The 69,423-nt window shown below is 47.3% G+C and overlaps 1 long non-coding RNA gene across 1 annotated transcript; it reads left to right on the top strand.

The window, feature by feature from the left end:
• Positions 1-10,097: 10,097 nt before the first annotated feature.
• On the top strand, positions 10,098-42,196 carry LOC138300795 (uncharacterized). Its single transcript, XR_011205008.1, has 3 exons — positions 10,098-10,454; positions 40,312-40,371; positions 41,571-42,196. It is a non-coding gene; the product is annotated as an uncharacterized lncRNA (long non-coding RNA).
• The last annotated feature ends 27,227 nt before the right edge of the window (positions 42,197-69,423 follow it).

The raw sequence follows: 69,423 nt of genomic DNA, 5'->3' as shown, positions 1-69,423 counted from the left end.
CTGACTCCGTCTATTATCTCCCTTCTCCACATTCTGTGTTCACTATCCCATCTAACCTCTGCTAGTGTCTTTTCTGCTTTCCTCATTCTCCTCTCAAATTTTTGTTGCCGTTGTCGTATGGCCATCAGTTCCCAAATGGCTAAGACCTCAAACTGTGCTGGTCTCGGAGGCGGCTTTTGCTCATTTAACGCCTTCCGCAAATTCTCTAGGATCATTATATTAAATGACTGGTTCTCTGGAAACGCTAAGCTCCCATCCTTTTCTGTTTATTTGCACCATTGCTATAGCCAAAGACATGGCGCGACTCCCTTCTCCCCATTACGGCATAAGCCAGAGTATCCTCAGGCGGTGTAGGCTCCCCTACACTCGCGGCAATGTAAACATCTCCCCTCAAAGCGCTCCTTAGAGCCTTGAAAAACTTAATTTTTTCGTCTTTTATTTCATTTATAATTGAATCAGAAAGTGACTTTAATCCCAGAACACCCTTCGCCTACCTTCTCAACCAATTGCCTCTCACGGACGGCTGCCAATCCGTGCGCGACCCTCCTCACTGATCGACCTATCCCAGCGCGGCTCCAATGACGTCACACTCACACACACTGCGACTGAAAAAGTCTTGCGGCTTGTCTCCTTCCCTCTCGATCCGCACAAACTAAAGCAATATATTGCGAGCACCAAAAACTCAAATTTGCCGGTTTACTACAGGAAGGGTAACACAATTGCTTCAGAACTTTACATAGATTTCACTTTAAGCCTCGGCTACTACTCTCTCCTTCTCAGATCCCGCACTCGCAAGCAAAATTTGACCAGCAAATTTTACTATCAACTTGTCAATGGTTTGTCCTAGTGCACTTTAGAACTCACCAAATCTCCATCGAAGTTTTCATTCACTCACATTGACTCAAACTCGACTCATCAACCACGCCCGATTGACCTATTGAACCGCGCAAATTACAACATAAACCAAGTGTCTCATACACTTATCAATATACACCGGAGTCTTAGACCACGCAGGATCCGTACATTAACAACAACCACATGGACAATTTTTTTAGAACAAAGTGCAAAGCTCACATGAAGTTTGCTGACTTCCCTACTCTCATACTGCGGAGTACGCACACTCCTACTAAAACATTACTCGGCCTACAAATCCTCACAAACCTCACAATTCACCTGCGGTATGTATAAGCTGTGCAAGCGCAAACCCCACGCCACTCACTCTATCACTAGAATGCCAAGAACATACCCAACTCACTTCGGCAGGCTCTGAGGTTTCGGGAAAGTATTTTGGGACTTAAGGGAACATCATCTTTCCAATTTGCATTATCGCAAGAACAACGCTAAAACAATGGTCCCTCGTCTTAGGGCCCCAAAGGGCCGAAACTGTCCTCTGCTACCAGAACTGAGAACGCGTTCCGACCTAGCTAATTTATTTACACGGGGACTCGTTTTAGGCTATTTAACCTTTTGACCTTGATTGGGGACTCCTTAAGACGAGATAGCTATTTGGCATTTCAATCAATAGATCAATCACTTCAAAAGTATTCACTATAACTAATCGATTCGCCGTACCAATACCCTCCAATAAGACTGACACACCATGACCTTTCAGCCAATAAATGATCATGCAAAACTAATAAAATTTAAGATATTTATTCCCTATTAGTTACAATTCTAAGGTCATGTTTATTAGTCTCAATATCAATAAGCACATCAAAAGCATTATAATATGGCAACTTGAATAAGACTTTATTAAAGCAAAAATCAGGAACATCAAAACAAAGCACAATATCAACATGAATCAACTTTAGCCGAGTATCATTAGTATAGTATTCAACAAAGCAAAGATTCAGTCATTTGTCTAATTGCACCTAATATTAGTAAATTCCTTAACTAACCTCTAATTGGCATCAGCATGTTGGGCTTCAGGCAAAACAATTTAGCAACACAAATTTAGAAAACATCTAACTATGGTCTCTGTCAAAGGAGCAGATGGTACCTAGAAAGAAAAGGCAAATAGACAATTACAATTCATTATCATATAGTTTCCCTCCGTAATGGGTCAGCATACAGAGTTAGTCTTCATCCTCAGGACATCAGTCGATTCGCCATCAGCCAGGATAAGCAGCAAAGTCTCAGCAAGATAGGGTAAGAAGGAATGCTTCCCTCATAAGGAGGAGAAGTGCGTTATAGGGCAAAGAGAGGCCGAGGATGGTTTAGGGTATCGGAACAACAAAGTTTTAAGGCAGGGTACCACAGCAAGAGTGTCCCTATAATGGCTCAGTAAAAGGCGCATAATGGCTAGGTAATGGCTGGTTTCTTCTTGTGTCATGTCGTTATATTAATCATGTCGAACAAGTCTCTAATTTTCCATTGGGAAATATTTGGTGCATCGTTATCTCTGTCCAATAATCCATTGATCACCTTATTAGAATTTTCACCTAAGACAGTTCTCATGCAGTTTAGTGGTTCCTGTGATTGACGTCTTCAGCGGGTAGAATGTCAGGTAAGAAAAGTTACACTTGTCGCTCCAATCAGTAGTTCCATTGTCTTTACCAGTTTAGGCAACCTTGTACCTGTTGCGAATTACACTGTTGCATTCAGCAAGACTGTCTCCTTGAGCAAGTCGGATCCCATGAGAAAGAATTTACTACGGTTACACACACATCTCTAGCTTCTGGAAAAGTACAGTTTCATGTCCTTTAGGAAGACAGCACATTGCACATTATAAAAATACAATTAATATGAGACCAGGCAGCTAGGCCCAGACCCTTGCTAACTAAGGCCTAGTGATTAATTCAGCAAAACCTTAATACAAAATTCATGGTGCTAATACAGAATCATACATGAGTACATGGTTAATTCATTATTAGTTAGTTTCATTAATCATCGAGTACATTGGTGGCCACTCCCCGTGGGCACATTTCAAACGTGTGCATTAATATTTATTCTACCACGTTTTTCTATTAAGCATCATTTATACATTATTTTGCAAGCTTTTCATATTAATGTTGATTATAATGGTCACACTCCAACACTATCCGCCAAGGCCCCGCCTTCCCCTGTGGGTCAGGGAATTGTGGAATATGGAGTCTGTCAGGCAAGCAGAGCTGCACAGATGTCACACCTGCGGGAGGTTGACTCGCGTTTTGTTGCGCAATCACCAGTGGCCCCTCCTCCTGTAAGGCACGGGGTTGTGGAATATGGAATCCAACAGCCAAACAGAGTTGCACAAATGTCCTGCACGCGGGAGCTCCCCTTGAGCTTTGTAGCACTAACACCTGTGGCCCATCCTTCTGTGGGACAGCAGATTGTGGGATATGGAGTCCATCAGGCCAACAGAGCTGCACAGATATCTCACGTACGAGAAGTCGCCTCACGCTTTGTAGCGATATGACCTTGGGCCCCTCCTTCTCCTCTGGGAAAGAGGATTGTGGAATATGGAGTCTGTCAGGCAAACAGAGTTGCACAGATGTTGCATGCAGGAAGTTGCCTCTCACTTTGTAACACTATCCTCCGAGGCCCCCCTTCTAACTTGGGCAGGAGATTGTGGAATTTGGAGTCCATCAGGCAAACAGAGCTGCACAGATGTCCAGCATGCAGGAGGTCGCCTTGCGCTATGTAGCTCTATTCCCCGCAGCCCATTCTCCAGTGGGCTATGGGCATTGTGGAATATGGAGTACGTGAGGCAAACAAAGCTGCTCAGATGTCTTGTGTGCAGAAGGTCGCCTTGTGCTTTGTAGCACTCTTCCCCACGGCCCCTCCTTTTCCTTTGGGACAGAGGATTGTGGAATATGGAGTCTGTCAGGCAAACAGAGCTGCACGATGTCCTGCATGTGAAAGTTCGCTGTAGTGTCGCGCTAGTGATGCAACTGGTCGCGAGGCACTACCATTGCTACCAAAGTATAAGCAGAGGGGAGCCGCCCTGACTCCCCTCCGTGTCCACGTTAATTGGTGTTGACCTGTGGGTCACGTGTGGGAAGTTATAAAATAAATGGAAGCCAGCAGGACAGGAGGAAAAAGGTTACAGAGCGAGTGAGAGAACCTGCTGGCTCCACATTTCAAGCAACTTGTGTCTGTGTGTCATTCCTAGCACTGGTGATCGCGTATATCAGCAGTGACACACACAAATCACTACAGTCGCCTCACGCTTACGCTTTGTAGGGCTCCCTTGCAGCCTCTCCTTCTACTGTGGGGAAAGGGATTGTGGAATATGGAGTCCATCCGGCAAACAGAGCTGCGGAGACGTTTGGTCCATTCTTTCTCACCCTTATTTCTTGAACAAATTATCAAAAGACAGACTCATAGATTGAAGCACAGTGTGGTCTTTGCGCAGGCCATCCAAATGCCATAGACGTTTTGATACACATTATACATTCTTCTCTTGAATCAGGGACAGTGCCCAGGGAGTTAAAAAAAAGCCATAGTTCATCCTCTATCAAAAACGCCTGGGATTGACACAGAATATATAGGATACCCCTACCTAGCTCCCTACTTCCCTGTCTCATAAAACTGTTGGAGAGTGTGCTAAAATGCAACTTCAACTGCTTGTGGAACCATATGGCTTATTGCATGAGTCCACTGAAGTCAGTCAGTCAAAAATGCTTTATTTGGTAATGAAGACCATAAAAGTACATTAAACAATACATAAACCATACGCGTGATAAAACAGATAAAAAATACGATGAAGTTAAAAGGAAAAAAATATTACACCAGGATACTATACATTTCCACACATGTATATGCATAAAAATCATACATAATAGAAATAGCCAATAAAACTGTGAATTACTAGCTGTGTAGGATATGTATACAAATCTCAGAAGACTTTAAAAAGGCTGTTGCAGCCATGACGGCAGAACATAAGCATGATGCGCCTGGTGATCCCATTAAATTGTGAGAAAATTCTCTATGTCGAACATGAAATATGTCGTAAGCAAACCTCAGACTGGCAAGCGCAGAGCAATCATATGAAATGGAACTAAAACTCGCACAGCTTGACATATACAGTAATTACTCTGTGTACAGCCTCGACTCTGCAGTTAGACCTAAAATGCATAATAAGTCAAATTAACAGAGAATCCCAAATATAAAATGGCAGTGCATGGTGTCAACTAGAAAGCTATCATAAGTCAGGTGAAGAGAAGAGGATAACAGCTTAACATAACTTATCATAATATGTTATAAGGCGGTTCACTCCATAACTTTTAACTCCAGCTCCAATGTAAGTATTCGGCAAAGGCTCATACAATTGATTCTTTGGTCTCTACACACAACAGCCTAAGTGCCACTAAGCATTGCCTGGCCCAAATTGCCTATAAAAAGGAAGGATCCACTTCTTCTGCTTGCGAGTACACTGGCTAAATAGTACCCAAATCTGGCTTAGAATTCCATTTTGAACAGAAAGAAAGAAGTGGAAGAGTGCTCTGCTGAGTCAGCTGGAGTTGAGATGTAGTCAAGACTCACTATGGAGTTTAAATTCTAAGGGGCATATTTACAATCCCCTTGCGTCTCCTTGTGCTGCCCTAGTGTCATCTTTTTTACACTAATGATGTGTTAAGGAGGCCCCCACCATGCACCATACATACAAATTGGTGCAGTGCATGCCATATATATTGTAGGCAAGAGGGGTGGTCCCATGCAGGGAGGCCCCAAAAAAGGTGTAGTGAAACTTATAAGATTTCACTATGCCATTTTTTCTGTTATTTTCGACACCTGCGCAGGGCAGGTGTTAAACTGATGCTCACATAAGAACCTGTGGGCCTCTCTGTGCTTTGCTGGACAAGCACCATAATTTATGGAACTAATCCAGCAAAGCGCCACAATAGCACCATAAATTCTAATGCTATTGTGCTAATGTGTGCCATGCTGCGTTTTATAGTAAATACAGTGCTACCAAGGTGATGTTAGCGGGTGCAGGGTGGCACCAGAAAACTGACTCATCAGAGCTGATGTGCTACTTTCTTGTAAATATGCCCCAAATAATTTTGAAGAGAGGAATCCTTGGCTCTTGTTGCTCACCTCAAGGGCCCACCTATAGGCCCAAAAGGCATCCTTAAGCGAGACCTTGGTAGAGATGCAACAGGAGCCCCTTATGTAGCCAGTGATCTAAAAGGCCAAGGTGTCACAGATTGTCCTTGATGTGGGATACCTATTTTATTTTGCAGTTCTTATCTAATGCCACTATTACCTTGAAAGCCTCATACTACTCAGCAAAGGCAGGAGTATTTGTTAACCTGTGCCAACACAGAACAGGTCTTAGTTAGGCTTTATGGATAATGGATTTAACTCCCATGTTGTATCATAAAGGCAATAAGGGTGTGCCTTTGGGGAGGCTCAACAAAGATCTTAAAACATTTTGTCAGCTACACCTAGTGCAGCCAGTCCTGAGGAGCCTCACACCTCAACTCCATATAAGGCACTACCCTCTACCTTAGAACTCTAAGCCTTCAAAGGTGGGGAAATCCACTTTACGTTTGAAGACTGTTACAACCTCAGAATCCCAGACGCATATTGGCATAGATTTAAGTTAACTTTCTGGACTTGAGGGGACCATATCATGTTCCTAGTTAGTCTGACCCCTAAATAGTCAAATGTAGTTACTTTTTCTAGGCTACTTCCCTCAAGACTTATTGTGCCTCTGTAAGATCTATGAGGGTTGAAGGTCATAAATTTAGTTTTAATGTGATTTACCACCAGCCCTCGCTCAACATATAAGGCTGCAAAGCAATCTACCAAAGCCTGCAGGCCAACTGAAGTCTTAAACACCAGCAGGGTATCATCTGCAACCAGAAACAGTGGTATTCTTTAGCCTGCAACTCTTGGTGCATCGCTTTTCCAGTCCTCATGCTGAGCCACCACATTGTTAAGGCACAGGGATAATAAGGTTGGAACGAGTACACATCCCTCCAGTGCACCTTTGTGTATCCTTATGTGTTCTTTAAGTTTGCCAACAGAATCCCAATGCACTTGGCTGTAGATATCTTGGTGCAGACGTATCAGAATACTCAACAACTCAGGGGGTGCCTAATTTTGCTTTAGTACCTTCCAAAGTTTGTGGTGGGGCACCAGGTCAAAAGCAGACTTCAGATCCGCAAATACTAGGTGTAAAAGTGGTTCTGAAGAACCACCATCTTCCAATAAATAGTCAAAAATTAAAAGGCCTGGTCAATGGTACTTATATCTTTCCTGAAACCTGTTTCAATTTTCTTTTATCCAAAGGTCATGTTTGTTAAGAATCTGACTACAGAATACCTTCTGTGTAACATCGATAAGGCTTATCAGTCTATAGTTTAAGGGGGAATTCCTAGGTCCTTTTTTGTATAGAGGAACAATCTCTGCTGCTTTTCAAATAGTCTGGATGTCCAAATCCCCAAGAATTAAGTTAGATAGTTTATTTTTGTATGTAGCACAGTTCACTAGATCTGAACGAAAAAGATCCCCAGGCACTCCGGTCAGGACCCGCACCTTTGCCAAGAGCTGTGCTCTTAATTACACAAATGGTTTCACTTAACTCTACTTTTAGCGAGGAGGTAACTACCTGAGGACTAGGGTACACGGGGCCATGTCTGTCCCCTGGGGTACGGCATACAGATCAGAGTTATAATTGGAATGCATTGAGTTTGCTAAGTGGTGTTTGCGACTCTGCCCCCCTATTAGCCACCAGCAGCCAGAATTTTCTGGTGCCCTTAGATTTTTCTGCATCGTGTATGTCATCCCATAACCAAGCATGGCCAGGTTTATAACTACTATTTTTGCACCTATTTTGTCCATCTATTAGGGTATCGTAGGAGTTGGAGGGAAAATTATTATTAGCCCTACCAGATGATGGGCCTGCGGGCTGTTTTAGCTTCTCATCCTCAGCCAACAGGGCTGGTACCGGAAATCTCAGACCAGTGACCTCACTGTTTAGTCTTTCAACCATCCTAAAGATACTAGCTACATGATATCCAGGAAATACAATAGGTCTACCCCTCTGATTGTCACCATCTGGAAATTCCCCAACCACCTCACCTTCCCTCCCTCTCTCACTCAAACCATTACTCTGTTGGGTATCCGCAAGGACGGAATGCCTATTTGTGCATACAGTTGTAGGCTCCAAAGGAACAATTACATGCTCTTTAGGGTTAGTGTAAGTGTTAGGGTCAGAGGTATGTCAGAGGTAGCCACAAGGGGGCACACTAGGCAATAGAGCAACCGGGCTTCCTGGTTTTGCATTAGGACTAGGGGGTTTACTCTTCAGCTTGCTGGTAAATAAGGGGGCAATTTAGCAAGCTGTTTTCCCTTGATTGTAAATCTTCAATTAAGCTATCAATATCCTCAAGTGTGGTGTTGCCAAGGGGCCTAGGCCCAGGATCATTAGAAGTGGGCTTAAAGGTTTTAATCCTCTTCCCTGGCAGTTTCGGTAATTTTGCACTTACCCTTCGCAGGAAAATCACCCCAAAAGGCAGTGGTCAAAGTGGGTGGGATCGGAGTGGCACGATGTGCCCATAATTTTATGATTCTTGAAGCACTGTTCCCCTACTTTATGTAAAAAGACTACCATCCCAGGACAGTGCATTCGAACAGTTTAATTGCCTCAGCTGAAGTGTCATTCAGTGAGTCCACTGTGTGTTGAAACCGAAGCTGGACAGTCAGTAAAGAAACCTTACTGCCAGGGTGCCTGCTTGGATAAAATAAATGCAAATGAGAGCTATGAATTAATCTGCAAATGTAAAAGATGATTTAATAAAAAAATAAATATTAAAAAAAGAAAAACTTGCCTCCTCCATTGCAGCCGCTCCTCTGTCCCTCGTCACTCCAGGCTGCAGGCACAGGCTCCCTGCCTACCCTGCGACCAATCCTGATGCTGCTCAGAGCAGCATCAGGATTGGCTAGGAGCGCCTGGCCAGGGCACTCCCAGGCAGACTGGGAGCCTGTACAAGTTCTCTCCAGCGCATGAAGTAGTTCTCAGTCAGGGACAGGGATGCACATTGCATGATGAAAGAAATATGAGTGTGGGAGTCCCATATATTGTGAGCAAGTGTATCTTCAACAACCTGGAGAGTTGCCTCCTGAGGTATATTTTTGTATAGGGACTCCACATCCAACCTTATCAGAGCATGCACCTGTTCAGGGGTATTAATCCCTCTCCACTCACTTATGTTTTTAACTTCGACCAAGATCCTCAATGCCTCAATTAAAGGATTTTTGTTGAGGTTCTTGAGCCAATTTTATCCTCTTTTTTCCTCCTGCTCTCTCCTCACGGCAGGCTTACTTTATCCCTACTGTATCTATCACGGCAAACACTTCATACTTAAGATCTCCTGCAAAGAGCCCCCTCTCAGGGCCCATCAGACATTGCAGCGCCAGTCTGATGAGGAGCTAGCCCTATGATGAAGCATGACATCCATTGGATGTGTGAGGGCTCATGCTTCTAATTTTAGAAGTGTCTTGAGAACCCCTGTTTTTCTTCTTTTTTTAGGAACAGTGTACCTCATTGATTTGTGCTCTGTGGTTACACACAGATCTCTGCAGTGCATTAACTAATAGAGGTTTCATAATGTACTATAATGCATTTCCCAATGAGTAACATCTTTTTTTATTTATTTTTCATTTAAGCTGCATGTTATTTTATGTGTAGGTACCTGACCTGAAAGTCAAAAAACTTACAGAAAATAAATTTTTTCAGCCACACCTCTGACTCCGCTCCAATGCTCACTCCGCCTCCCCTGCGTGCAGCATCACAGTTCCCATACTTTTTCTAATGCATTTCAACCACTGCCGAAAGGGGTGTACTGACTGCAAAGCTTCACGTAACTAACAAACCTTGTATATAACCAATAATCGTTCTACACAAACAGCCAAATTGGGGGACTGAAAAAGCCCATCCCAACAGGGGCCTGAGAGAGGGTGCAAACAATTATTTAAGACAAGACAGTCCTCTTGCATCAAGGGGCCCCCTGCATCACAATGGTCCTGCTGCCTTTCCTCGATCAGTGCGGAGCACCAGCACTTATCACCCCCAGGTTCCACCGTCCTCGTCCCCTTCATTACTATATGGAGAAGAATCTCTCCATGACAGAAAAAAAGAACATGAGGAATGCTGTATCCCCACCCCCTCCCCCAACGGGGAGTACATAACAATTTAATTACCCACCATTCCTCTTGTTCTTTTTTTCTGCCCATGACAGGGTGCTGAGGATGTGCTGCTCCTGCAGGGCTTAAACTGCATGATGGCTTCCTCCGGCTGGGCGGTGAGGAAGCTGGCTGATGGTGTGCTTCTGCTCCGGTGCTTGGCTCGGATGCAGTGCAGTCTCCTGGAATACAGTCAATGGAATGCTGGGCGGGTCCTCTGTTCGGCTCTTTGTGGCTGGGGCGGCTTCGGGCTGAGGAAGCACGTCTTTGGCTTCTGGGTTGCTGCTTTCATGCCAGAAACGTTGCGGTAACGCTGGCGCTTTAACCGTGGTGTGCCAGTAAGTGTCAGTTTCATTTTTATTATGTTTTCTGATTATTTTTGTTGTTCTTTTTCTGGAGCTATTATTTTTTCATTATTTATGGCTGTTTTATGTGGATTATTCTCCGGGTCTCCAGTTAGGGTTGGAGCCTCTGGTGCTTGTCATTTCCCCCTCTTTTTTTGGGGGGGGGGCTTTTAAACTTGCTCCTTGCTGATAGAGTTGTGGTCGTTGCTGGGTCCTGTCATTCAGCTGTGATGCGTGTTTCACTATGGGTAAATACACATCCAAGTGGAGGCATGTGAGGTTTCTTCCTCCTCCACTTCTTCTATCTCTTCTTCATCCTCTTCCCATGGGCATGTTTGGAGGAGCAGGAAACGAGATGATGCCCATCTGTGCAAATTGATTCGGAAGACCTTGCTGGTGTTCAGGCCGTCCCTCCAGTTGTGGCTCTGGCTGGGGCGGCTGCTTCTTCCTCGTCCAATTCAGAGTTGGAGGGTCCTTCTCAGGAGGAGCAGTAGGGCACATATATTTCCAAGGAGTTATTACCTCTTTTGGTGAAGCATGTTAAAATGAACATAGACTTTCCTGAGTATGAGGTTCCTGACACTTATTCTGGCTCTCTTTTGCGCCAGTTCCAGAGTTCTGTTCCTGTGGATGTGCCTATTCATCCTTGTATTCAGGAGGTAATTAAGCGGGAGTGGCGGGACCCTGACAAGATTCTTCTTCCCCGTTTTATGGCCAAGTTGTATCCTTTGCAAAATATGGTGTTGCCAGATTAGGTGCCGATTGACTCTTTTGTCGCCAGTTTGGTTGGCCGCACGTCCTTGGCTGAGGATGCTGTGATTCGGGATTCTGTGGACAAAAAGGTGGATGTGTCTCTGAAGAAAGCATATGCTGGGACTCATTTGGTTTTGAGGACTGGCATTTATGGAACTTACGTTGCTCAGTCTTTACTCTCAGATCTCAAAGCCTTGAATAATGCTCTGGATGGGTCCTTGGACTGCTCTGGGCTGATGTCCCTTATTGAACGTCAAGTTGAACTTCTGTTGGTTATTTCCTTTGATGTGGTGTGGACATCAGCTCTAACCGAGGCGGCTAGTGTGTCTGCTCGCCGGAATATTATTCTGCGGGATTGGAAAACAGATGCTGCACAAAGGGCTTCTGCATTATGTCCTCCTTTCCAGGGCAATGTGTTGTTTGGCGGTGGAATTGGAGGAGAAATTACATAAACTTGTTAAGGAGAAGAAGCATTTCTCTTCTATCCATTCCACTTTGGGAAATCGCCCTTTGTTTGGTAAAAAATCTCCTCTTCAGGCTCACTCCAGGTGACAGTTTGTGAGGTCTCAAGGCTGTTTCCCACTAGGCAGGAGCAGGAAACACAAGTCCCCCCACCTCCTCCTAAGTTTCGTTCCTGGCTATATGACTGTCCTAGATTTCGAGGCCGGGAGCCATTTGCAGCATTTTCTTCCAGCATGGACTCGCACCTCCTCAGATTTGTGGGTTCTGGACACTGTTCGCCATGGTTATCAGATCGAATTTCTGACTGTTCCACTTCCGTCCGGGTGAGTCCCACTTCATGGCCATCAGACCATGGCAAACTAAATGCACTGATGTTGGGCATCGGTACCTCGCTGCAAACGAAGGCAGTGGTGCCAGTCCCTCAGTCGGAGCAGAGTCAAGGTTTCTATTCCCTAATCTTCTTGGTTCCAAAACATATGGGAGGCTTCTGGCTGGTTTTGGATTTGAAAGCTCTGAACAGATTTGTCAGCCATGTTCCCTTCAAGATGGACACTTTGAAGAGGATCATTCCATTGGTGCTTCAGGGTCATTTTCTTTGCACCCTGGATCTTCAGGATGCTTACTTTCATGTTCCGGTGCATCCCTCATCTCAACAATTTCTCCGGTTCTGTCTCAAGGAGTGTCATTACCAGTTCAGAGTCCTTCTGTTTGGCCTCAGATCTGCCTCACCTGTGTTCACAAAAGTGGTGGCTCCCCTTGTGGCCTCTTTGTACCTCCCTTATCTCGACAACTGGTTGATTCATGCTCCCTCTCCAGCCCAGCTTGTGCAGGACCGTCAGTTGGTTTCTTCCACTCTGCAGAGCCATGGGTTTCACCTGAACTGGGACAAATGCCAGCTGCCTCAGTCTCAGGATCTGACATTTATTGGGGCACGCTTTTGCATGGATCTCAACCGAGTGTTTCTTCCAGGAGCCAGAATGCATGTCTTTCAGTCTCTGGCCCTGGAGTTCCTGTCGCGGGAGTTTTCCCCGGTGCGACTGTGGCTTCGGTTGTTAGGTCTCATGGTTGCAGCAGTGTTTATTGTTCCTTGGACTTGGTTTCATCTCCGTACTTTGTGGATTCATCTGCTCTCACGTTGGGGTCCTTAGTTGCAACAGTATGACCAGGAAGTGCCTGTCTTCTTGAGTGTTCAAAAGGATCTGCATTGGTGGACATTGGACTCCAATCTGGAGAGAGGGGTTCCTTTGCAGCCCGCTCCTCCGGTGGTGTTGACTAAAGATGCCAGTACTTTGGGGTGGGGGCAACCCTGGGTGACAAGTCTCTTCACGCCTGCTGGTGTCCTCGGGAGGGGAGGCGTTCCTCCAGTTGGAGAGAGCTCATGGCTGTGTTCCAGGCCTATATGGGATTTCATCATTCTTTCATGGGTCACAACTTGGTGGATCGTTCCAACAACATGGTCACAGTGGCCTACCTCAATAACCAGGGTGGGATTCAGTCCAAGTCTCTAAATCTGGTGATGCAGCAGTTGTTTCACTGGGGCAGTGATACCTTCAGTCCCTGGTTGCTGTACATGTGCATGGGGTGGGCGATGATGTGGCCGACTCTCTAAGCAGGTGATTTCCCCCATTACAAGAGATTTCTCTTTCCCAGGAGGCGTTTCTCAGGGTGTGCAAGAGGTTTGATGTATGTAGCCTACCTCGACCTCTTTGCTTCCCGGCTCAATGCTCAGATTCCTCTTTTCTTCTCTCTGGGTCCTCAGCCAGGGGCATAGGGAGTGGACGCATTGACAGTCCTCTGGCTAGACCAGCTGTTGTATGTTTTCCCGCTTACCTCCCTCATTCCCTGATTTCTGGCTCGCTTGCTGCAGGAGGACATGTGTGTGAATCAGGTGTCCCTTTTTGGCCTCAGAGGTCTTGATTCCTTGTTGTCCGGTTGTGGTCAGTTCAGGGCCCTTGGTTTCTTCCTCTGTTTCTCTCCCCTCTATAGTCTGTCCCGCCTCTGCCTCTCTGGAAGCTTCGGCTATTGGTTTGGAAGTTGAAAGGTAAGGGTTGCAGCACAAGAGCATTCCCACGCATTTAGCGGTGGCCATTCAGCAGTCATGTATGCCATCTACTTTGAAATCCAATGCTAGGCATTGGAGTAATTTTCAGAAATGTTGTTCTCCCCTTGGATTTTCTCCATTGGATTTGTACTTACCAATTGTTCTTCAGTTTTTGTTGAAAGGTTTTCGAAGCACCTGTCTGTCTCTACCTTGCGTGATCAGTGGGCGGCTATTAAGGCTTTTCGTGCTCCTTGGGTAATCTCACAGATTTGGAGGATTTGGTTTCTCATCTATTGAAGGGTTTTTCTCTTTCCCGTCCTCTTGTGAAACCTCTTTTTCCTTTTCGGGATTTACCTCTGGTGCTTTGTTCCTTGGTTTCTTCCCCCTTTGAACCTCTGGAATCCGCTGATCTTAGGTTTTTGACTTTCAAGGTGGTGTTTTTGGTTGCTATCACCTCAGCTAGGCAAACTGGGGAATTGGGTGCTTTGATGGCTCAGGAACCCTTTTGGTCTTTTTCCGAGGATGGGGTAGTGTTGCGTCTTGATTTGGCCTTTGTTCCCAAGGTGGCTTCTCAGTTCCATCATTCTCAGGAGATTGTCCTCCCTTCCTTGCAGGTGGGGACTCATTGGGAAGGGGTTCTGGATTGGTTTTTGCTGGATTTTCGTAGGGCTCTTTTGTTCTATCTTGAACAAACTCGCTCTTTTCCCCAATCTGACTCTCTTTTTCTTTACTTTGGTTCCTCTTCCATGGGGAGAAGGCGTCCTCCCTTTCCATCGGCTGGTGTCTGAAGCAGGTTATTGAGCTAGCTTATTCTTTGGCTGGTGTTCCTCCTCCCAGAGGTGTGCAGGGTCGCTCTACCAGAGGTATGGCTGCCCCTTGGGCGGAAATAAAGGTTATCTCCATCTCTGAGATTTGTCGGGCGGCAATTTGGGGTGTTGCTAATACCTTTGTTTCCTACTATCATCTTCAGAATGTGTTGGGGGATGACCTTAATTTCGGGTTAGGTGTTCTCTAAGCAATTTGCTCCTAACTTTAATGTTTTCATGTAATCACTTTTGGCATGTACCTGTTTGTTTGGCTTTGTGGCTCTTTGTTTTTTTTTTTGTTTTTTTCTCTCAGGCCATTCTATTTTCGGCTTGGGTATTCTCCATATACTAAAGAAAGGGACGAGGATGGTGGGACCTGGGGGTAATGGCCTTTTTGTCCCACTTTTTAGGATTCCTGGGTTGTAGTGTCGCTGCCAGATCCCCTAAAAATAAACAGGGTTAATGAATTGAGTAAACTATTCTACTATTTTTTTTATATTCCCCCGTCACCAGATCACCCGTGGTGAAGACTAATGTAATCTTGCGTCTCTTTCCTCTCATGTAGGTCCTATGGGCCATATTTATACTTTTTGACGCAAAACTGCGCTAACGCAGTTTTGCGTCAAATAAAATTAGCGCCGGCTAACGCCATTCTGAAGCGCCATGCGGGCGCCGCATTTAATCAATGACGTTAGCCGGCGTTAGCCGCTGGCGCTGCCTGGTGTGCGTGGAAAAAAACGACGTACACCAGGCAGCGCCGGCGTAGGGGGATATGGAGCTTGGGCGCCAAAAAATGGGGCAAGTCAGGCTGAGGCACATTTTTCACCTCAACACGATTTGCGCCATTTTTTTCGACTCCCAACCCCCATAGAAATAACTCCTGTCTTAGCAAAGACAGGAGTCATGCCCCCTTGCCCAATGGCCATGCCCAGGGGACTTATGTCCCCTGGGCATGGTCATTGGGCATAGTGGCATGTAGGGAGGCACAAATTAGGCCCCCCTATGCCACAAAAAAAATAAAAATATATACTTACCGGAACTTACCTTAATGTCCCTGGGATAGGTCCCTCCAGCCTTGGGTGTCCTCCTGGGGTGGGCAAGGGTGACAGGGGGTGTCCCTGGGGGCATGGGAGGGCACATCTGGGCTCCTTCCGAGCCCACAGGTCCCTTAACGCCTGCCTTGTCCAGGCGCTAAAAAACGGCGCAAAAGCGGCCGTACGTCATTTTTTTTCACCCCCCCACTCCCGGGCGTGAATTTTGCCCGGGAGTGTAAATACGGCGCACATGCCTCGGAGTCACTTTTTTAGACGGGAACGCCTACCTTGTATATCATTAACGCAAAGTAGGTGTCCATGGTAAAAAATGACGCAAACTCCATGGACTTTGGCGCTAGACGCGTCTAACGCCAAAGTATAAATATGGAGTTAGTTTTGCGTCGGAATTGCGTAAAAAAAAACGACGCAATTCCGGCGCAAACAGAGTATAAATATGCCCCTATGTATTTAACTGGCGGAAATTCCAAAGGCATCTAAAGGACCTTTCATGTAAGAAAAAAAAAAAAACGAAATGTAATTCAAAAAATGGTTAAACCTCTGTTTTAGCGATTCTTGCCCAACACGGCAGGTAGGATGCACGCACAATACAGCGCCGTTAATCAGCAGGTGAAGTGGGTTGAACAAGCCCTCCTCCTTAGCCTTGAGGTATCCTGGGACATGGAGACCGTGAATGCTGCCGCCGTGATTTAATACCGAAGTCCAAAAAAGTATTTCACTCTGTGACTGCAGCCAGTGGCCAATTCTGTGTCGACAATCTCAGAATGATGATGGAAAATGGTGATTCTGAGGCGGCTGCAACTAGTAGATCTGTCTGTTGACTCCTATACCACTGCTCACCATCTCAGGTCCTAGGCGTGCGTTCGAGTAAACACTGAGAGCCAAGGATTGAATTGGTTTTCTTATTTTTTAACCGATTACAGCCAGGTGTCCCCCGGAGATCACGTCTTCTATTTTATGTAATCTTCACCTAAGAATGCTTCCATCTCTGCGGAGAAGGTTTCAGTGTATTATCTACATGTGGGCAGATGACAAGCAACTGGTGATTAATCTTAGTGAAAATCAAGATGCTTTTAGTTTGGGACTTCCAGGTAGCATTCCATTCTATAAGGAGCTGCATGGATACAAGCTTCTTCAATTTAAACGCTTCCAAAGATAAAATCATTCCAGTTTTCCAGAACACATCTTTTGGGAGGCCGTTCCCTGGCCAACATCACTAGCCGTCCTTCTTCGGTGAAAATGGTCAGGAACTTATAGATTTTATTCAACTTTAACTTCACTTTCAATGTGCAAATTGAAGCAGTGGCAAAACTCTGTCACTTTAAGATTCACATATATAAACGTACTATTGCATTTCTAACTTCGCCTCAAAATGTCACAGCAACGAACGCATTTGTACAGTTATATTTGTATTTATTGATCATGATGCAGTTAATTAAAACCCTTACATAAATAAACGAACGTTGCAAGTGTAAAAAAACAAGTAAAAGATACAAAAACGCACGGGAATCAGGAGATCTCCTCAGTAATTGTCCTAATTGGTACTAAACATACAAGAACGAAAAGTGCTGTGCCTAGAAATGACAAATTAAGGAGGGGAAACATTTAGGAATTATAAAAATATTATATTACAAGTGTAAAAATAATTGCAAGATAAAAAGCATGCAAGAGTCAGAAGATCTCTTCAATAATTGCCTTTCATGGACCCAAACATGCCAAAATAAAAGTGCCAGTGGTGGAAAGTGCCAATGGAGGAGAGGAAGCATTTACGTAACAGTTCCACTGGTGGGTTGAACACCAACTTTAAATAGATTCTCTGCAATGGTGATACATTTTACCAGGCAAGCTATTACCAAAAGATAGCTCTGTCAAGTTGACTATTTATATGTCTTGATGCATAGCCACACGTTTTTACGCTTTTGAAAGCCTTCCTCATCTTGCGACCACGATAATAACATTGTATGTTTGTCGAGTTGAAAATCGTTATGAAGTAGGTGTGCTTCCCAAAGATGTTGCACGTCCAGCAGTTCTAAGGCCTCATTTCTCACATGCGCCCAACAGTTCCATTGATTGTTGTTCTGAATCTCTTTCTAGATTAGTGTTTTTAGTGTATTCAGGAGGCCCATTCTTAAAGATGACAGGTACTTGAGAAGTGCACTTTGCTGTACTAGCCAGGGGTGGCCCCTCCATAAGACCGGAGGTGGTCGCCCCCGCCCCCCCCAATCCCCAGCAACAGCAGCTGCAAAGCCTTTAAAAGAAAAGATAATAAACTTTGTTTATTATCCTTTACTTTTAAAGGGGCGGGGGACAGGGGTGAAAAGCACCGAGGGGGAGTGTTCAGCACTCCCCTTCACTGCACATGTATGTTTGGCTGGCCATCTCTGGCCGGCCAAACATACATGTGCAGTGTGCTCTATGCAGGACGGCAACACAGCTGCTGGGCTGGAGAGAGCCTGCACAGGCTCCCAGTCTCCGTGGAAGCGCCCTGGCTGGGCACTCCCAGACAATCCTGATGCTGCTTTGGGCAGCGTCAGGATTGGCCGCAGGGCAGGCTGTGAGTCTGTGCCTGTCTGGCCTGGAGCGACGAGGGACAGAGCAGCAGCGTGCAGCGGAGGTAAGTATTTTTATTTTTTTTAATTACATTTTTATTTACACCCCCCACCCGTGTGTGTGCTGCCCCGCCCCTTCTCGTTGTCGGGAGCCGTGACTGGTACTAGCCCTTGCTCTTGAAGCCCGAATTCTAAGCAAATTTGTGCTGGTGACATATTCAGTGGGAGGTGGCATATGAGGGGCAAAACGTTGCTCTGGGCATTGTTTAAAATTAGGCTTGGCTTTTCCTGGAAGGCTACTGATCTGTAGGATGGCATTGGGATGAATTTTGATTTAATTGCTGCCAGGATTGGGTTCCAAGTTGGCGTGGGTAATTTGCTATGTAGTTTTTGAAAGGCAGTGATGTGTGAAGCAAGGCGAGGATTTAGGGGGTCATTCCGACCCCGGCAGGCGGCGGGCACCGCCCGCCGGGCGGAGACCGCCAAAAGACCGCACCGCGGTCAAATGACCGCGGCGGTCATTCTGACTTTCCCGCTGGGCCGGCGGGCGATCTCCAAAAGATCGCCCGCCGGCCCAGCGGGAAAGCCCCTGCAAAGAGGAATCCGGCTCTGAATGGAGCCGGCGGATTTGCAGGGGTGCAACGGGTGCAGTGGCACCCATCGCGATTTTCAGTGTCTGCAAAGCAGACACTGAAAATCTTTGTGGGGCCCTGTTAGGGGGCCCCACGACACCCGTTCCCGCCATCCTGTTCCTGGTGGTAAAAACCGACAGGAACAGGATGGCCGGTTCCCCTTTTCTGACCGCGGCTTTACCGCCGCGGTCAGAATGGCCCAGGAAGCACCGCCAGCCTGTTGGCGGTGCTTCCGCGGTCGTTGGCCCTGGCGGTCGGTGACCGCCAGGGTCAGAATGACCCCCTTAGTGTATTTAGATGAAGCCTGGTAGAGTGGCGCTCATGGAACCAGACCCCAAGATATTTATAGCTAGAACTCTTTTCTACTGGATGCCTCCCAGGTGCCATTTACCCTTCTTTTTATGGCCATTTGCAAAGATTTGTTTTTTGGTTTTGTCTAAGTTAACAGTCATCCACTTTGTTGGGCAATTGACGGCCAGTGTGTTTAGCAAATTCTGCAGGCCAATAGAGGTTAGATTCATGAGGACAACATCGTCTGCGTACTGGAGTGACGTCAGCAGTTGTCCCAATTTTGGGGGATGTGAATGCGCCTCATCTAATGCTTTACTCAGATCTGAAATGAAGAGGTTCAACAATATTGGGGCAAGTACACAACCTTGTTTAAGTTCCACAGACATAAACGTACTTTACCTTTATAACTTTCCCTCAAAAACTCACAGTAGCAAACACGTTGTACAGTTAAGATCTGACTTCTGGAATGTAATTTATCTGGGGCTGCCAAAGAAAAACATTGAAAGGTAGCAAGGAACTCAAAACGCTCAAGTGAGTTTACACTTTAATTTACGTAAGATGGAGAATGTTTCACTATTTTTACACGGGTAAACAACCTACAACTTCTTTTCTAAGCAAGAAATTTGTAAAATGCTCTCCTTACTGAGACGTTCGAAATTTTTTCTGTCATATTTCTTTATTCATTTTAATAAAGGTAGTACAAGTCAAAAGAAAAAAACATAATTTCAATTTAGTTAAGGATTGTCATTCAGGTCATGCACTAAATGGAAAATGCTCAGTGTGTTATTTAGTCGTCAGCAGCTAACTGTCTCAGGAATTGACCAAAATAGGTGGGTAAAACAACAATTATTAACACTTAACCAGTCAACTATCTGAGTCCAGGAAGCCATTGACCAGATTTTTACTATTCATCCTATATCCCACAGGTGTACATGTTCCTGAGGCATAATACCAGCGTTGGGGGCGGGCGGGTGGGTTGGTATGGCATCACTTTGGGGCACTGCATGGTTAACTGTATGCAGCGGTTGTAGCAGATCTTCTGAGCTAGACTTGGTAACTAATTATACCTGTCATGTCTAAGTGCACCTATGAGCATGACAGGTATTGGCCCATACATTGTATTGTTGTGTATTCTTTACTTCAGTGGACCTGGTGTCTGATTTGGTGTCTATTTTCACTAGGAAAGCATCATTGCGTGTATGGGGATCCACTGCCTCCCACCGCCCACGGTGCTGACAATGTATCTGTTTCTGTCATGGTCCACTTATGCAAATCTCTTAGCCCCTTCCCTACACTTGGTGCAAAGGCTGCTTTCCATGACAATGCCTTTGGGCAATACCAATACAAGGTCAAAAAATCTGCAGATGTTTGATTTTCTGATAAGCTTTGCTATTACCAGTGCACACCTTTTCATCACCTCTACAACCAGTCTCAACACGAGCTCTGATATACACCCAGTTACTTCACCCAAAATCATTCTATCCCCAGGCATGCCCATACAATGTGAATAAAGTCTACCTCAATGGCCGGGCATCTGGGGCACTTTGAGGGTGTCCCTTGGTACATACGTTCTATGTGTTGAGGTGCCAAGTATGTGTGATGGAGGAAGTTAAATTACTTGTTTTGTAATCTTGAGTTTTTGGAGATTAATTTCAGGATTCTGAGAACCCACTCCCAGTCACCTCATGATATGGCACTGACTAAATGTGTTTCCCGCCATTTCTTCAGCTTATCTAGTTGTACCCCCTCCTGCTGTAGTAGAGTGGTATACAGGCATGTGATTGCCTGCCTAGAGGTGTTGTGTGTAAGTAGAATCTGTAGTAACAGCCAGGTGTCCGGTGCCTTCTGATCCAACGCCCACTTGGCCAACGCAATTTGCTTCAGTGCATTATACACAATAAACTGACTTGGCCCCAAAGTTGCATTTATCTCATTGGTTCTCACATGTTCTTAGGCCCCTGTCAGCGAATAGTTACATCCATACCCATATGTCCGCCTTTCTCCAGAGGCATTCATCATGTAGCACTGTCAACCTGGCACACTATGTCAAGTACCACAGGGGCAGATATGGAGCATGAAGGGGGGAGGGCAGTGGCTTTCTTGGAGATGTAGGTTTTCCAGCAGTACTTGGCTACCATCACCAGAAAGTGGTCTCTTACCACTCCGTTGTCCTTATCCAACATTATTTTTCTTTATTAATTGTTTTTCACTTTGTTATTGTTTCAGTGCTACATAAATACGGATCACATCGCCTCTAAGTTAAGCCTGACTACTACTGTGCCAAGCTACCAGAGTGTTAAGCACAGGTTATTTTAGTGACTTTTATGGTTCACCCATACGATTGTGGTTGCTGCTTGAGTAGGGTTCCATCTCTCGCCAACCAATAACCCAGTTTGTCATAGCATTGTTCTGCTCAATTGCCTAAATTGATCACTTCAGATATTTAAGTGTATAGCCAGAAGGTTACTAATTTGAATCCTTTTTGTGCACTTAGGAATAGTGATGTGTATTTATAGTGCTGTGAGGGCTTAGCCTATGACAGAAAGCGCTGTGAATATGAATGCCTAAAGTTTAAACAACATATTACGTACAGTATAAGATAGCTTGGAACCAATACAAGATAAGCTGCAACACTGATTACACCCTTGAGCTGGTTGTCTGCCACATTTATTAGGTGTTTAGAAGTAGTATCAGGGCATGACATTGTGGAGATATTGTAGGAGCCGCCTCCTTGTAGATTATAGGTGGCCTCTAAGGTTTCCTTTATACCACCGTTCTGTGAGTAAACCTCTGGCAAGCAGCATGAGCTTGCAGGTCTTTGCCAGATTCTGTAGGTTAGATTTATTATTTAAATGTGGGAGCAAAAACATGAGTACATACTAGATTGGTTGACTGCGGAAAAGATCTGCTCAGTGGCTGCACAGTGCCCTTTTTTAGAAAGGGATGCCCTGGCATTGAGTACAATCCCTTACACACATACCCTAATGGAATAAATTCAGGCGGAATACTCCCGATTTTTTAAGCTTAAAACGTCTTTATTTTGGTTGTGTCCCACCTGAAATTTCCTCTCCTTCAATAGAAGTCAAGGAGGAATACGTTCGCCTGATCACGTTTTTTAGAATCACCCACTTTCCTTCTTCAAAATGTTGGCATATATGAAGTGAATGGTGTAAACAATTTTGAGTAAACGATGAGTTTCAAGTTCTGAGGGGCATATTTATACTCCGTCTGCATCGAATGTGCATCAAAGATTTTGACGCACATTCAGCCCAAACGTTGCCCCGTATTTAAACTTTGAAACAAAATTCAGTCTTGCGTAAATCATATGCAAGGTAGGCATTCCCGTCCAAAAAATGACTTAAACGGCAGTGCGTCGAATTTATGCTTTCTGGCAAAAATGACGCACGGCCAGGAGGCGGAGCCGGAAAATGACGCACAGCCCGATTTGCGTCAAAAATTAACACCTGGGTCAGGGCAGGCGTTAAAATAGGGCAAACACACCTGTATTTAATCAGAACACACAGAACAAACAGCAGAGCAGCAGAGCAGCAACAGGGAGCCATGGAGGTGATTCTAATCCAGCGTGCATGCAGACGCGGAGCCCAGCAGCAACAACAGCAGCTACAACAACACCAGCAGGGACCCCAAAGGCAGCGCAGAAGGCAGGAGAGGATATTCCGCCCCAGAAACATCCTTCAGGGCCTCAGGGAACACAACATCATCCAGAGGTACCGGTTGAACTGGCAGGCCATTCAGCAGCTGCTGCGCAACATTGAACCACAGTTGGCCCCAACTTTGCTGACACCCCGCACCATCCCAACAGAAACCAAGCTACTTGCCGTACTTCATATGCTGGCAAGTGGCTCTTTTCAAACAACTGGCTTCCCTGGTTGCCGGAATATCACAACCATCATTCTCCGCCTTTTTGCCCAAAGTACTGGATGCCATCATTCGACTGACACCCCGCCATATCTGCTTCCCTAACACACTGTAGAAGCAGCAGGAAACAAAACAGGGGTTCTACCTCATCAGTGGCTTCCCACACGTCCTTGGTGCAATCGACTGCACACATGTACGCCTTGTGCCACCTGCTGCAACTGAACACCTCTACTGCAACAGGAAGTGCACACATTCCATCAACGTGTAGGCCATAGTCGATCACCAGGGATTGATCACCAACATCGTGGCTAAATATCCTGGGAGTGTACATGACTCAATCATCTTCCGTCACTGCACCATCAATGAACACTTCCAGGATGGACGGTATGGCAATGGACTACTTGTTGGTAAGTACAAAAACCTACTTATATACACACTGCACAGCAACCCTCTAGGACACACAACACATACACCACAACAGCAACATGTGGACAGGAACACACTGAGGTCGTGACATCGCTAGCCATGTTTCTCAGGTCACCATTGAACTGAAGTACTGGGTTTTTCAGAACCCAGTGGTGCCAGGGAACACACCCTAAGACTTCGAGTCCTTCCTGTTTCAGACTACAGAAACACAGAGTCTTCTTGGTGAAGTCAAAGATCTTGTCTATTGGCTGCAGCCAGTAACAGGTATCCTAGAAGTACAACACGGTGTATATTCTCAGGAGACTGCTCCCTTTGCAAAGCTAACCTTCTCTTTTAAACAAAATATTATGCTTTAGGCAAACATTCCTTATTTTACAGTTGATCATTCACATATTTTCACTACAAAGATATAGCAGGTTTATGATGACAAGCCCATATTTCAGTTTGTCCAGCCCTCAATCAATTACCCGGCAAGGCTTAGTACTTTCATCAGATATCGACGGACCCCCAATATAAACGGGCACCTCCTCCTTGTAAAGCAAGTCATAAAGAAAGAAACAGGGACAGGTGTGTGTAAGATTAGGCATGGTTTGTGTGTGATGAAAGGTTTATGATGTGTTGTGCCTTGATACTAATCTCATTCGGCCACTGGGAAAGAAACTGGCCGAACAGGTTTGGCTTCAGGCAGTGGAGTCAGCTTGCCAAGGTCACAGAGGAGTCAGCAAAGATGTACGTGTCCTTCAGACTCGTTTTCAGCATTAGACATTGGCCTATGTGAGGGCAATCACAAAATGGCTGTCGTTTAAATGGAACACGAGGGTTCAGGACGGAAACTCTGATATTCGGGTGATTTCGTTACCCGAATATGAATACAATGCTTGTGCATACTATTCTAATCATTCTCGGTCTGCTGATACCAAAATCGTTGTGATACGACGATGTTTATAACACGGGTCCAGAATTTTCAGTACCACAGACCCTCCTTTTGCCCTTACATAGGCAATAACCTATACTCACGCTAATCTGAGTCCAGGTCTATATTCATAAAGTCGTTGAGATGTTGCTGTAGCATCATCCTATTACTTAGCACGTCCCTTGATACAGGTTTCCTTACACACGATGTAGCACAGAGGCCACATATTGCAGGAGCACACTGTACACACAGACAGGACAGGAAAAGAATGGCTAAGATCATCCCAATGACTATCAGAGTCTTCCATCCCCAGGCGGATATCAGCTCCCAGAACCACCCCATCAATGACCAATCTCCTTTATCCACGTGAATAGACTCGGAGATCTTATGCAGTTTGGAAATGGCCTGGTAGACTGTTGGAGCGTTATCTGGGATTAAAACACAGCAACTTGATTGGATCACTTTACATACCCCACCTCGGTCTGCAAGTATGACGTCTAATGCGACCCTGTTCTGAAGAGTCATAAGGCGATCCGACTGGAGCTCAGCAGTCAAATTACCAAGGGCACCGGCGGTTTCAACTACCGTGGATTCAACCACCTTTGTCAATTGCCTTATGTTCCTGCTGTTCACCATAGGACCACAAAACGGCAGAATACCCTTTGCGAAATCTCCAAATTCTTGTCCTGTAGTGTCTTCTTTACTTATGACACCTCAAACTATCCTTGTCTTATGGTAATCTGCAGCGGCCGTGTAGGTGGGAGGTAACAGGAACAAAACAAAACATGTGCCTGAGAAGTCAGGGGGCAACCATGTATAGGCTCTATTATGGCAGATGAAATAGGTACCCTTAGCTGCTAAGAACGAAGGAGAAGTCTGAGACGCAAAAACATATGTTTCAGTGCAGATACTTTTCCCTAACTGAGCTCTGGGATTCTTGCCATTACCTTGCAGACATAGGTGACCCTGATGGGGTACAATCCAAATCGGGGAGGATCTCTTTGCTCGCTGGTTCCCACTCAGAGTAACTCCATATCCTGTTATGTTCCATCCAATATATGCTAGTGTCTCATCTCTCGGGATAGTCTCATAGGAAATATCTTCCCTAATCATATGTACTATACCCTTAGCTAGAGCACTATTCTTAGGATTATCTTTCACAGAACGTAGGGGGTTGGCTTCATACTCGTATATGAACACCGTTCTATATGCCCACACAGAACCATTATGGCTGAAAGGCTGGACCAGATAAGGGATACCTTTATCAGTACTATGAGGCATAAGACCACACACCCAACAGTTAGTTGTGTTCACTACTAATTGGTGTAGAAGCTGAATGAATGAATTGTTGACAAATTCTAATCTTCTGGCAGACTCGTGTTCAGGCAGGGGGTGAAAAGAATGCGAGGAAACAGTAGAAGGAGGTATGGGCTGAGTAATGGGTGCAAATGTCACTTGAATAGAGAATAAAACATATCCTATTAAAAACGTCATTACACTAAGCAACATGAAAACACATAGGCCCTCATTCTGACCTTGGCGGTCTTTTCGCAAGACCGCTGAGTTACCGCCGCGGTGAAGACCGCCGACCGCGGCGGTGTGCCGCTGTGCGCATTCTGACCGCTGGGAGCGTTCCGCCGGAAAACCGCCAGCAGCCACACTGGCGGTCGGCGGGAAAGTGGAGACTGGTCAACCTCCACCGCCACGCCAGCAGAACACCGCCCACAGAATTACGACCCACATTTCTGTGTGGCGGTCTTCTGTTGGCGGTCTTCTGTTGGCGGTCACGTCCCTATGGCTCCCGTCGCCTCCCGGAGGACCAACGCACAAGGTAAGTTGATCGTCCGTGAGGGGAGGGGGTGGGGGGGTGTTGTGTGATGTGTGCGTGCATGGGGTGTGCGTGTGAGTGTGTAGAGGGGGTGTGTGAGTGCATGTATGCGGGCGGGGGGTGCTGCTGTGTCTATGGGTAATGTGTGCTGTTCGGCAGGTGCGCATGTCGGCATGTATGTGTGCGGGTATGTGTCCCCGTTGTGTATGTGTGTGTAGGGGGTGTGTATATGTGCATGTTGGGGGTGTGTGCATGTCGGGGTACATGTATGTGCATGTCGGGGTGGGGGTGGGGAGGGGGTTCGTACCACCTCTGGGGGGTGGCAGGGGGGTGGAGGGTGTGGGGGGAGGACTCGGGTGGGTAGTGGGGGGTGGGGGAGACCCCTATCAGTGCCAGGGAAGGAATTCCCTGGCCCCGATAGTGCTTACCGCCATGGTTCGCACGGCGGTTCCCGCCCGCAAGAAACCGCGGCGGTAGGCAGGGTCATAATACCCTTGGCGGTCTTGGGACGACCGCCGGGCCGGAGTGCGCAAACTCCAGCCCCGCGGTCATGACCGCCGTGGCGGTCGGAGTGGAGAAGTAGCGGTCGGTCGCGGCGGGGACCGCCGCGGTCAGAATGCCATTTTTAATACCGCCGGTCTGTTCGCGGTCCGACCGCCGTCTCTCCGCCGACCGCCAGGGTCAGAATGAGGGCCATAATATCAAAAATCGTTTCTTTGTCATTATTATACCCATTCTGGCTTTAAAGTCCATCTGTTTGGCAGGTCTCTCATTCTTGAAAAACTCCATCCTCTCTAATTGCTGCTCGTGGTGGTAGGGTGTTCTATGCTAGGGAATGCTTCTGTCAGTCCAGGGCAACTCCCTTAGACCGACCAGAACTGTCAACCTAACGTCTTCAGCTGCACTCCAAAGACTTGGGCAACCACGACCCTACAGCTGAACCCGGATGGCGGTTCGAAAAGAAAAAAACAAAAATAAGAAAGTTTCTCAGATGAGAGAGCCGCACTTTAAAAAAAATAGCAAAGGAACGGGAAAAAAATTATTTGTCCTTAGTTCTTGGTCTCAAATTATAACAGCTTTTTCCAGGTACTGTCTGGTTCTGGAACAAGAGTTCAGGCTCTGTAGTGTTCAATCGAATTGACGGTGGCACAGCTTCTTGCAAATTATTGTCACTTTCTCGTTCAGAAATTTTTCCTTTTACACGTGCATCGCTAAATGGCAAAAAACGAGGCACAGTCTCAGTCTCAGAGTCAGCGATCCCCTCCTGGTCCCACTGGTCGTACGGTAGGGGAAAAGGGACCCTCTTGCAGTGTACGCCGTGGATCCAGTTCTTTTTCTCTTCCACTCGAACAGCTGATCTTGTTGAGAGAAGGACGAGGTAGGGGCCGGTCCAACGGGGCTGGTCATTCTTTGTCCGATGGAAGTTCTTGACCAGCACCCATGATCCAGGATCAATAAGATGTCCTGGAGCTTCAGAGACCTGAGGCAGAGTATTGTGAACCTGTTGGTGTAGAACACGCAATTTAGCCGTCAATTCATACAAATAATCAAGCAGTACAGGGTGTTCGATCTCACTGAATTTTGTTGGTCTTGGCACTCCCCATATGTTGGCCGGGCGGCCGAACACAATTTCATAGGGACTATGTCCCACTCGCGAATGCACAGTCATTCTTGTTGATAGGCCATTTAAGACCAGAGCTCGCTTGTATCTTTGCCAACTTCAGTTTTAGCGTGCCATTATAGCACTCTACTAGTCCAGCTGATTGGGGGTGATTTGCAGCGTGGAATTTTTGCTGGATACCTAGCCCTTCACATACTTTTTTCATCACTCGACCCACAAATTCACTCCCATTATCACTCCAGACCATTCTCGGCATTCCAAACCTAGGGAAGAATTCTTTAGCAAGGGCTTTAGCTGTGGATAAGGCAGTGTTGTCTTTTAAGGGATATGCTTCTACCCATCTTGAAAAGGCACAAACAACAACGAGTACGTATTTCAGATTGTTGCACCTTTCCATGTGGATGAAATCTAGCTGCAAAACCTCGAACGGATACGTTGGAGGTGCAAAATGACCAGCTGGAGTTGGGGTTCCCCTACCAGGATTGTATTTCAGACACACCATGCAATTCTTGACCACATTCTCTGCACATTTAGGAATTCCAGCATTTTGCCATACTGGAGCCAACAACTTACAAATCCCTTTCACACTGATATGGGCCATTCCATGAGCCATTGTCACCACTGCAAGCACATACGCATCGGGTAACAACCATCGCTGATGTTCTGACAAGTCAACCCAACAACCATTTTCATCCAATTTACCCGTACTTTCTTTCCACACACTCAACTCTTTCTCTGAAGCTTCAGCTTGAATAGACTTCACACCCTCTATCGTATCTTCACATATTCCAACGTCACCAACCCATCTTGCGGGGCCTGCAACATACATTCGATTCATCACATCTTTTGCTGTTTCTTTTGCGATTTCGTCAGCAAATGCATTGCCACGACCGACATCATCAGTAACCTTCTTGTGTGCACTGCATTTCACAATCGCAACTTGTAATGGCAAGGTCAGTGACTCAAGAAGCTCATTCACCAACTGACCATGCTGAATTTTAGTTCCATGCGAAGTCAGGAACCCACGTTCTTGCCACAATCATCCAAAACTATGGGCCACACCAAACGCATACTGGCTGTCGGTATATATGGTCACTTTCATTCCTTTCGATAACGCACATGCTCTCGTAAGTGCAATCAGCTCTGCTGCTTGAGCTGAATTATGTGGTATACGTGCAGCTTCAACAATCGTATGCAAAGTTGTGACAGCATATGCTGCAGTCGTATCACCATTCGGAAGCTTGAAGCATGAACCATCCACCCATAAGGTACCATCACACTTTACAAGAGGAGTATCTTTAAGATCTACTCTCCCTTTCGTTTCTTCTTCTGTCCTAAGAAAACAATCATGTTGTTCAACATCATCTGTTTCTACTGAAATTGGCAATAACGTGGCTGGATTCAACGTATTGCACCTCTTTATGTGCACATGACTCGCTAACAGTGTCAACTCGTAACCTGACAATCGAGCACTAGTTAAATGCTGTGTCTTGGTCCTGTTTAACAACGTGTCCACTGCATGTGGAACCATCACAATCAACATATTATTCATCACTAACCCAGCAGACTGTCGAATAGAAACAGCTGCTGCCGCTGTGGCTCTCAAGCAACTCGGCAATGCTTTAGCTACCGGATCCAAAGTTGACGAAAAATATGCGCATGGGCGCTGCTTGTCTCCAAAAGACTGTGTCAGCACTGACAATGCACAACCCTCTTTCTCATGGACATACAGTGTAAAGGGCTTACTGTAGTCAGGGGTACCCAACACAGGAGCCGAACACAATGCATTACGCAATTCGGAAAAACTTTTCTGACAATCTTCAGACCACGGAACGGGGTTTGGTGTATCTTTATAGGTCAATGCTACCAAAGGTTTGGCCAGCAAAGAAACATTTGGTATCCATTGTCTGCAGTATGATGTAATGCCCAAGAAAGCACGTACTTCTCTCTGTGTCTTTGGCACACTAAATTTTGCAATTGCCTGAATTCTTTCTGAGGTCTTCAGTTTCCTTCCCTCCTTCGATAAGAGATGACCTAAGTAGGTCACTTCTTGTCGACAATATTGCAGTTTTGAAAGGGACACTTTGTGATGTAAATCAGACAAATGACGCAACAACAACAAGGTGGCTTCTTTACAAATCTCTTCAGTATCTGTAGCGACTAGCAAATCATCAATGTACTGAATAAGGGTAGCGCCGTCAGGTAAAACAATTGCATCCAGCTGTGTTTTTAAAGCCTGACTATATATTGATGGACTTTCACAGTAGCCTTGTGGAGCGCGTTGAAAGCGAAAACTTCGGCCTCCTAAACTGAAGCCAAAAATATCCCTGCTCTCCTCTGCAATCGGGATGCTGAAGAAAGCATTCTTTAAGTCAATCACCGAGAACCAGGTGGCGGAAGCTGGAATCATAGTCAATATGGCAGTGATATCAGGAACAACTGGAAACTGTGGCACAACTATTTTATTTACCTCTCTAAGATCAATCACGAGCCTGTAAACAGGTGGCTTAGAGGGGTCAGTACGTTTCAAAACAGGCAGAACAGGACTATTACAAACGTTGCCTCTTGTCTCTTCAATTACATCTTTTTCAATTAAATCATAAATGATTGCGAGCAACGCCTTTTCACCTTCACTAGAGATCTTGTATTGTTGAATGGGTGGTAATTTAACATTGGCTTTTAATGTCACAACATAAGGCGGTATTTCCAACAGACCCACATCATTAGGACCAGTAGCCCAAATGGTATCAGGAAGAAACGACAATTCGGTCGGAAGTTTATCCTTCGACAAATACATTGGAGAGACCATTTTCCTACCCAGTGTAAGTTGTACTCCCGAAGGAGAACAATATAATGTTGCATACAATCTTTTCAACAAATCCAATCCTAACAAGTTTTCACCACAACCTGTCGTCAGAATAAGGGGTGCTTCCAATTCACAAGGTCCAACAGAAAGGGACATAGGACTAGAAATCGGGTTCCTAACCGGGGCGCCAGAAAAACCTACTGAAACATTCATCTCGCCAGACAAAGGTGCGCCAGGGAGTTTTGAGTGCATAATATAACTCTTTGTAGCACCAGTATCCAACAGAAAAGGCTCTGACACACCTGATGTAATCACTTTAACATAAGGTCCATTCTGATCCACTGGAACTAAAAAAACTCCCTCTCTTCGTCTATGGCTGTCCTAGCAATTATTACCTTCCAGATTCTCATCTTCTGCATAGTAGTCGTCAGCATAGTACTGAGCCGTCCTACCAGACGCGTTATGTTGCTGGTCAAAACTATTCATTGAGTTTTGAGACGGAAAAGAACGCGTGTTCTGGGGGAAACTTCCACGTCCTCTACCTCTAGGAGCTTGTTGAACACCTCGACCTCTTGCGCCAGAAGCACCATTTGTACGCTGTAACAAAATAGGACAACTATACTTGAAATGACCCTCTTCTTTACAATATGAACACTGATTGGGACCTACAGGAACACGTGGTTGAGAAAACTCGAACCTTTGCGAGTTTCTCTGGAACTGTTGAGGTTGCTGATAGTTACTCTGACCACCACGTGGCGGATACGCCTGTTGTAAAAGAACCTTCGTTTTTAATTCTTTAGTTTTCTTGTCTGCTCTATCCTTCTCATCTTTATCCCCATTTTCGTAGTACTGTGCAGTAGCCAATATTTGTGCTGAAGATGAAATGGCCCAAGAACTCTCTGAATCCTTCAATTTCTTACACAGCTCGGCAAGCAAATTGTGCACAAACTTGTCGACGAACAACCGTTGACCACCTTCTGTACTCATATCTTGACCACTGTGGTCGATAAACGTTTCCTCAAACCTGGTGAAGAAATCAGACACTGTTTCATCTTTCTTCTGCTTACACGCAGACAATTTATCCCAATTCACACGCATCGCAGGCATTAAAGTCTTCATGTAAGTAATGATCCTAGCAGGCAGTTCTGCTACCAAAGGCTCAGGTTTGGCACCACCAACTTGTCTATCATTTGCAGCACTAATATTAGCCCATGAGTCACCTAACTCTTGCGCATGATCTGTATGGCGAATCAATCCCCACAAAGGCTGTGGAACAACATTCCCAAATAACATGTCTATGTCGGCTAAATTCATAATGCATGAGTCTGCAGTCTGTGATAATTCCTTATAATACCCTGCAGGGTTTTTACGGGGATCAGGCAAAGTCTGCTTAAGGGCTAAAACTTCAGCTCGGTTCCACGGAACATGTACCCAAACACGCTGAAAATGAGCTGGGACAGCATCAATTTGATTAGCAACATCAGCCGCAACGGCGTCCTTCCATACCGGAGGGACTTCTCTCATTGGGTACTGTCGCACCTTTTTTTTAACAGAGGAGTCATGTTGGAACAATGACTGAGAAGGGTCCTTATTCCTAAAGGACAACAACGTCGCAACTGCTGTCTCAACATCGGGACCCACAATCGTGCCCTTTGCAAACTCAAACCGTACACGGCACAAATCAGGTGGATTTGTTTCCAAATCATTATCCTCTAATTCCTCACAAAGGAAAGCACACATTTTCTCAAAAACGTATCTTTGTTTCGGTGCTCCCCATTGACGGAAGACATCCATAACAGACTCTACATTGTATCTTAAAGGGTAAACAACCCATTTACGCGCCATACGGTCAAACATTTCTCTCTCTTGAGAATTAGGCAGTTGACTACGCGACTGTTTACGCTCCGAATCTGGGGTCACACCATACGACCCAAAGAGAGGAAATATAAGGCTGGTAACAGTATCTGTCACTCTCTGTCGGACAGAAGGAGAAGTTGATGAAAGAGCAGGAGGAAAAACAGAGGGAGGCAAGGCAGACGCAGAAGCAGACGCAGAGGCAGTATCAGGAAGAACACCAGAAGAGGCAGTCAATGTAGTACATAAAGTCGTAGGAGGTACAGATAAAGCAGGTAGCGAAGTCGGCGGCCCTTGAAGGGGCTGCGCCATAGTAGTAGGAGCCAACTGAAAAGGAGCTGGCGGCTGTGGAAGAACCTGAGGCACAATAATCGGAGTTTGCTCAGCTAAAGGTTGCAGAGGTGCTGTAGCATTCTGCGCATAAGGGGGTGGCGAACTCAACAAGTGTGACATTAAAGGATCTTTCTCAAGTTATTTTGCTGCATCTTGCTGAAGAAGCAGAAAAACTGGATAACATTTATTGGTCACCAATTTACGTTGCCTGTGCAACTGCTCATTCATCTGTTCTTCTTCATCATCTTTAAACTGCATGGCAGCTTGCATTATCGAGATACCCTCTTCCCTCTTATTTCTCTTTGCTAATTTAATTTCCTTCTGTTTGGCTTCCTTACGCCATAGGCGGAAAGAGTCAAACATCGCCGGCCGGGCTTTCTTCTTGAAAAGTTTAACCTCCAGATTATTCAGAATCTCTGAGTCAAAACTACCATATTGGGGCCATTTTAAAACACCATCTTTCCTGGTGTATCGGATCCATACTTCATTATATGTGAGGGGGCCTATGCCATGTTTCACATATAGTTCATCGGTTGGAGTTCCAATCGGAGGAACCGGACACGAGTCCTCCAATCGGGATCCCTATTATAACCAAGACAAAACAAATTTCCATATCTGCTAAGACCAGGCATCTTCGCTCTCTAGTCTAGCTTCAAACTTCAAAGGATTATCGAATACGATAGTCTCGTGAATACACGAACCCCTCGGCTTTGGTACTTGCAAGTTCCAAATCAAAGATCCCAAGGGGATACCAAACTAAGAACCAAACGAAGGACTGGGAGACGCTCCACTTATACTTAACTGAGGTATCGATGACGTCACCAGAAGACTCGTTTATCGTTTCGCTCTACCAAATCATCAAGGGTCCAAAACAGGGCGATAGTCAGGGCAGCAGTCCTTCGTAGCCGTCGGGAAGCGGGGAACCTCGCAGCAAAGACTTTCGGACCACGTCGACATACAGGGGTCGATGAAGTGGCGGCCTCCCTCCAGAATTTTCACACGAAGCTCCTCACGAACCTCTGGCTTGGACTGGTACCGCTGAAATCACCCCATGTTGGGCGCCAACTGAAGTACTGGGTTTTTCAGAACCCAGTGGTGCCAGGGAACACACCCTAAGACTTCGAGTCCTTCCTGTTTCAGACTACAGAAACACAGAGTCTTCTTGGTGAAGTCAAAGATCTTGTTTATTGGCTGCAGCCAGTAACAGGTATCCTAGAAGTACAACACAGTGTATATTCTCAGGAGACTGCTCCCTTTGCAAAGCTAACCTTCTCTTTTATACAAAATATTATGCTTCAGGCAAACATTCCTTATTTTACAGTTGATCATTCACATATTTTCACTACAAAGAAATAGCAGGTTTATGATGACAAGCCCATATTTCAGTTTGTCTAGCCCTCAATCAATTACCCGGCAAGGCTTAGTACTTTCATCAGATATCGACGGACCCCCAATATAAACAGGCACCTCCTCCTTGTAAAGCAAGTCATAAAGAAAGAAACAGGGACAGGTGTGTGTAAGATTAGGCATGGTTTGTGTGTGATGAAAGGTTTATGATGTGTTGTGCCTTGATACTAATCTCATTCGGCCACTGGGAAAGAAACTGGCCGAACAGGTTTGGCTTCAGGCAGTGGAGTCAGCTTGCCCAGGTCACAGAGGAGTCAGCAAAGATGTACGTGTCCTTCAGACTCGTTTTCAGCATTAGACATTGGCCTATGTGAGGGCAATCACAAAATGGCTGTCGTTTAAATGGAACACGAGGGTTCAGGACGGAAACTCTGATATTCGGGTGATTTCGTTACCCGAATATGAATACAATGCTTGTGCATACTATTCTAATCACTCTCGGTCTGCTGATACCAAAATCGTTGTGATACGACGATGTTTATAACACGGGTCCAGAATTTTCAGTACCACAGAACCTGTCACACATCGGAAATTAATGTACAGCCTAATGTTAAGACGTCAAAGATCACAACGTGTGGAGTGGGTTGCACAAATGTCACCTTGCAAAATGTAAGTGTCCCAATGACCTTTACATTAATCCATTGCATAAGTCTAAAGGTATGGGATGTCCAGGGTACATTGATAAGAGCGTGTTAACAACACTGTCAATTGTAACATGTGTATGGAACTATCATCTCACCCCCAGTGAAGACACACTATCACAAGTCACAATGTTAGGGAGGGCACACTGTACTGCAAATCCCAAAACATACTGCTGACAACTGGTTAGCAGACAAACACTCGTTCAGCCAAGGTAACAACACAATGCAGATGGTACATCATACAAGCCTAGGATGCTACATTATAACACAAAAGAGTCACAGACAACACAAGACACCTACTGCCGTGAAAGGTCATTTCAATAGGGCCAGCTACATCAATATGATCCCAATCCTTTTCTCTTTCAGCTGATCAGGGGTATGGCATCCAGCCATGGATTATGACACCATTTGGCAACCCGAGTACTGCTGCAGAGCGTACCTAGAACGACGCACATCGGAGGACACACAGCATTGTCGAGAGGACCTTTGGCATCCTCAAGTCAAGGTTCCGGTGCCTCAACATCACTGGTGGTAGCCTCCTATATTCGCCGGAGATGGTCTGTAGGATCATCCTAACACGTGCAATATTGCACAACATTTGCATCAAAAGGAACATTCCCCTCCTGGAACTAGAGCCACACATGCCTGAAGAGGAGGAAGAGGAGGATGCTAGCCTACAACATGAGGGGGAACTACTGAACACGGCCGCTGGTATACGCAGGCGGCAACAGATAGTCAACAATTTATTTTGAATATAATCACCTTCACCACTTTAGTTAACTAATTTCAATAAACACCTATAATAATCACCACATCATGGTCTGGCTATTAATTGTTGCACACCTTCATCTCCACTTATCAGAATAGGAGTGTTGCCTCATGGAGCATTGCTGAGATACTGATTAGGACACTGAACATCCCAGAGCTAATGTAATGCCTAACATACAATTGTCACATACACACACACTTTTAATGACATATATCATGTACATTTCTCCTTTGAAGGCCAATAGCTGAGGACCACACCTATTTCACACATTCGTGTTGAAATCAAGGTCCAACGCAGCATATGGCACACAACTAAGACACCATCACTCAATAAGGGGGAAAAAGCCTCATACATGAGGCAGTCAATGTGCTTTTGCATCAGTAACAGGAATGTCTGACCAGACCCTTGACAGCAGTAAGTCCAACTGCATCCAATATTTGCAAGGACTATCTGTGACTAGAGTTCCATAGAAGCAGAACATAGACAGCACAAGTGCCACTCATAAGAGCAGCATTGCACAAATGACATTCCATGTACATGTCAGCCCATTTCCTAACTCCTGACACACCCATGCACCTGGTCACAATCCACCTGTCGGAAGAGGTCCCTGGAATACTAAGATGTGTACCCTGATATTCCCTCCTCTACACACACAGACCAACATTAGCAATCCAGTGTGCTACACCCTTTACTATGGTATGCCACTGTCATAGGACATCTGACTGCATGGACGTCAGGTTAATTTATACACTGGCTTCTAGTTTCAAAGCCCTGTTAGCACCTGTAGACTGCTTCCAGTGTGAAAATGTCTGTTGGCCCTTAGAATGCAAGTCTCACCTACAGGACTGGTGAGAAACAGATGCAGCCCACACCTGTGATCACCTCCATGCACACCACCCATTTCAAAAAGTACTGCCCCTGCTGATGCCTGGAACAGCATATGAGTTGCCATTTAGTCAATTACACCATTAAGCATTGATACTAATTAATCTGTGTAACACAGCCCTTGGGTTCATTTGTCACCTTCAAAAACACAGGACATACACAGTTTGACATGTCAACTCTCTAGTTTGTCCTCCAAACAGTCTGAGTCAGACCACTGATTATGTAACTTGTCAAATTGCTGGATCCTGAATCACCCTGCATTCTGTCAGCCTGACTGGCATCTGTCTGTGCGTCACACTAAAGTATCCCTGTGTCTGCATATGTACCACACTTGCGTTAGCAAACCTCTCATTCATCAGAGGGTATTGGGCATGGGATTCTTCAATGCATACACAAATACATTGGATAGCATCATCTGCCTTTTAACTGTGCCATTTGAGTTAAATCCTCTGGGAAAAGCAAAATTCATGGCCCATCCCTTGTCTGGGTCGCATTTATGCATGAATGACAAAGTGTGACAGTGTCCCAGGGCCGTAGGCAGGGATTGGGTACGGGGCTTTCAGCACAACCAGCAACCTCTGATAATGTCCATGAAAAATACACACATGTCAGGACCATGACAGTTCACACACAGAATCACATTGCTCACAACATAGTGGTGGGCCGTGTGTGGTGAATAGCTGCAATAATAATCAGTACAGGGGCTATGATGTTCCCAGATGCAGTGGGAATTGCAGAGGCTAACCTGTGTACAAATGTTGTAATGACACCTGCCGGAACATGACACCTGAGACATTATCTCACTCAGCACACCAATGTTGCCCTGTTGACTGTCTCATTACACGTCTTTAGTGACAGGGTGGGACCATCCCCATGTAGGTTCACATGTCCACATCCACTTTACTCACATTGATCAACCAAGGATACTCAGTAGATACAGGAATAGCTGCCACAGACTCATGATGAATCCTGGACTGAACTGTGACAAATTACACCCCAAAAAATATACAGGATCATCATTGGACCACACACATGAACAAGACACCTATGTGCAATTGATCACTGGTAATATGTGGACACGTGCTGTCTTGTGTGCTGGTCCACCACAGCCACTTGATAGTTGGGGCTCACTTCTATGGACTCAACTGTGGTGTCATCATACATTTGAGATTCACCCTTGTCTGTCTGTGCAAACAACATGGTACCCACTTCCTCAATGCATGTGTATGACTCACTGTGGGATTCACCAACTAGTGCCTAGGAAGCTGTTACCAAAACTCTAGGACATAGGATGTTGAAAATGTGGACCATTAACATGAACAAGCGTCTGCCGTCTATCTGGTGCATGCTATGTCACATGTAGTGTCTACGTGACCCTAAATCTTGGAAGTCCACTTTACGGATGTTGCTACATGTATGACTAACACATGCCCTCTCTCATTTCCACAATGACTTGCACCTAAGGATTGGGCACATGGATGTCACATTCATACAAGCATATGTACAAATATGCTTCATGTGATACACACTCACTTGGTCAACAAATACATTAATTGCCAAAGAACACACTTTGAGCCAAAGGCATTTAGGTATTGTACATATGTGCGTCACATTGCTATCCTCTCCTTATGCCAAACATGCACAATTTGTGCAACACATATATGTAGGTCACACTTATGACCAACTATTGTGTCAGCCAACCGTAAAAATACTGTGAATGGAGTAGCGGATCATGGTCCGCTGCAGTATGATGTCACACATGTGAACATACACCATCAACACCATAGTGTCTTCAATCAGCCTATCTCTGATGTGTCCCAAATGTAACATAACAAAAAAACAAGAAAAATTGCCCAAAACCAGTTAATGCACTGAAATTTTGACGTTCCTAGCCTTATGCGTCATTTTTTGTCTACCAAAACTGTATTTGCATCATTTTTTTTTACGCACAGGAGTGAAAATTAGCCTGCATCCAGATATTTGTACAGGCCATGTATTATTATGTGGATGCGGGCCAATTTTCACTCCTGTGCCTCAAAAAAAATGATGCAAATACAGTTTTGGTAGACAAAAAATGACGCATAACGTGAAAAAGGTGGGACTTTCCATACAGGAAGTGATGTAATAGGATATCCTGTTTACAGATCATGTATAGTGGGTGTACTTTCATTTTCACTTTGCAGTCTATGATCCTTCTAGACTGTGTGGCTGTGTAGTGAGTGGTGTCCTGAGATTCTGTGCTTTTTTGTCCTGTGTGCTATATGTAAAGTCCATTTGTGAAATAAATATTGTTGCTGTATACTATACTACTGTGTTTTGTCTACATTTGTCCATTTATCTTGTGTTTTTGTTGTTTGTGGGTGTCTGTTGTGGGTAGTGTTATTTTGGGGATAGTTGGGCTCTTTTAGTGGTTAAGTTTACTTTTCATCTGTATTTGTACCCCTACCTTCCCCCTTTTCCCCTTTCTATTTCTTTTACCCCTATTCCCTTTCACTTTTTAAGTATGTCTGGTAGGCCACGTCTTGGCAGGATGGGTGAAGAGGAGTTGGGGGGCTTCATCTGGCTTGTGTGCCATTTCTTGCCACTTATGATCCAGGCAGGGGGCAGGGTGATACAGGGGTATCCAACAGAGGTGCGCAGAATCCGGTGGGGAAAGGTGCTGCATCACCTGCAGCGTTTGTATGCCAGCCAGAGGAGTGACCACCAGCTGAAGCACCGGTGGGCTGACCTCATCACCAGGGAGCAGGATCTCTTGGACCACCTGGGAATCATGATTGGTGGCACTGTTGGTACTAAGCATGTAAATGTGCATGATTAAATGCTCTGTAGTGACATAAGAGGATTTGTACAATGTCTGCCAGCTAACTTGCTGACTGTGTGTAATGCTGGGGAAACATAAAGGGATAACTGATGCACTATGGTAAGGATCACAATTGCTAGCTGTCCGGTAACACGTGCTCAGCAAACTTACAGGATACTTTTCCATGAAGTAAATTGGTGCGGCCTTTTTGTCAGAAAACAAAATAGGAGCCAATCATGTCTATATAGGGTACTATTGACAGAGAAGTAAAGATGTACCAACATATTGGCTAACCGTGTTGAGGCAATAGCTAGACTGACTTTAAAATCACTACATGATGGTGAAAATGAGTGTTGCCTTCACGTCAATTGATAATAGCAAAGTGGCTCAGACGTATGTCTCATGTGAGTCTGGTGAGTGTGGAAGGAAAGCGTTCACGGAAGTACTATGAATGTTTGGGTTATTGTGTTCCTTGATCTTTTTGGATACATGTCAGATATGGATTTGAAAACATTGTGACAAGGTGTTAGGTGCCCTCAGCTAACATTTTAGAATTTTTGTTGAAGTTAGTTGTGCCACATTCCAAATATGGATGGCAGTCCAAGTGTATGCACATGGCTTTACATCTCCATGGTTGGTGCAAATCCCCATAGCAGGGCCACATCAATTGAATCAAATGTAACAACAGGAGGGCTTACAAAAGTCCCTGCCCCTCCCTCTGTACATTGTATCTATGTGTCATTAATGTGTCATGGCCACAAGGCATGTTTGACTGGTAATGCAGTCCTCAAGTAACCATGATTTGGATGTCTCTCTTGGATGCACATGATGAGACGATTACACTCCATATTTTTTTCTGCTCACCAATTACGGCGCATGTTTGCAACCACATGATAGTTAGGGCCTATGTATGTGTGAAGATATGTGTGTAACTGTCACAGGAGACCCATGCTATGTACAAGTTGGCCGTGATATATCAGATCCAGTACCATCATGTCTGAATGCCTGCCCTTTCCTTATTCAGCCTACATATTGAATATGTTTCTGAAATGTTTGCACTGTGCACAGATTTTTAGCACATTTCTTCCTTCAATACCTTACAGGTGGACCGGCACCCTACACTGTGGGAGAGGTGGCGACATATGAGGACCCCGACCACTCCAGTAAGTGTTGATATGTCTCTTATGTGTTATGTTTGCTGGTTAGGGACTCCTGTGTGTTGAACGCATAGCATGGTGTGATGCGTTGGGCAAGCTTTTCTCTTGTTCCATGAGTGGGAATTCAGTTTCTCACATGTTTTGATTTGGTCAATGCGTATCCAATGGTATTATGTAGGGATTGTAGGCCATTCCTGTAGGCCCCACTGTGAGTACAGGGGTCAGTCATGTGCATGACACTTGTATCAACAAGAGTTGCACTGGAAGTCAGCTCCGATTTAGTCAGCCTGTCACACCCACTTTCTCCAAGATTGGTACAGCAAATTGCTTTCCAATAGACATCCGCTTCCCTATTTACCTATTTAATTATGAAACAGTAGGTAGAACCTCCTAGCAGCATGTACTTCCACATGTAGTGCTACAAGTATGTGGAACTAGAGTGCAATGGCCTAGGTGTGCATGCAATTCATGCTCATGGGTGTTCTTGCAACTCTGTGCCTGATGTAAGTCAGGCCTTACTGGAAGTATATGTTGTGTACCAAGTTCTGCATTTCCTGACATATGTGGCCCTATGATTGGTCTAGGGTTTTCTGACTCCTTATTGTTGATAGGCCTTACCTGTGGTGTGTGTGTAGAGCCAAACACGTGTGGAGTTTTCTATACACTCCTCGGTGTACATGTTGTTGGAAATTGATAGTTGTTTATCCACCCCCCCACCCTCAAACACGGGCATGGGTTTGTGAATGGGGTACCTAGTACTAATGCTACCAGTATGTTACACATACATGTGAATAAGTGACGGTTTGGTTGCAACCTAGTATACACACTCAGGTTTGGCACTTGGTACTATACTGGCAAGTCCAGTTACAACTTGCAGACCATGTAGCTTTAGTTTTGCTTTCCGTACACTGACATTTGTAGCCCAGGTCTTGGCAGAGGATATGCAGCATGATTCTTAGCTGATAACTGGCAGAACTCAGATTGCAAGTCAAAGCCAGTTGTTACCCATCTTGTAAGTTATGGATGTGCTATGTGTGATGTGACCTTTGTAGGCTGGCCTGCCATGTACTTCCTCAGGGACATTCAATGATCTGTATTGTGATATGAGCTGTTACAAGTACAGTTGATGTATTGTCTGATTAACTTCTTGTGCCATTACACACAATGCAGTTACTAATGTAGAATATCTGCATTTGTCTTCACAGCTGCAAACATGACCCCAGACCAGGTCCGTGAATTCCAGCGCCAGGCCATGAGATACCAGCACATCCTGTTGGTGGAGTCGGGGTTCAGGAGGATGGCCCGGCGATATCGTCATGAACGGGCCTCGGGGGCATGGAGAGCCTTCCCACAGGGTGGCCCTACTTTGTCCACCACAGCCACCACCAGCACAACCACCAATCCAAGCCAGGTGGTCCCACCCACAGCTGGGACTGTTGGTCCTACATCTGCTGGACTTCCAGGCCCCAGCATTGCCACCGGTGCAGGACAGCCCACTAGGCCTGGCACCACACAAACACAGACCTCCTCCACTGGTACCCAGACTGCCACAGCTCCATCTGTTGACCCTGCAGCCTTCAACCAAATGGAATGGAAGATGGACTGTGTGCTGCGCAAGTTGAGCCACCTGAGCCGGGATGTGCGTCACATTAACCGGCGTGTTAAGTCTATTAAGAGGACCCTCCGGAGGGCCAACCTCTAGACATTTTTCTATGGACATGATTCCCTACTCTCCCTCCTCTTTCCTTGTTCTTATAGTTAGTGGGCTTAGGGGGCTTAGTGTTAGGTTGGTATAGGCTGTTAGTTTAGTTAGTGTTAGTGGGTTGGGGGTCCTGATTCTTTCTATTTTTACTTATTAAGTGTGTGGGTGGGTGGGTGGTTGGGGGACTATGTTGGGGTTTTTGTGTATTTAAATAAAAAAAAACATTTAAAAAATATATATATATATATATTTGTTTAGGATAGTATAGTATGTGTTTAGGTTAGTATGTGTTGTCCTCCATGTGTCCCTTCTCATAAGGGAGGTGGGGGGTAGATGTTTAGAACATTTCATTGCATGTGATAAGTAAGTGTAGCTTAGGTTAGTTAGGGACAGTTGTGGGTAATGAGTAGTCAGGGTAGATTAGGGTAGGTAAGATTTTTCCCTCAGTTTCCTCTATTGTGATTAGCATCTAATAAATATTTGGTTAACCGTTAATAGTATGTGTTGAATGGTACTTGATCGTGGGTTTGGATTCAGTGTACATAAATTTGGTACTATTACATTTGTGTCCTATGCTACAAACAAATCCCAACTGAGCTGTATGATTGGCAGCTAGCCCAGAGCTACCTTGCAAAGTGTCGACCCTTCGTTGCAACCACCAATCACAGTTAATATGGATGACAATGTGTTTCTGTTGATAAGTGTGTTTTCAAAGTCACAAACAGTGCTTCCAGACTTGGTATTGGGGAAACAGTTTTAGGTCTGACTGCAGTGTGATGATCAAGGACATCCTTATAAAATGAGTTCTCATTGACACTCTTGTTTTCTTGTCTTCATGACTCTCATACATCAATTGTGACACAGTTCAGCATGATTAACTATTTGGATGTAAACTCAGACACCTTCAGTTATGCAGTTTTAGTAGTGTTTGCTTAGATTAGTGTGCCATGTTATTTGTGTTATATTTGCATGTTGACCACATTTTGCGGCCACTATTTGATGACTTAGTTATCCCCTGAGGAAGCATTATTCTGTCAAACACAGCATGATGGTGCATGGTTTCTCACTTCATCCGATTTGTCCCTCAGGATGGGCAGAGTATGATGCAATCATGGACACTGTGCAGATTTCTCTGACTACATATTATCAAGACAGTTGTATTGACAAGCTACGTAATTTGACAGTAGGCACTTTTCAGTTATCTACTGCACAGTTGATATGTCACATTATCTAGAGACAGATTTGTTGTGTAAGTGCTATTTATTGAAAAGTGCTGTAGTGCTATCTGTACATTGTCCATGATTGTGAGTCCTTTATAGTGACATCTTACATTGTGATCCAACACAAGGGGTTACCAAAATGCTTTTGACATGCTGGGGTTGCTGTTTCAGACAGTGCAGAGGGACAGAATTTGCCAATGAGTAGGAGAGAGACAATCATTGGGCTGGGTGACAAGATGTGTAGTGGTTTGCAGAACAGTGCTTGAGTACAGTTGTTGCAAGACTGGCAAGTTACAAAGCGCAGGACCTTGGTAAATGTTGGCCATGTGGCAGGGACTAATGCTTCCGGGTACTTTTCCTTGTGAATGTGATCTGTTCCATGTCTTCTTCTTTTGATGTGTGTGTTGCCTCCTCTGTCCTTGTTGTTGTTGGTTGTGAAGGGGCAACACACACCTCAGTGTTAGAAGACGTGGAGTCGGACATCCCGGTCGCTGCTCCCTGTGAAGGTCTTAAGGGCAGTACTGCAGCAAGGAGTATCTGCTGGTTCTTGAGAATAGCAGCCACATCACAATGGTAGGCAGCCAGGTCGGCCCTGAGGGGTTCAATGTTGCATTCGTGCACGTGTTGACAGGATTGCTGTTGTAGGTGTTGGGTCAACTGTATTACAGCTGTGCTGATTTCCTTCTGGGTTTTCTGCAGTTCCTGCAAGTTAGATGTTAGGGCTTGCATAGCTACTGCCTGATCTGCAGATGACATCATGCACGAACGCATCCCATCAAGGCTGGCTGCCATATTTTGCATCCCCACCCGCACCTCCTTGGCCAGCTCCCGCTGTACTCCAACTACAGTTCTCTCAAAGCTGGTGCCATTGTCGTCTGAGTCCTCAGCTGTATTGGAGCTGGCAGGTCTTACAATTGGGGTGGTGGGTGGATCCTCTGCGATGGCTGCTTCTTCTGTGCTCCTCCTTGTGACTGAAGGTGGGGTCTGGAGGGTTTCAAGGACCTTTTGGATAGTCTCCTGGGGAATGCTTATCGGCTCGTCATCCATGTCATCAGGGAAATCTGGGACAGGCATATCCGCAGGAGATCCATCTTCCTCTGCAATGAAACAGGGTACAATTAGTGTGTCTGTGTTGTGGCAATTTTGATGTGACGTGCCTGCCTTTTGATGAATTCACTTTGTGATCTTGTTTTGTGTTAATTGCTCCAGTCCTTCAGATGGGCATTCTTCCAGGCCTATGGCCCACCTGCATGTCACATGTATGTTATTGAGTTATTTGACTTGTCAGCATTATAGCCTCTAGGTGTTGGTTTAGGCCAAATAGAAAATTGCCACCTTCTTGTCCTGCTCAAGCCTCCGTCTACATCCATTCTCATGGTGAGACCTTTCACTGGCTGTGGGTGTTCTGATGGCCCTGGCAGAACACTTAACAATCTGGACGTGCCCCAATCTCTGATCTTTCACATCCATTTAAATGTATTTGACATGTGGCATATCCTGTGCATGGCAATGTTATGATCTGATATGGATGTTGACATTGGTAATGTGTACTGCTGATGTTGGGGAATGTGTGTTACATTGGATTGCCCTGATAATCGGATCAGTGTCCTATTTCCTTCTCTGACTGCACAGGTGTATTTCAGTGACCAGTTACATGTGTCCCCCCTCAATGCTGTTGTCTGAGCAGTATGACATTTGGGATGTTGCATTGTTACCCAGGCACAGGATGGACCCTGACATATGCAGCATGGGTGTGTCCTTAGTGCTGTGTAGCTCCTATTGTTGTTTACATTGGCTGATGTTAGCGACAACTATGGGCATTGACTTTTGAGAGTACTGTGGCCTTTGTCTTGTTTCAGGGGATTGTTAACTTTGTCATCCTAAACCCTCTAATTTAGGTGCATATGATCCATGGGGAGGTTACTGCCATTGGCTACTTGAGCTGCACACAGAGCGGAGGTGGTAGTGGCAACTGTTGTCGCAGTTACATTCCAGTTGTCGGTATGGCTAGAGATTGTTAAGAGGGCCCTAGTTAATGTAGGGGGTATGGTGGCTGACGTGTGCCGGGATGTCAGTTTGACATTGTGGCCTTCCCTCCTGGCGTGGCCTTCCCTTTGCTCCATCGTTGGTATGACAGCATGCCCCCATGGGACTGTTGTTGGTGTTGTATAATGGTGTGCCCCAGGTCTTCTCAGAATGGGCCATGCCCCCATGCCGTGCCCCTTTACCCATGCCACTCCATGTATAAGATGACTTCCATGCATTTTGTGGTCGGTATCACCCCCCGGTTGTAGATGACATTATTGCATTTTAATTCCCCATGCGACTTACCCTGCATGTGTGTTGTCTCCTGGTAGTCTGCACTGTCCTGTCCTTGAATCCCTGTGACGATCTCCTCAGGGATGACGGCTGCGACCATCTCCTCCATGTGGTCCAGGGCCTCCTGGTGTGCTGGACTCCCCCCTCCAGTCTGCAATGCTGCCTTCCTGTTCCTGGCCATCTTTTCCTTTGTCCTGCGCTTGCAGTCATGCCAGCATTTCTTGCACTCGATGACAGTTCTGCGTACTTCAGCCACACAGTTAATTTTGTCGACAATTTGTTGCCATATAGCCTCTCTCCTACTGATTAGCAACTTTGAGGTGACAAACAGTTGGTGCTGGTGTTCCGTCACCTCTTTAACCAGAATTTCCTGTTCCTCTGCACTGAAGCAACACTTTCTTTTCTTCTTAAAAGTGTCCTGGTTCTTGTGTGGGTCCTCCTGGCTGGTTCCTGGTCTGTTGTCATCTTCCTGGGGTCTGTAGTGGCATCTGGGATCCATTTTGGCTCTCCTCTGGTGAAATGCCAGTGTTCGCATTTTTTTTTTATGCTATTGCGTCAAAAAACGGCGCATATCCTGTTTGCGGGGTCGTAAATCGACCCACAGTAATTTCTGCCGCATTTACGTCGTTTTGCTTTATGACTTGACGCTGCGGTGTGCGCCAAAAATAATGACTCCCACCTGTGGTTTGCGCCGCCGTGCGTCAAAGTATAAATATGACGCCGCACGGCGCACCAAAATGGCGCTAGCCTGCTGTAATATTTTTGACGCAAAACTGCGCTAGTGCAGTTTTGCGTCAAAAAGTATGAATATGGCCCTGAGTGTAGTTATGCAAGGGGAAAATAATATGCGCAATCTATTGTTTGCGTTTTATACCAGGACAGTAAAAATACAGCCAGAGGACAGCCTGAACTACTTTTCTCAGGAAGGTTATCTGCCATTCTCTGCATTGTCTGCACTGGCAACCGATGTGTACAGTTTCACACTAAATACATGAATGTGGTTTTATTTAGTAGCGAACTGTGACACAAAGGCAGCACGAGTCTCCTATACAGTTAGGGACCTTCACATGTCATGTACCAATGCTTTAAGCAAAAATAGACGTGTTTATGCATTACAACGTTTATTCAAATTGGTGTTTAGAAATCATTAGCACATGGATATCTGTTGCACACATGCCCATTTCTTAAAAAGCCATTACATAGCAAGCAGTCCAAAAACAAAAGGCATTAAAATGTTAATTTTTTTAAAGACTTGTAGGGTCACTGCAGTCCTATACCTGTCCCCCATGTTCCTCTTTGTATTGAAAGCTGAACTTAAAATATGGCCTTCGGCCCTCTGTACTGTGTAAAGCTGTATTAGCGAGCTGTGTATTTGACAAATTTGCAGGCCTACTTATCATAAATTCAAGATCCCCAAAAGGGTGCAACTAAATAATTTAGAGGTGCAACAAATCCTAAGCTCAGGTGTGCTATACAGCATCTGCTCTGAATCGTATGCTGATGTTGAAAATTGCCATATTTTGCATGATTCATCCCCAGATGTTTGCCTTGATTCTTTTTGTTGACTGTGGAACTATTTGCACATTACCCCTATTAACAAGAGGTAAAATATCAGTGCTCCTCTTTTTAACATGATGAAATTGGCATACCCCTAATTGGCATATGTAACTTACATATGAGTCCCTAGTACATGGTTAAGAGTGTACACAGGGCCTGTAAGTTAAATGTCACCAGTTTGCTGCAGCACCCGTTGTGCCACATACTGCAGGGCAGTGCAAAGATGATTGCAGGCTTACCATTTTAAACAGGCTCTGCAGTTTAACTGCAAGTTGTGATGGCTGTAGAAAAGCACAGGGATGCAATAATAAATTTAATAGTGTTATCTCCGGCATGGAAACACCTAAAAATTACTTCTTGAACTTTTTGAAACATTTATTACAAGCCTAATTCACTGGAGAATTTGGACATATAACACATAGGGGGTCATTCTGACCTCGGAGGTAAAAGGCCCTTACCGCCGGTCAGAAGTCCGCCATTCTACCGCCGCGGCCGCGGTAAACCGCCACGGTCATTCTGACCACCAACTGTGAAACCGCCAAAAACCCGACATCCAAGGAAGGCCGCCGCATCAGCAGGCCACGGAAAACTGGAGATGACCAAACCTCCACCGTCACGCCAACACAAACACGCCCATGCCATTCTGACCCACGAATCCACGCGGCGGTCTTTCAACCGCGGTATTCCATTGGCGGTACACACCGCCGCGCTCAAAATACACACACAGCTCCAAAACACAGCCACATTGGACAATTTGACACACATACAAACAACACTCCCACACATCCAATCAACTATAAAACACACACCCACATCACCCACAAACCCCCACTAGTTGGAAATCGGAGAGAAGGCGATAGAGATAGAGATAGAGAGAGCGAGCACAGCAATCGAAAACCCCAACACACACAGGAACCCAACTTCATCACCCACACCACATTTACGCACACATCACCACATATCACCACGCACATCACCACAAACACCACCCCACACCTCATCCACACCACCCCATGGCACCCCAAAGACACCCCAGGTTCTCGGACCAAGAACTCAGGGTCATGGTGGAGGAAATTATAAGGGTTGAGCCCCAGCTCTTCGGCACACAGGTGCAGCACACCACTATAGCAAGGAAGGCTGAGCTATGGCAAAGGATCGTAGACAGGGTCAACGCTGTGGGACAGCATCCCAGAAATCGGGAAGATATCAGAAAGCGATGGAACGACCTACGGGGGAAGGTGCGCTCGATGGTGTCGCAACACAACATCGCTGTGCAGAAGACTGGCGGCGGACCCCCACCCACTCCACCCCAATTCACAGCATGGGAGCAAGAGGTAGTAAACATCCTGCATCCTGATGGCCTCGCTGGAGTACACGGTGGAATGGACTCTGGTAAGTCGAATCTCAACTACTTCACCCACCCCCAACCACCAGCATGCCAACCCCCCCCCTCACCCCCAATCTCAACCCCCCAGCACACAACCTCCCTGCCAATGTCTCACCAGCACAACCCACCCTAAACAACACCAACCCCTGAATGCCAACACAAACCATAGACAGCCACCACCAAAGCATGACCATTGCACATACCATTACACCCCCCCCACCACCCTCACAACACCTCCCACAAGGGAATGCCAGCACTGGGGGACAAGGGCACTCAAAATGCACGCCATGGCACACACAGAAACAATAACCATACTCCTTTACCCCTGCAGGGCCCGAACGCCAACACACCGCCACGGAGGGTCCAGATTTGTCCATCCCACCCCCAGAACAGGCCCCCAGCGAGGACAGCAGCTCTGTCGACCTAGAACCTGATGACCAGCCCGGACCATCGGGGACCTCTGGACAGTCGGTTCCCCACACACAGACACAGGCCACATCAGACCCAACCCCCTCTGGGAACACCAGCACAGCTCCCACCCAGCGGGCCCATGCCTCTGTCTCCAGGACGCGTCAAGCAGCGGTGTGTCTGCCACTACAGGGCACCCAGGCTGACCCAACACCCCAACAACAACAGGGACCTGGGGGCAGTGGTAGTGGGCACACCGTCCAGGGGACAGAGGCCCGGGGAAACAGGGCAACTGGGAGGGCTGCTGTGCGACAGGGGGGGGAGGACAGGCCCAGGGAACCCACTCTCCAAGAGGCCCTCACCACCATCATGGGAGCATACCATCACTCCCAGGAGACGATGGCGACGGTACTGGCCAGGTTCACCGAGATCCAGGCACAGCAGGAGGAACGCTACATGGGGTTCAGCAATGAACTCAGGAACATCGCTACCGCTATGGGGACCATAGTCCAGGCCCTCAACCGGATAGAAAACACATTGCGGGACCATGTGGCACCACAAAGGGCCCCTGTCACTAGCCAGGAACAGCCTACCACCTCCGCCGGCGCTACTGGTCAGGAGGCCCCCACAGAACGACGGCCCACCAGAACCCCACCTCCTGCTGAAAAACAACCACCCCGCAAGAGGAACCTGAGATCTCACAGGAAGACAGAGTAGGATGCCAAGACCCCCGCCAGCATAAGATACCCCCTGATGTCATCCCACTGTCCCATAGTGTCACCCTGTCCAACCTTGAACTGCCCCTGCTCCATCCTTCCACAGGCATATGGAAAATGCACCTGTGAAACTGAGAACTGGACTCTGCCATGGACATAACTCCACCCTCACCCATCACCGTTTTAATATCATGTACCAATATCTAGCACTAAAAATAAATCACTCATTGCACTGAAATCATTCAGGAGTCAGCCTGTATTATTTACAAATGTATAACACATTACTGATCAATAATGTTCTGTTATTTTTGTGATGACAACATACCGATGTCAATAAGCATTAGTCCATGGGCTAACCAAGCAGAAGTCACGCAGTGGGTCATACAGCACTGAAAAGGGAAGGGAAAATCAAACATCAGTTTAAAAGAACTGGGGGGAAATACACAAAGTAAAGATGCAGGGGGCTTTCAGTAAATGTTAAATGGCGTGGGTGATTCTTACCTGTGTGCTAATGAAAATACTGTTGGATAACTCTGTCCCTGTTGTCTGGGTCGTCCTCTTCGTCTTCCTCCTCTTCACTCTCCGCAGGCTCCACAGCTGCTTCAACACCACCATCTGGACCATCCCCCTGCAGGAAAGGCACCTGACGTCGCAATGCCAGATTGTGAAGCATACAGCAGGCCACGATGATCTGGCACACCTTCTTTGGTGAGTACATCAGGGATCCCCCTGTCATATGCAGGCACCTAAACCTGGCCTTCAGGAGGCCAAAGGTTCTTTCTATGATCCTCCTAGTTCGCCCATGGGCCTCATTGTACCGTTCCTCTGCCCTGGTCCGGGGATTCCTCACTGGGGTCAATAGCCAAGGCAGGTTGGGGTAACCAGAGTCACCAATTAGCCACACACGTTGTCTCTGTAGCTGTTCCATCACATAAGGGATGCTGCTATTACGCATCACATACGTGTCATGCACTGACCCAGGGAACTTGGCATTCACATGGGACATGTACTGGTCAGCCAAACAGACCACCTGGACGTTCATAGAATGGTAACTTTTCCTGTTTCTGTACACCTGCTTATCGTCTTTTGGGGGTACTAAAGCCACATGGGTCCCATCAATGGCACCAATTATGTTGGGGATATGTCCAAGGGCATAAAAATCACCCTTCACAGTGGCCAAATCAACCTCCTCAGGGAATACAATGTAGCTCCGCATGTGTTTCGTCAGGGCAGACAACACTCTAGACAAAAATTTTGAAAACATAGGCTGAGACATTCCAGATGACATGGCCACTGTTGTCTGGAATGAGCCACTTGCCAAAAAATGGAGGACTGACAGAACCTGCACTAGAGGGGGAATTCCTGTGGGTTGGCGGATGGGGGACATCAGGGCTGGCTCCAGCTGGGCACACAGTTCATGTATAGTGGCTCGGTCAAGTCGGTATCGTAGTATGATATGGCGTTCTTCCATTGTCGACAGGTCCACCAGCGGTCGGTACACGCGAGGATTCATCCTTCTCCTCGCAAGTCCCAGCAGACGGTGCCTAGGAAGGACAACATGGAGCACAGAGTCAAGCAAATCACAGGTACGTTCACCACAGCATGCCGAGCACACGATTATCTATGTATTGAAAGGCGTGTATGTGTGGCAATGCAAGGCCTAGGCCTGTGTGACGCAGTACAAATTATGCCATGTGGGCCCTTGAAATGGCGGCTGCCTGACCTGTGAAGTGGGACAATGGGATGTGAGGTCAATGCGCTGGCGTGGCACACCGTGGCGGTAGGCGGTCGAAGACCGCTATACGAAGCCGCATTGGTTAACATTGAAGCCTATGGGTTTCAGGAGCCCATGACGAGGTGCGCCGGCGGTCGCGGTACGCACCGCCATGGTACGCACCGCCGCTGGCGTGACCGCCATTTTCTATCTGCTCAATCACTCGAGACCTGATCATCCACAGGAGAGGACCTGTTCTGCAAGTGCTGCTGTGACCTCGGTCTGGAAGTGACAATGGCTGCTGCGACTGGGGAAAGGGCCCCTGCCTTCACGTCTGAGGAGTTGGAGAAACTTGTGGATGGGGTCCTCCCCCAGTATGCGTTACTCTACGGTCCTCCAGACCAACAGGTAAGTACACTGGGTGCACATTGACTGGCCTATGCCTGTGTGGAGTGGGGTGGATGTAAGTTGGTGGGGGGCGAATGAGGAGTGCAACGCACAACAGATGAGAGCATGTGCCATATGGCAAGGTTGGGGACGGGGGGGCCAATCACATCTAACATGCAGAAAATTGATGAATTTTTCCTTCCCACCCTGTACATGTCAAATAGGTCAGCGCCCATCAGAAAGTGGACCTTTGGCGTGCCATCGCCAAGGAAGTCCGGGCCCTGGGGGTCCACGTCAGACGGGGCACCCACTGCCGCAAGAGGTGGGAGGACATCCGCCGCGGGACCAGGAAGACCGCCGAGTCACTGCTGGGGATGGCCTCCCAACCTAGGAGGGGTGCCAGTCGTACCCTGACCCCCCTGATGTCCCGGATCCTGGCGGTGGCCTACCCTGATTTGGATGGGCGCTTGAGGACATCACACCAGACACAAGGGGGTGAGTATCAGCACATTCTGCTATCTTTCTGCGCAGTGGAGGCGTCTGGGTGGGGGAGGAGGGTTGTGGGTGACATTAGGCCAGGGCGCTTTCTGTAGTGTAGTCCTCTCCTTTAGGCATGGCCCTGTGCTCCCGGCCCCCACCTCTGTAGGGTGACAAGTACAGCTATTGATGGTCCAGCATCACACATGTGCGCGTTTGTCGTCTCTAGACCTGTTGTCCTAGTCAGAAGTACTGAGTAGTGTACCCCGAATGTGCGGCTTATTGCATGAGGCTCCTGTGTCTGTCCTCTCCGCCAACGGTGTTGACATTGCATGCACTCAACCTGGTCTTCGTTTTTCTCCCCCCACCCTTCTTCTTCATCTTCTTGTGCATGTGTGCATTAGCATCATCAGGCGGAGGAGAATTGGTATCGGAGCACGAGGGAGCTGCAAGTCACAAGGCCCCGGTGGGCCCAGGAACATACACCGAGGGCACCAGTAATCCGGAGGGCGAGGGGAGCACCACAACGGGGACCGGCGGTGACACCAGCGACACCGACACTTCCTCGGATGGGAGCTCCTTAGCGGTGGCGGCAACATCCGGGCCCCCGCCTCTACAGGTACAGCCGCCACCCAGCGCACCAGCCCCGCCCTCCCAGCAGCCCCTCAGCCTACGCTCCGTGCCCGCTCGCCCAGGAAGGCGGGCGTCTCCTTCGCCCCAGGCACCTCAGCCCCTGCCCCTGTCACCCCTGCTGCCCTCAGTGAGGAGGTCATTGACCTCCTTCAGACCATCATTGTTGGGCAGACTACCCTTTTGAATGCCATCCAGGGGGTAGAAAGGGAGGTGCATCGGAGCAATGCCTACCTGGAGGGCATTCATTCGGGTCAGGCTGCCCATCAACGATCGTTCAATGCTCTGGCCTCAGCACTGACGGCAGCCATTGTCCCTGTTTCCAGCCTCCCTCTTCTGACTGCCTCCACCCTGTCTCTGTCTCCTGTTCCTCAGCCTATCCCATCCACACCATCAGACCAGCCTGCACACACCTCAACACCCAAGGGCAGCTCATCCAGACACAAGCACCACAGAACCCACAAGCATTCATGCAAGCAACACCCAGATGCAGACATTCCAACAGTCACTACCACCTCTGTGTCCCCCTCCTCCTCGTCTCCCTCCTCCCTCCCTGTGACGTCTACACTCACACCTGAATGCACACCACCATCAGCCAGTGCTTCCATCACCAGCACACCCTCCAGAATAGTGCGCACACGTGCAGTCACCACCCCCACTACCATTTACACATCCCCTGTGTCCTCTCCCACTGTGTCTGTCACCCCCTCTTCCAAGACACACAAACGCAGGCAGGCAGACACACACCCAACAGCCATCCACCTCACTACGCCTCCAGCACAAGCACCTGCACCCAAAGACAGCACACCTGACTCTCCTACAACCACATCCTCTTCCTCCACTCCCATCACCACTTCTCCTACCCTTTACCTTGGTCCTAAAAAACTTTTCCTCGCTAATCTTAACCTCTTTCCCTCCCATGACCCACCCCCTCCATCGGCAAAGAGTCCCAAGAGCACCTCAGCCACCACCAGCCCAGCTTCGAGTGTCACTGTGGTGCATGGGTTCTGGAGTCCACCCTTTGCCAGCAGTGACACTTCAATCAGCAGCAAGGGGACAGCCAGCCCCCCCCCAGGCAAGAGGACCAGGAAACTAAAGGGCCGCCGTGAGAGGACTGACACGGCTGCCCCCAAGGAGCAAAGTTCGCCCACTTCACCAGCCACAACATCTAGGGGAGGCAAGGGCCCGAGAGCCCCATCTAAGGAGCGAAAGGGCAGCAGGGCGGAGAAGTCAGCCAGCAGGAGCGCGGAGCAGGAGGGCCCCACAAGCCCCATCCCGGGTGTTAGGGAGGACACCAAAGGGTCCAGCAACAGCACGGTCGGAGGGCGACTGAGCAGGGAGTCCAGGACAGGTCTGGCTCCCTTGACTTACTGGACGAGCACCGCTGAAGAGGGCCCCGCCGTGCAGAAGAGCACCGCTGAACAGGGCCCGCCGTGCAGAAGAGCACCGCTGAACAGGGCCCCGCCGTGCAGAAGAGCACCGCTGAAGAGGGCCCCGCCGTGCAGAAGAGCACCGCTGAACAGGGCCCCGCCGTGCAGAAGAGCACCGCTGAAGAGGGCCCCGCCGTGCAGAAGAGCACCGCTGAACAGGGCCCCGCCGTGCAGAAGAGCACCGCTGAACAGGGCCCCACCGTGCAGAAGAGCACCGCTGAAGAGGGCCCCGCCGTGCAGAAGAGCACCGCTGAACAGGGCCCCGCCGTGCAGAAGAGCACCGCTGAACAGGGCCCCGCCGTGCAGAAGAGCACCGCTGAACAGGGCCCTTCCTGTCAAGCACCGCTCCGCTGGGCCTCGCCGTCTCAAGCACCGCTCCGCTGGGACCCGCCGTCTCAAGCACCGCTCCGCTGGGCCCTTCCTGTCAAGCACCGCTCCGCTGGGCCCTTCCTGTCAAGCACCGCTCCGCTGGGCCCCGCCGTCTCAAGCACCGCTCCGCTGGGCCCTTCCTGTCAAGCACCGCTCCGCCTGGCCCCGCCGTCTCAAGCACCGCTCCGCTGGGCCCCGCCGTCTCAAGCACCGCTCCACTGGGCCCTTCCTGTCAAGCACTGCTCCACTGGGCCCTTCCTGTCAAGCACCGCTCCGCTGGGCCCCGCCGTCTCAAGCACCGCTCCGCTGGGCCCCGCCGTCTCAAGCACCGCTCCGCTGGGCCCTTCCTGTCAAGCACCGCTCCGCTGGGCCCTTCCTGTCAAGCACCGCTCCGCTGGGCCCCGCCGTCTCAAGCACCGCTCCGCTGGGCCCTTCCTGTCAAGCACCGCTCCGCTGGGCCCCGCCGTCTCAAGCACTGCTCCGCTGGGCCCCGCCGTCTCAGGCACCGCTCCGCTGGGCCCTTCCTGCATGCACTGTTAACGGTTCACTGTGCCCACCATGCCTCCTCCTTGACCAGTGGAGACTGTAATCCACCTGATGGACTGTGGCTTTGCACTCCCCTGGATGGAACAGTGGGCAACCCACCTACTGTATAGACTTGAGAGACTGTGGCTTTGCACTCCCCAGGATGGCACAGTGGGCAACCCACCAACTGTAGAGACTTGAGAGACTGTGGCTTTGCACTCCCCAGGATGGTACAGTGGGCAACCCACCAACTGTAGAGACTTGAGAGACTGTGGCTTTGCACTCCCCAGGATGGTACAGTGGGCAAACCAACCACTGGAGAGACTTGAGAGACTGTGGCTTTGCACTCCCCAGGATGTAACAGTGGGCAACCCACCTACTGTAGAGACTTGAGAGACTGTGGCTTTGCACTCCCCAGGATGGCACAGTAGGCATGGTGGCCCCTTCGTGGATCTGGCGTTGTGGACTCATGTGGCTGTGGTGCCCCCCCCTTCCATTCCCCCTGAGGTGCCTGTAGTTTTTTCATCAGATGCCCCTGCAATGTTCTCTCCAAAGGACTCAGGTCTCCTGTGTGGGCTTTGCCCTTGTGTTGTTACACTTTGGCCCACGGGTACTTCGATTTTCTTTTGATGTGCAGGACTAATTGCCTCGGTTATCCATTGCACTGCATATAGAATTATTTTGATATTGATTTTTTGGCTAGTTGACCAATACTTTTCAGAGCCTATTTTGTACATAAATTTGTATTCACAATTTAATTATGTCTTTGCATTTTTCAGGGGGGTTTGGGTGGTGTCACTGTGACTTGTTGCTCTGCATTGGTGTGTACATAGTTTGGGGGGGTGGGGGTCGCATATGTGTGTGCCGTAAGCTTTCCTCCTCCCCCCTCCCGTGTGTCGTAGGTGCAGTACTCACCGTTGTCGTCTGCGCCGGCGTTCGTACTCGTGGTAGATGAGCAGGTAGACGAGAGCAGGTAGGATGTTTAATTTGGGTTCCATGCTGTCCTCCTTCCTCGTGGAGTGCGTAGAGGTGAGCGTTTTCCCGTTCGTAGTCTGTTTCCGCCGTGTTTTTATCGGCGGGGCTCCCGCCCCGGAAAAGGTGGCGGATTGGTGAGTTATGATACTGTGGGCGGTACATTGTCTGCCGCCTGTCTGTTGGCGGTGACCGCCGCGCTGTTTGTCTGTATCGCCGTGGCGGGCGGAGTGTTAATGTGGCGGGCTGTGTTGCCGGTTCCCGCCAGGGTCAGAATTCCATTTTTTGGACCGCCAGCCTGTTGGCGGGTTGGCCGCCGCTTTATCACCGACCGCCAGGGTTAGAATCACCCCCACATTTTGGAGAAGGTAATTTGGAGAAGTTACCTTGTCACTGCCTAAAGTCTCTGGAGTTCCATTTGCGTCTGTGTAAAGAAATGGCTCCCTGTTGCAGTTACCCCCCACTTTTTGCCTGATACTGATGCTGACTTGACTGAGAAGTGTGCTGGGACCCTGCTAACCAGGCACCAGCACCAGTGTTCCTTCACCTAAAATGTACCATTGTATCCACAATTGGCACACCCTGGCATTCAGATAAGTCCCTTGTAACTGGTACTTCTAGTACCAAGGGCCCTGATGCCAAGGAAGGTCTCTAAGGGCTGCAGCATGTCTTATGCCACCCTAGAGACCCCTCACTCAGCACAGACACACTGCTTACAAGCCTGTGTGTGCTAGTGAGAACAAAATGAGTAAGTCGACATGGCACTCCCCTCAGGGTGCCATGCCAGCCTCTCACTGCCTATGCAGTATAGGTAAGACACCCCTCTAGCAGGCCTTACAGCCCTAAGGCAGGGTGCACTATACCATAGGTGAGGGTACCAGTGCATGAGCACTGTGCCCCTACAGTGTCTAAACAAAACCTTAGACATTGTAAGTGCAGGGTAGCCATAAGAGTATATGGTCTGGGAGTTTGTCAAACACGAACTCCACAGCACCATAATGGCTACACTGAAAACTGGGAAGTTTGGTATCAAACTTCTCAGCACAATAAATGCACACTGATGCCAGTGTACATTTTATTGTAAAATACACCCCAGAGGGCACCTTAGAGGTACCCCCTGAAACTTAACCGACTATCTGTGTAGGCTGACTAGTTTTAGCAGCCTGCCACAAACCGAGACATGTTGCTGGCCCCATGGGGAGAGTGCCTTTGTCACTCTGAGGCCAGTAACAAAGCCTGCACTGGGTGGAGATGCTAACACCTCCCCCAGGCAGGAATTGTCACACCTGGCGGTGAGCCTCAAAGGCTCACCTCCTTTGTGCCAACCCAGCAGGACACTCCAGCTAGTGGAGTTGCCCGCCCCCTCCGGCCAGGCCCCACTTTTGGCGGCAAGGCCGGAGAAAATAATGAGAAAAACAAGGAGGAGTCACTGGCCAGTCAGGACAGCCCCTAAGGTGTCCTGAGCTGAGGTGACTCTAACTTTTAGAAATCCTCCATCTTGCAGATGGAGGATTCCCCCAATAGGGTTAGGATTGTGACCCCCTCCCCTTGGGAGGAGGCACAAAAAGGGTGTACCCACCCTCAGGGCTAGTAGCCATTGGCTACTAACCCCCCAGACCTAAACACGCCCTTAAATTTAGTATTTAAGGGCTACCCTGAACCCTAGAAAATTAGATTCCTGCAACTACAAGAAGAAGGACTGCCTAGCTGAAAAACCCCTGCAGAGGAAGACCAGAAGACGACAACTGCCTTGGCTCCAGAAACTCACCGGCCTGTCTCCTGCCTTCCAAAGATCCTGCTCCAGCGACGCCTTCCAAAGGGACCAGCGACCTCGACATCCTCTGAGGACTGCCCCTGCTTCAAAAAGACAAGAAACTCCCGAGGACAGCGGACCTGCTCCAAGAAAAGCTGCAACTTTGTTTCCAGCAGCTTTAAAGAACCCTGCAAGCTCCCCGCAAGAAGCGTGAGACTTGCAACACTGCACCCGGCGACCCCGACTCGGCTGGTGGAGAACCGACACCTCAGGAGGGACCCCAGGACTACTCTGATACTGTGAGTACCAAAACCTGTCCCCCCTGAGCCCCCACAGCGCCGCCTGCAGAGGGAATCCCGAGGCTTCCCCTGACCGCGACTCTTTGAATCCAAAGTCCCGACACCTGGGAGAGACCCTGCACCCGCAGCCCCCAGGACCTGACGGACCGGACTTTCACTGGAGGAGTGACCCCCAGGAGTCCCTCTCCCTTGATCAAGTGGAGGTTTCCCCGAGGAACCCCCCCTTGCCTGCCTGCAGCGCTGAAGAGATCCCTAGATCTCCCATTGACTTCCATTACAAACCCGACGCTTGGTTCTACACTGCACCCGGCCGCCCCCGCGCTGCTGAGGGTGAAATTTCTGTGTGGGCTTGTGTCCCCCCCGGTGCCCTACAAAACCCCCCTGGTCTGCCCTCCGAAGACGCGGGTACTTACCTGCAAGCAGACCGGAACCGGGGCACCCCCTTCTCTCCATTCTAGCCTATGTGTTTTGGGCACCACTTTGAACTCTGCACCTGACCGGCCCCGAGCTGCTGGTGTGGTGACTTTGGGGTTGCTCTGAACCCCCAACGGTGGGCTACCTTGGACCAAGAACTGAACCCTGTAAGTGTCTTACTTACCTGGTAAACCTAACAAAAACTTACCTCCCCTAGGAACTGTGAAAATTGCACTGTGTCCACTTTTAAAACAGCTATTTGTCAATAACTTGAAAAGTATACATGCAATTTTTATGATTTAAAGTTCCTAAAGTACTTACCTGCAATACCTCTCGAAGGAGATATTACATGTAGAATTTGAACCTGTGGTTCTTAAAATAAACTAAGAAAAGATATTTTTCTATACAAAAACCTATTGGCTGGATTTGTCTCTGAGTGTGTGTACCTCATTTATTGTCTATGTGTATGTACAACAAATGCTTAACACTACTCCTTGGATAAGCCTACTGCTCGACCACACTACCACAAAATAGAGCATTAGTATTATCTATTTTTACCACTATTTTACCTCTAAGGGGAACCCTTGGACTCTGTGCATGCTATTCCTTACTTTGAAATAGCACATACAGAGCCAACTTCCTACATTGGTGGATCAGCGGTGGGGTACAAGACTTTGCATTTGCTGGACTACCCAGCCAATACCTGATCACACGACAAATTCCAAAATTGTCATTAGAAATTGATGTTTGCAATTTGAAAAGTTTTCTAAATTCTTAAAAGACCTGCTAGGGCCTTGTGTTAGATCCTATTTAGCATTTCTTTTAGAGTTTAAAAGTTTGTAAAAGTTTGAATTAGATTCTAGAACCAGTTGTAGATTCTTAAAAAGTATTCCAACTTTTAGAAGCAAAATGTCTAGCACAGATGTGACTGTGGTGGAACTCGACACCACACCTTACCTCCATCTTAAGATGAGGGAGCTAAGGTCACTCTGTAAAATAAAGAAAATAACAATGGGCCCCAAACCTACCAAAATACAGCTCCAGGAGCTTTTGGCAGAGTTTGAAAAGGCCAACCCCTCTGAGGGTGGCAACTCAGAGGAAGAGGATAGTGACTTGGAGGAAAATTCCCCCCTACCAGTCCTATCTAGGGAGAACAGGGTCCCTCAAACCCTGACTCCAAAAATAATAGTCAGAGATGCTGGTTCCCTCACAGGAGAGACCAACACCTCTGAAATCACTGAGGATAACTCCAGTGAAGATGACCCCCTGTTAGCCAGGATGGTCAAAAGATTGGCTTTGGAAAAGCAGCTCCTAGCCATAGAAAGGGAAAGAAAAGAGATGGGCCTAGGTCCCATCGATGGTGGCAGCAACTTAAATAGGGTCAGAGATTCTCCTGACATCCTAAAAATCCCCAAAGGGATTGTAACAAAATATGAAGATGGTGATGACATCACCAAATGGTTCACAGCTTTTGAGAGGGCTTGTGTAACCAGAAAAGTAAACAGATCTCACTGGGGTGCTCTCCTTTGGGAAATGTTCACTGGAAAGTGTAGGGATAGACTCCTCACACTCTCTGGAAAAGATGCAGAATCTTATGACCTCATGAAGGGTACCCTGATTGAGGGCTTTGGATTCTCCACTGAGGAGTATAGAATTAGATTCAGGGGGGCTCAAAAATCCTCGAGCCAGACCTGGGTTGATTTTGTAGACTACTCAGTAAAAACACTAGATGGTTGGTTAACTGGAAATGAAGTGTGTGACTATGTTGGGCTTTATAATTTGTTTATGAAAGAACACATTTTAAGTAACTGCTTCAATGAAAAGTTGCATCAGTATCTGGTAGACCTAGGTCCAATTTCTCCCCAAGAATTGGGAAAGAAGGCAGACCACTGGGTCAAGACTAGGGTAACCAAAACTTCCACTGGGGGTGACCAAAAGAAAGGGGTTACAAAAACTCCCCAGGAGAAAGTGGGTAACACTAGAAACCGAGAAAAAGAGTCCTCTGTAGGCCCCCAAAAACCAGAACAGGTGGGTGGGCCCCAGGACACAACCCAAAACAAAGGTGGGTACCAGGGTAAGAACTGGGATGCCACTAAGGCATGGTGCCACAACTGTAAACAGTCTGGGCACCACACCAAGGACACTTCTTGTCCCAAAAACAAACCCCAGAACAAAATTCCTGGGGTAACCAGTGTAGCCATGGGAGATGACTCCTCAGATGAGGAGGTCTTCCTAGCCTTCAACTGGAAACAGGGCCCAACAGGTGAGTTGGAGATTCCAGAGGGAAGCAGACACTTCCACCACCTACTGGTGAATGGAATCCCAACCACTGCCCTGAGAGACACTTGTGCCAGTCACACTATTGTGCATGACAGGCTGGTGCTCTCAAACCAGTACATCCCAGGTGAGACTGCCAGGGTAAGAGTTAGCCTAGACAGGGTCACTAAGAGGCCTGTGGCTTTAGTGCCCATAGAAGTGGGTGGCACTCTTAGCTGGAGAAGGGTAGTAGTCAGTACAGACCTCCCCCTTGATTGTCTCCTTGGAAATGACTACCCAGAGGTTAGTCAGAGCTCAAGAGAGGAACTGGTCCAGTGCCAGTCCTCTCCCAAGGATTCTGGAAGTCCTGCCTCTGCAGTAAATGCAAGCAGGCCCCAGAAGAAGAAGAAAAGAAAACAGAGTAGGAAGGGTGGACAACCTTTAGCCAAGGTTACAGCAAGCCAAGGAGATTCTGCTCCAGTAGGGGAGAACTCCAAAAATGGCCCTGATAAAGTCCAACCTGACCCACAAGAAGTCCTGGCTAGTCAGGCAACTGTTAAACCTGAGTGGGTGGCTCCTCAGCTAACAGAAGAAAGAGTGGAAGAAGGGTGTTTACTACAAGATGTGGTAACCCCCCACTCCAATACAGCAGACAGGCAACCTGAACCCAAAGAAGCCTGTAACTTAGCCCCTTCCCTTTTAGGTGAAGAGCTAAAGGTGTGGTTCTGGGCACTGACAGCTGTCAGTGGCCTCTGCTGGGTGTTAGCCTTTGTGGCTGCACTATCCTTGGCATGGTGGTCAGACCCCATGCCAAATAGCAAGTTAGGCCCCCTGACCCTGTTGGTCATGGTGGGGTTACTCCAGCTCTGGGTAACCTCTTTGGGTAAGCTAGGGATGACCCTGGCTAAGATAAGATTAGCAGAGGTGGATACCTCTAAACCCAAAATAAAAAGAATGGGTGGAGACATTGAAGAAGCAGACAAGAGGCAATTCAGACTAGGTCCTATCACTGTGGAAGTGGGTCAGTTCCCCAAAGGGAATGACCTGAACAGAAGGATGTAAGGCAGAGTAGGCCCTGCAACTAACCAGCCTATTTCTCCTACTCTTCCTCGCCTGACAGACTAGGAAGACTCTCCCAGCTTGGGCTGAGTCTCCTGGCCTGTGGGCTGGGGGGGGCTTGTGTAAAGAAATGGCTCCCTGTTGCAGTTACCCCCCACTTTTTGCCTGATACTGATGCTGACTTGACTGAGAAGTGTGCTGGGACCCTGCTAACCAGGCCCCAGCACCAGTGTTCCTTCACCTAAAATGTACCATTGTATCCACAATTGGCACACCCTGGCATTCAGATAAGTCCCTTGTAACTGGTACTTCTAGTACCAAGGGCCCTGATGCCAAGGAAGGTCTCTAAGGGCTGCAGCATGTCTTATGCCACCCTAGAGACCCCTCACTCAGCACAGACACACTGCTTACAAGCCTGTGTGTGCTAGTGAGAACAAAATGAGTAAGTCGACATGGCACTCCCCTCAGGGTGCCATGCCAGCCTCTCACTGCCTATGCAGTATAGGTAAGACACCCCTCTAGCAGGCCTTACAGCCCTAAGGCAGGGTGCACTATACCATAGGTGAGGGTACCAGTGCATGAGCACTGTGCCCCTACAGTGTCTAAACAAAACCTTAGACATTGTAAGTGCAGGGTAGCCATAAGAGTATATGGTCTGGGAGTTTGTCAAACACGAACTCCACAGCACCATAATGGCTACACTGAAAACTGGGAAGTTTGGTATCAAACTTCTCAGCACAATAAATGCACACTGATGCCAGTGTACATTTTATTGTAAAATACACCCCAGAGGGCACCTTAGAGGTACCCCCTGAAACTTAACCGACTATCTGTGTAGGCTGACTAGTTTTAGCAGCCTGCCACAAACCGAGACATGTTGCTGGCCCCATGGGGAGAGTGCCTTTGTCACTCTGAGGCCAGTAACAAAGCCTGCACTGGGTGGAGATGCTAACACCTCCCCCAGGCAGGAATTGTCACACCTGGCGGTGAGCCTCAAAGGCTCACCTCCTTTGTGCCAACCCAGCAGGACACTCCAGCTAGTGGAGTTGCCCGCCCCCTCCGGCCAGGCCCCACTTTTGGCGGCAAGGCCGGAGAAAATAATGAGAAAAACAAGGAGGAGTCACTGGCCAGTCAGGACAGCCCCTAAGGTGTCCTGAGCTGAGGTGACTCTAACTTTTAGAAATCCTCCATCTTGCAGATGGAGGATTCCCCCAATAGGGTTAGGATTGTGACCCCCTCCCCTTGGGAGGAGGCACAAAAAGGGTGTACCCACCCTCAGGGCTAGTAGCCATTGGCTACTAACCCCCCAGACCTAAACACGCCCTTAAATTTAGTATTTAAGGGCTACCCTGAACCCTAGAAAATTAGATTCCTGCAACTACAAGAAGAAGGACTGCCTAGCTGAAAAACCCCTGCAGAGGAAGACCAGAAGACGACAACTGCCTTGGCTCCAGAAACTCACCGGCCTGTCTCCTGCCTTCCAAAGATCCTGCTCCAGCGACGCCTTCCAAAGGGACCAGCGACCTCGACATCCTCTGAGGACTGCCCCTGCTTCAAAAAGACAAGAAACTCCCGAGGACAGCGGACCTGCTCCAAGAAAAGCTGCAACTTTGTTTCCAGCAGCTTTAAAGAACCCTGCAAGCTCCCCGCAAGAAGCGTGAGACTTGCAACACTGCACCCGGCGACCCCGACTCGGCTGGTGGAGAACCGACACCTCAGGAGGGACCCCAGGACTACTCTGATACTGTGAGTACCAAAACCTGTCCCCCCTGAGCCCCCACAGCGCCGCCTGCAGAGGGAATCCCGAGGCTTCCCCTGACCGCGACTCTTTGAATCCAAAGTCCCGACACCTGGGAGAGACCCTGCACCCGCAGCCCCCAGGACCTGACGGACCGGACTTTCACTGGAGGAGTGACCCCCAGGAGTCCCTCTCCCTTGATCAAGTGGAGGTTTCCCCGAGGAACCCCCCCTTGCCTGCCTGCAGCGCTGAAGAGATCCCTAGATCTCCCATTGACTTCCATTACAAACCCGACGCTTGGTTCTACACTGCACCCGGCCGCCCCCGCGCTGCTGAGGGTGAAATTTCTGTGTGGGCTTGTGTCCCCCCCGGTGCCCTACAAAACCCCCCTGGTCTGCCCTCCGAAGACGCGGGTACTTACCTGCAAGCAGACCGGAACCGGGGCACCCCCTTCTCTCCATTCTAGCCTATGTGTTTTGGGCACCACTTTGAACTCTGCACCTGACCGGCCCCGAGCTGCTGGTGTGGTGACTTTGGGGTTGCTCTGAACCCCCAACGGTGGGCTACCTTGGACCAAGAACTGAACCCTGTAAGTGTCTTACTTACCTGGTAAACCTAACAAAAACTTACCTCCCCTAGGAACTGTGAAAATTGCACTGTGTCCACTTTTAAAACAGCTATTTGTCAATAACTTGAAAAGTATACATGCAATTTTTATGATTTAAAGTTCCTAAAGTACTTACCTGCAATACCTCTCGAAGGAGATATTACATGTAGAATTTGAACCTGTGGTTCTTAAAATAAACTAAGAAAAGATATTTTTCTATACAAAAACCTATTGGCTGGATTTGTCTCTGAGTGTGTGTACCTCATTTATTGTCTATGTGTATGTACAACAAATGCTTAACACTACTCCTTGGATAAGCCTACTGCTCGACCACACTACCACAAAATAGAGCATTAGTATTATCTATTTTTACCACTATTTTACCTCTAAGGGGAACCCTTGGACTCTGTGCATGCTATTCCTTACTTTGAAATAGCACATACAGAGCCAACTTCCTACAGTCTGCTTCAGCTCTCATCCAGGAGCTGAATAGCCCCCTTGATGAGTTGTGAACTCACTCCCAGGGATAAGACAAATGCCTTCGGTGTGGCTAAATGCTCTGCTCTTCTGGCAAGATGATATTTTAGCTGTGCCTAGGAATTTGAATAATTTCACAGAGGCATACCCTGTCACAGGCAAATGTTAGTTGACATCTGGGTAGGGCCCTTGTATGTTCCCCCACTGAGGCAGGCACCAATCCCAGTGTGAGAGTGCTATCTGTAGAACTGGTTTAGAGTGATCACAGAAGAGAAGTTACTTATTTCCCTGGCCACACGTCAAGGTAGGCACACTGGCAATTTCCTTCTGTGAGAAGGCATTCACCATCTTGGATTTAGGAAGACAGGGGCACTGTGGGACTGTTTGTAGCATGACACTCAGGAAATACTGAACAAGTGGGTTGGGTTTCCCCAGGGAACTTTTACTACATTTGTTAAGGAGGAGCCAGGAGATTCCCACACCCATAGGTTCATGCCAGGCATAAATTTGGCATCCACAGTACCCTCCTCAGTACAGAAGACAACTGGATCTGATGTGAGTACCCTAAGAAAAACATAATAGACTGGACTTTCTCTCTGGCTTGTACCTCAGACAAAAAGTGATCTGAAACGGTCATAACGCCGACCTCCTGGTCAAGCTACCAGTCTACAAGATAACTTTTTATGCAACTGATCAGCTGACCAGGTGCAAATGGACCAGCCCAGGACCTGAATGCTGGCCCTTTTCTGGAGTGTGTGTTGATCTCCAAGTGCTGTCTCCTTGGTCCTGGACCACTGGCTGGTGTTAACATTTGTACTACTCCTAACTTTTCCTGATATCTGGGACGTTTGGCTCCAAAAACCTATGGAGCTCCAGGATTGTCCTGCCAACCCAACCTGACATTGATACATATCTGCTCAGCCAAAGATTCAGGTTGCTCTCACTTAGATTTTTCCTGCAGCAGCAAATACAATTCTGCAGGATCTTGTGGAGAAAGCATCTCACCTCATGAAGCCCTCTTCGGCTACAGCCTTTAACCATGCCTGCTGGAAGAATTCAAGCTCATAAAGGTTGCAAAGTTTGAAGGTGGGAAAGGGGCATGGCCAACAGTCAAGGAAGATGGCTACATAAATGTGGCGATCCGCTGTCCCTCTCTTATTACTTTGCATCTCAGCACAGATTAATCTGCTCTCCCCTACTGCTGATGCCCGCATACAGCTCCTGAGTGTGACAGGGGTCAGGAAACACCACGCTTGCAACATTGAGCCAGCAGGTGGGATTGATGGTACCAGGTCCTGAGTGTGGCCTTAATATGCATGCATGCATTGTGCCACTTTGTAACCCTTTGAGCTACATTATGCCTGTACCAAGGCATAATGTATGCAAAAGAGATATTCCCATAGTAGGGGAGCAAAAAAATGGTGCAAAGAAATGTAAGAGATTTCTTTGCATCATTTCTTTCGGCACTTTTAATGCCTGCTCAGAGCAGGTGTTAAAAGGAGGCTTCCATTGGTTACAATGGTCCACTGTCCACCTTGCTCAAAAGACCTTTGCTACACCCAAGCCCAACTCAATTTGCCTAGATGCATTATAACTTGTTCTGATATATCCAAAAGGTTATATCAGTCATCTGAGTCTGGAGTTATGAAGAGCTGATTTTTCGCATTTGCGTATACAGGAATACAGGATTCAATGGCATGACCTGTCCGCTTAGCATGAATGCTCTCATATGTTTCTTACCTGTTGAATTTAAGATGATACCAGGAACTTGCACTGACAGTTGGTGTGGGAGGTAGGATTGGGAGGAATCTGTTATTCACAGGATATACACATCAGAAGCATGATTCTGACTGACCATCCCTGTTTATTGCATTTATGAATGCATACACTTAAGGTTGTTACATGGAATATAAGACACATGTTGAATACCTTAGCACTACCTCAGGTGCTCTACATGGGGCCCCAACAGATATTCTAGCTCCTTTAGTTCATAATCCTGTGGAGGAGCTAATAATAATTAAGAAGTCTATTCGTTTTACATTAACTCATATGTAGGAGTGCATGCAAGGCAGAACACTAATACTAGAGGGGCTGATGTCAGATGTTCCTGTTATATTAATGAACACATATGCACCCAAAATATATCCAATAGAATTTTTCAAAGGAGCAAAGGCACACTGTAGACAGCAAAATATGATATGGACAGGTGACTTTAATGTGACTTTGTGTCCAGACATAGATAGCAATAATCCAGGCAGAATATACTTCCCACAATCTGCCAGACTTCTACAACCTTGATAATAATGGACAGCATCAAAGATGTCTGGCATGCTTAAAAAGGGCCTGAGAGAGACTATTGATTTTACAACACTGTATACAATACACATTCATGCATTGATTTCCGACTTTGGTCCCATACGACCAACTACTAATAATGTGATACACTGTTCCTAAAGAGCAAGAAGAAGACAGGGCGAGTAATAGGGGATCCTATTAAGTAGGAGCAAGAGTCCTCACACATCCAGTTGGGTGTCATGCTTCATCATTGGACCAGCTCCTCGCCAGACTGGCGCTGCAATGTCTGGCGGGCACCACCTTTTCGGGGGGCTCTTTGCCGGAGATCTTTTTGATGATGCCACCCTTTCCCACAGGTAAGTGAGGGGGAGAGGGAGAAAGGAGAGAGCAAAATGAGATAGAAGGATAAAATTGGCTCAAAAGACCCTTACTAAGGACTATCTTTTATTAATATGGGGTCTTGGCCAAGATTAAAACTATAAACAGGAGGGTGGAGTCGAAATAATGTTCGACCACTCTCAAACTGTGTTGCACATAACGAGGAGGTCAAGGAACTACCAGACCCACCTCAACAATGGGTCGACATGTTTCGCGTCTATGAGGTCCCACCGGATCCAGCGACACTTCTTCAGGACCTAGTAACAAAAAAACGTGCTTCTCCGAAAATAAACTATATTGGCTCTTGCCTCTATCAACTGACAGTCAAAAGGAAAGGAGTATTATTATCACCAGTCACTTACATGAGTCCTTTATGACCCAGTATGTCATTCCTACTCGTCGCCCCTCCTACACTAAGACAGGGCTTCATGGGATCACGCAGACCATTGACCTGATCCACAAGGCTTTGGGTGGAACCGGTAGATGGCATTCCCACCTACCCCTGGGTCGCGTTCCCGGAATGACCATACGACCAACCCCTGGATCTCTGACAAATCATATTTACCATGTGTGTTCTGAGATCATGGAGCCCTTCTCTCATTTGCATTGTGGCACGGCGAGGAAATAACTTTTACGTGCCCTTACGAGGTGCACTGACAGTGCACTGCAAACAACAGTGTGCCCCGAGGGAAGCCCTCTGGAGGGTTGAAAGAAGGTCCCAGGAACCCCCTAGACATCCCCCTGCAGGCGAGTGCAGTGACTCACTATATTTGGTAGCAAGGTGATCAGTCTCTCCTCTTGAAAGTGTAGGTGGGTTGCACCTGCACTGTGAAACATGAAGCAGCTTTTGAAATAACTGTTCTGTACTTTATTGCCAGGGGCAGTGCGTTCATCATAATAGGGTGCACTGTCCCTGTTTGTGCCCAGCACATCTGTTTAAATGTGCGCTATGGCACAGACAAAGCACCCTATCAATAATACCAGATGACCATGATTGGTGCTAAAATCTTTTTGGTGCTATTTTGAACCTTATACTTCATAACTCTGGTTTCCCATTTTGGATTTGTATTGGTTTGGTATTGTGGTTACCACTTGAGGTGTGTCTCCCCACTAATACCCTAATTCCTGACACTAGATAAATACATGGTGCATAAATCAATATGGCCTTGTAGCACTATCAGGATCTGATACCTTCCACGGACTTACAAGATTCTGGCATGTACCAGTCTAGCTGGATTTATGAGCTATATATTTATGAGTATTGTATGTGGGATTATAGTTTTTTGTAATAGGTGTGTTTTTATAGTTCATCACTCAAATGGGTTATGGAGTTGAATTCTGGCTTAATTGCTGCAAATACAGGGTATTCTTTATGCAAAAGTCAACCTCCTCTTCTTAGTGTATAACAAATGGTTCTAAATGCAGCAGCTGACAAATATATTGGTGTGTCCCCATTACAACAATTTACAAGTCAATTTAGTCTCCCATATTCTAGGACTTGTTTATGCTCTGCGGCTTTACACAAATATGTTTTATGAGTTCGGAAGAAAGAAACAGAGAAGGATCTGGTCTGTTTCTCAACTATGAGCATGACAGCCATGTATGGTAACAAGCACTGGCAAGGCCAATAGGTCTGCCTTTGACCATAATCCTTTCAACTTTGTCAATAACTGTTTTTCGTTTCATGGTTTGTGGAAAACGTTACTGTTACATTGGGTAAAAGCAAAAATATATTTTGTCTAAAAAAGCACACATTGTCGTTATAGTCCTGGCAAGTACGTGAACTACTTTGGGGCAGAATTCAGCATCACTTTCCCTATGCCCCTTTGTGCCCCTCTATTGCCACCACGTGTATGCCCTATTTAAAATACAGCACACCATGGCGCAGAGTAGGGGGCAGTAGCATCATTCGATGTGACACTATTGATGTACTCTGCAGGAGTAGCTACTCCTGCAGAGTACATAGGGG

Source organism: Pleurodeles waltl, chromosome 6 (assembly GCF_031143425.1).
Source record: "Pleurodeles waltl isolate 20211129_DDA chromosome 6, aPleWal1.hap1.20221129, whole genome shotgun sequence".
Lineage (NCBI taxonomy): Eukaryota > Metazoa > Chordata > Amphibia > Caudata > Salamandridae > Pleurodeles > Pleurodeles waltl.
Note: the sequence above shows the minus strand (reverse complement) of the source record. Positions and strands in the feature narration are given on the sequence as shown.